The 71,570-nt window shown below is 42.8% G+C and overlaps 4 protein-coding genes and 2 pseudogenes across 5 annotated transcripts; 1 reads left to right on the top strand and 5 right to left on the bottom strand.

Annotated features, from left to right (window-relative positions):
* Positions 1-11,913: 11,913 nt before the first annotated feature.
* LOC120058562 lies at positions 11,914-16,020 on the top strand. The gene is made up of 6 exons (XM_039007350.1): positions 11,914-12,047; positions 12,421-13,063; positions 13,493-13,597; positions 13,788-13,849; positions 14,165-14,446; positions 14,832-16,020. The coding sequence occupies exons 2-6, from the start codon at positions 12,430-12,432 to the stop codon at positions 14,877-14,879; spliced, it is 1,131 nt and encodes a 376-aa protein (XP_038863278.1). The 5' UTR covers positions 11,914-12,047; positions 12,421-12,429; the 3' UTR covers positions 14,880-16,020.
* A 153-nt stretch (positions 16,021-16,173) lies between these two features.
* LOC120058549 lies at positions 16,174-20,684 on the bottom strand. 2 transcript variants are annotated; one of them, XM_039007335.1, is made up of 4 exons: positions 19,484-20,684; positions 18,656-18,779; positions 18,153-18,263; positions 16,174-17,701 (listed from the first exon to the last, which is right to left on the bottom strand). In XM_039007335.1, exons 1-4 carry the CDS (start codon positions 19,764-19,766, stop codon positions 17,062-17,064), a joined length of 1,158 nt encoding a protein of 385 aa, XP_038863263.1. In that variant the 5' UTR covers positions 19,767-20,684; the 3' UTR covers positions 16,174-17,061. The 2 variants fall into 2 exon arrangements, with proteins under 2 accessions (XP_038863263.1, XP_038863266.1); XM_039007338.1 differs by having other exon boundaries at positions 18,656-18,725.
* Positions 20,685-22,732: 2,048 nt separating this feature from the next.
* On the bottom strand, positions 22,733-29,601 carry LOC120058542 (60S acidic ribosomal protein P2-like). The gene is made up of 5 exons (XM_039007323.1): positions 29,470-29,601; positions 23,677-23,800; positions 23,505-23,553; positions 23,075-23,167; positions 22,733-22,869 (listed from the first exon to the last, which is right to left on the bottom strand). The coding sequence occupies exons 2-5, from the start codon at positions 23,797-23,799 to the stop codon at positions 22,793-22,795; spliced, it is 342 nt and encodes a 113-aa protein (XP_038863251.1). The 5' UTR covers position 23,800; positions 29,470-29,601; the 3' UTR covers positions 22,733-22,792.
* A 14,106-nt stretch (positions 29,602-43,707) lies between these two features.
* On the bottom strand, positions 43,708-50,531 carry LOC120020332 (annotated as a pseudogene).
* A 5,241-nt stretch (positions 50,532-55,772) lies between these two features.
* On the bottom strand, positions 55,773-57,037 carry LOC120024300 (adenosine receptor A3-like). The gene is made up of 2 exons (XM_038968514.1): positions 56,675-57,037; positions 55,773-56,591 (listed from the first exon to the last, which is right to left on the bottom strand). Exons 1-2 carry the CDS (start codon positions 57,001-57,003, stop codon positions 55,886-55,888), a joined length of 1,035 nt encoding a protein of 344 aa, XP_038824442.1. The 5' UTR covers positions 57,004-57,037; the 3' UTR covers positions 55,773-55,885.
* Positions 57,038-65,914: 8,877 nt separating this feature from the next.
* LOC120024294 lies at positions 65,915-67,443 on the bottom strand (annotated as a pseudogene).
* Positions 67,444-71,570: the final 4,127 nt, after the last annotated feature.

Raw genomic sequence — 71,570 nt, 5'->3', positions numbered from 1 at the left:
CAGGGTAAGGGTTTAGGTTTGGGGGGTATGGTTGGGTAGAGGATACAAACCCGGTCAGGGTAAGGGTTTAGGTTTAGGGGGTATGGTTGGGAATAGGATACGGACCCGGTTTAGGGTAAGTGTTTAGGTTTAGGGGGTATGGTTGGGAATAGGATACGGACCCGGTTTAGGGTAAGGGTTTAGGTTTAGGGGGTATGGTTGGGAATAGGATACGGACCCGGTTTAGGGTAAGTGTTTAGGTTTAGGGGGTATGGTTGGGAATAGGATATGGGCCTGGTTTAGGGTAAGGGTTTAGGGGGTATGGTTGGGAATAGGATATGAACCCGGTTTAGGGTAAGGGTTTAGGTTTAGGGGATATGGTTGGGAATAGGATATGGACCCGGTTTAGGGTAAGGGTTTAGGGGGTATGGTTGGGAATAGGATATGGACCCGGTTTAGGGTAAGGGTTTAGGGGATATGGTTGGGAATAGGATACGGACCCGGTTTAGGGTAAGGGTTTAGGGGATATGGTTGGGAATAGGATACGGACCCGATTTAGGGTAAGGGTTTAGGTTTAGGGGATATGGTTGGGAATAGGATACGGACCCGATTTAGGGTAAGGGTTTAGGGGATATGGTTGGGAATAGGATATGGACCCGGTTTAGGGTAAGATTTAGGGGGTATGGTTGGGAATAGGATATGGACCCGGTTTAGGGTAAAGGTTTAGGGGGTATGGTTGGGAATAGGATATGGACCCGGTTTAGGGTAAGGTTTAGGGGGTATGGTTGGGAATAGGATATGGACCCGGTTTAAGGTAAGGATTTAGGTTTATGGTGTGGGTTGGGGGTGACACATAGGGATTCATAGGTATACTGAGAATGTTCTGAAGGGGGGGTAGGACAGAGTCAATCATAAAACACAGGTTATAGGCATCCTTGAAGAGGTGTGTTTCATTAATGCATTATTTTCTTATTTTACCCCCTTTTTCTCTCCAATTGCGATCTTGTCTTATCGCTGCAACTCCCCAACGGGCTCTGGAGAGGCAAAGGTCACATCCTCCGAAACATGACCCACCAAACCAAGGTACTTAACACCTGCACCAATGTGTCATTCAACTGATGACCAAAGTCTGACTGCAGGTGCCCGGGTCGCCACAAGGAGTCACTAGAGCGCAATGAGCCAAGTAAAGCCCTCCCCAGGCAAACCCTCCCCTAACCCGGACAATGATGAGCCAATTGTGCGCAGCCCTATGGGACTCCCGGTCACGGCCTGGGATCGAACCCGGGTCTGTAGTGATGCCTCAAGCACTGCAATGCAGTGACTAAGACCGCTGCGCCACTCGGGAGGCCCTAAGAGGTGTGTTTTTAGTAGATTTTGTTTGCATGTTGTATGTGTGGGGGGAGTGCGTTCCAGAGCCTCGGTGCAGAGCAGTTGAAGGCCCGGACACCCATGGTGGAGAAGCGGAATGGGGGGAGACAAGGAGACCTGCAGAGGAGCGTGACCTCTGTCTTGTTGTTAAGTTTCAGGAGGTTCATGCTCATCCAGCTCCGGATGTCTTGGAGAAAGCTGATGAGGGAGGGGAGTGGTGGGTTTGGTGGAGAGGTATAGCTGGGTGTCATTTGCATAGCAGTGGAAGTGAACTTTGTGATGTAACATGATCTTTCCCAGGGGTGGGAGGAATATGGAGTGGCCCGAACACTGACCCCTGTGGGACACCCTGTGAGACAGCCACACTCCCTGTTTCAGTTGCACAAAATGTTGGCGGTCAGTGAGGTACAGTTAGTGGAAAACCAGTAGAGTGCAATGCCCGTGACACCAACACCAGCCAGACGATCCATGAGGAGGTGATGTGAGATGGTATCGAAGGCTGCATTGCATGGAGGAGGTCATTAGTGATTTTGATCAGGCTGTTTCAGTGCTGTGTTTGGAGCAGAAACTGGACTTGAATGGTCCATGAAGGTTATTAGAGTTGAGATGGTGTTGTAATTGAGTGACCATAACCCACTCCAGTATTTTGAAGAGGAAGGGAAGGTATGAGATTGGACAGAAGTTGTTGAGGGCATTCTTATATTTTAACAGGTGATCTGTGTATGCTTGAGAATTAACTACTAAACCAGTCCTCTGTACAAACGCTCAAGACAACGTCCACTGGCTTTTAACTGCTGTAGCTCCGGGGTGTACCGGGGAGCAGTGTGAGGGTGGAGTGAGGGTATCCAGGGAGGAGGAAAGTCAGTCATTGTAGTGAGAAACGGGGTCAGGAGAAGACTGGAAATCAGGACTGGGGTATGTATTAATACGGCTGAGGTCAGGACTGGGGTATGTATTAATACGGCTGAGGTCAGGAATGGGGTACGTATTAATACGGCTGAGGTCAGGACTCGGGTAAAAATTAATGTGGCTGAGGTCAGGGCTGGGGTACGTATTAATATGGCTAAGGTCAGGACTGGGGAATGTTTTAATCAGGCAGAGGTCAAGACTGGGATATGTTTTAATACGGCTGAGGTCAGGACTGGGGTACGTATTAATATGGCTGAGGTCAGGACTGGGGTACGTATTAATATGGCTGAGGTCAGGACTGGGGTACGTATTAATATGGCTGAGGTCAGGACTGTGGTATGTATTAATACGGCTGAGGTCAGGACTGTGGTATGTATTAATACGGCTGAGGTCAGGACTGTGGTATGTATTAATACGGCTGAGGTCAGGACTGGGGTACGTATTAATACGGCTGAGGTCAGGACTGGGGTATGTTTTAATCAGGCTGAGGTCAGGACTGGGGTATGTTTTAATCAGGCTGAGGTCAGGACTGTGGTATGTTTTAATCAGGCTGAGGTCAGGACTGGGGTATGTATTAATACGGCTGAGGTCAGGACTGGGGTACGTATTAATACGGCTGAGGTCAGGACTGGGGTATGTTTTAATCAGGCTGAGGTCAGGACTGGGGTATGTTTTAATCAGGCTGAGGTCAGGACTGTGGTATGTTTTAATCAGGCTGAGGTCAGGACTGGGGTATGTTTTAATCAGGCTGAGGTCAGGACTGGGGTATGTATTAATACGGCTGAGTTCAGGACTGGGGTATGTTTTAATATGGCTCATGAGATCAGTGGGGTTTATGTTTTTTACCTTTCCTAAAGGAAATGATGCGTTGGACATTTTGTTTGGAAAGGGGGGGCGGAGACTTCAAACTGAACAACTTTGTGATCAGAGATGGGGAGCTCAACATCAGTTATTTTGCAAGGAAGAATACCAGTGGATCAGACTATATAAAAAACGTGCCGTTTGTTGTGAGAGGGGAAAGCAACATTTTGAATGATATCAAGACCATCACGTAATGACAAAGTCAGCAGCAAAAGTACAGCTTGCAGTAGCATCAATGTGGATCACCTACAAGCAGTACATTGGCAGACAGAAGCCATTAATGAGGACAGTAAAAACAGATCAGATGACTTAGGTGGTCTATAAATGGTTAAAATGATCAGTGGTTGACAGCCAGGGAGTTTACCAGACAGACATTGAAAGGAAGAGAGCTGGCATGCAGAAACCAGGGTTTTGATTTCCATGAGCAAGAAGCACAAAGGTATTTCATTGCATAACTTGGAAATCCCAGTCCGAGGGCAACAGCACTAGAATATTATTTGCATTGTGGGAGGCAACCTGTCTGCCTAGGGAGATTCAAACTTACCTTTGCACCTAGCACTCTTTCAAGAATCCTTAATCTACAGCAAAGAAATCTTGTCAAGAAGGAAGTTATGCTCATGTTAGGGACAGCAGGCGACTGACGCAACGTTCAGCCTCGGTTCTCTGGATATCCCTGTTGCCAATAAGATGTCATTTCAACTAACTTCCTGAAAATTTGCAAAGGTCTGGTACGTTTTAGTCTCCCTAGGCAGGCAGGTTGCCTACAACAATGTAAACAATGGTCTAATGCTGTTTCCCTAGGGCTAGGATTTCTGAGTTACACCATGAAATAACTTGTGCTTCCTGACAATACTTAGGAGTGATAAGATCTATATAATGAAATCACGTTAACAGTCATTTTGCAAAAGACTCCCTCCCCTTTAACTGGCACCCTATTACCACTACTCCCTTTAGAATATAATTTGGCCGTCCGTTTCATCAAGGCAAACCTACTACAGCAGATAAACGTTTAGACTATGACCTCTACATGATAAGATGATCTTCGACCTTGAGGTTAGCTAGCGTAAAGTGCCTTTTTGCCCTTAGCCTGTGTCATTTGATAAGGAGTACGGCATGAACAACCTGACACTTGGATGATGGGACATGTGAAGTGCGAGCAGGAAAAGAGGACAAAAACAAGCTGACATAATACGTAAAGACCTTTCCCTGTACCTTGTCTCATAGAAATGTAATTTCACACAACTTCTAATTTGTTGACCCAGACATCCCTTAGTAATATACTGTATGTGCTGAAATGTCTTATAGCTACAGCAGATTAATCAATTGTGTGCGCGTGTGTGTGTGTGTGTGTGTGTGAGTTTGCGTGTGTGTGTGTGTGTGTGTGTGTGTGTGTGTGTGTGTGTGTGTGTGTGTGTGTGTGTGTGTGTGTGTGTGTGTGTGTGTGTGTGTGTGTGTGTGTGTGTGTGTGTGTGTGTGTGTGTGTGTGTTTGCGTGCGTGTACCTTCCACCTGCTCATTAGGCATAAATTGGTATGGAGGACAGACAGGTGAACACATCCTGCATCTTGGTGGGTGTGGCAGAGTTTTGGGCCTGGTGACAGACAGTGAGGCCAAGCCTGTTCAGGAAGGAAGTGAAGAGTTTAATTCCAAAACGCTATATATACATTTTAAGAAATGTTGGTCAAATCTAATCAAATCAAAGTTTATTTTGTCGCATACACAGATTAGTATTTGTTAAAGTAGGCGCAGCGGAATTAGCAACTTGGTCAATTAGAAATGGGTAAATTAGCTTTTATTGTCTGAAGAAATTATGAAGGAGATCAGTGTGTTTTTTCCACTATCTGATCATGGCATGGAGTTGTTCAATGACAGACATGTACTTGTTTAAAATATATCACCTGATGGTTTAATTTCAGAGAGACAAACAATAATGTTTTTTTTTTACTAAGTGCTATACAGTATACCTGCCTCACTCTTTGATAAATAAGTAGTACTGCTAGGTTTTACACAGTCAAATGTAACAAATAACGTTTTTTATTCAAGAACTCTACAAATTATACATTTCTGACGTCAAATAATAAAGAATCGAAACATAAAAATCGATATAGTAATATGAGATCTGTATGTAAAACTTTTACATTGGACATTTGAATAATTTACCAGATGCTCTTATCCAGTGCGACTTACAGTAAGTGCATTCATCTTAAGACGCTAAGTGAGACAACCATATATCACGGTCAAATATCCAGGATACCAACATTCCATTCCTGCTAAACAATGGATATACAGTATAGTGTTTTGTAAAAAATTAATTTTCATACACACAAAATCTATGAATAAAAAATCAATAATTTCTGATGAAAAAACACAAATGTGATAAATTGGTAGATATAGCATTTTGGAAATGAACTCTTCAAGTTATACTCATGTCAAGTCCTGTAAATGATGCAATGAAATACCTTCCTGCTTCCTGCTCATGGAAACTAAGCCCTGGTTTCTGTATTACATAGAAAAAGATGATATCAGATGTGAGCAGTCTGAATGATCGTACCTGGGGAAGTTTATGGAAATTGTACACTGATACCAGGGTCACCTGTGTTGACTTATGCAAGTCACAAGTCCCTCTAAATGTTACTGTTTAGTGTTTAGTTGTGTTATTAAATATTCCAAATACATATACCTATGTGAGGATAATGTGTGTGGAGGGAAATATTTTAATGTGTTTTAGACAATTCAAATAGAAGTGTATATTTACATTATTGTACAGTCCTCTGTGAAATACATGACAAGGTCAAACCAGTTTACATTATCTTTAACTGTGATGTCATAGGGAAGACCAACAGCTCTTTTCCTGATCTAGAATTCTCCACTATCAGACTTTGTTACTGCAAGCTGCTCAATAATGAGACTGACATGTAGGTCCTCTCCAATAATTCAGAGTTGTTTAAGAGTTTAGTTTGTGATGACCAGTTGTCCATCAGCAATGAGGAAGCCCTTTATAATTATTCTCAATCAGGTGATCTAATTAATCTTCACAAGGTTGAGCCCTAACAATACAATGACTCTGCTATACACTATCTATCTATAGACACATTAGAGACTTTTGGGTTTCACTTTGGTTTCTCTATGACATGGTTTAAGCTAGCTGCCTTTCCAACTGATGCATATTTATTTTAAATGGTACTGATTTCTCTAAAGTCAGACTGAGGATACTGCAGTATCTAACTTATAAACCTCTGCAGCAGCCAAAATGGGTTTGAGTGCGGCAGAAGCAGGTAATGACCTAAGAGATAAAGATTGATGACTGATTACAGAGTGGTGTCTCTTCCTGCTACGCTGCGGTGTGCTGTCCCCCCAGGTCAACGAACGCACCATGTGAGAGGAAACGTGAGTCCGACATTTGTCCTGCTTAAGGGCCATAAAAAATGAAGCAGGACACCTGGAGTATCAACCTGGATCAAATTAAGTTCAATTTAAAAACAAGATAAGGCTCCCAAACATAGACAGCTATCAAGCTGCTAAAGTGGTTCAGCAACAAATCTCTTAATTTCATCATAAATGTATCTTAATATATAGTACAAAAATCTATTTGCCCCAATCAAGTTAACAAATTATTATCAGTGTAGAGTCTTACATTACAAAAAATAAAAGTACGAAAATTAAGAAAATACCAGTGCCCTTTCAGCTGCACCTCCCAGAATGAATAGTGTTTGTGAATCATTCATCTGTCACACTTTCTTCTTGGGATCAAATTATGTCTAAGTTTTTTGTTTACACCTCATTTACTCTAATTCTGGAGTGCATCATATGAAGGCCAACCTGTCACATTAGAGACCATACAATAACATACCACATTCAAGGTCCTTACTGAAATGACCAGTCATCTTAAAGCAAACCAGCATAAAGGTACTGATCCATTGGATAGTTGGTGTGTTTTGCACAAATATTGCGTTGACTATCAATCTATGTGATCACATAGACATCACAATGATGAACTCTCTTATTGTGTTTCACGGTATTTGAGGTGACAGCCGCTGGCAGTAAAGTGTTGCCTAAGGGTTCAACTTAAGTAAGTCAAAGTGGATGCCAGCGACTCTTCCTGGGACGGTGAATTGGATCACATAAGAGAACGCTCGTTGATCAGATAAACATATTATTATGTGAAACGGATATGATGCGTTGTCATGTAGAAAAAGGAATAATGTCAGCTCTACAAGTTGGTGTGTTTTGCACAAATGTAGCTTTGACTATCAACCTATGTGATCACAAAGCCATCACAATGATAATGTCATGCCCTGATCTGTTTCACCTGTCCTTGTGCTTGTCTCCACCCCCATCCTGGTGCCGCCCATCTTCCCAATTATCCCCTGTGTATTTATACCTGTGTTCTCTGTCTGTTTGTTGCCAGTTCATCTTGTTCGTTCTTGCTTACCAGCGGTTTTCCTGACAGCTCCTATCGTTTCCCAGCATCTCTTTGCTAGTCCTCCTGGTTTTGACCTCTGCCTGCCCCTGACCCTGAGTCCGCCTGCCGTCCTGTACCTTTGCCGTACCTTGGATTTTTCGACCCCTGCCTGCCTTGACCTGTCGTTGCCTGCCGCTGTCTCTACAATAAGCATTGTTACTTCGACAGTCTGCATCTGGGTCTTACCTTGATCGCTGAGAGATAAACTCTCTTATTGTGTTTCACAGTGTTTGGGGTGACATTCTTTGGCGTTGAAGCATCACTGGATGACTAGTTGATTTTAGTACATAATACATAGTCTATTGTGGAATGTAAATATCATATTGATTTGATCAAATTCCTCACCAAATTTTTAACACTGAGGATGTACCATTATTTTTAGAAAGGTACAACAAATTAAATCCTCCCTAAAAGCAGTTCAATTATGAGAGAGCCCTTCATAATCCTCTCATAGTTTCATGATCTGACTGTTGGTCAAACATCAGGGATCAGTATAATGGCCTGTTGTAGAGGCTGACTAACAGAGGGTGAACAACACTAATGCCACTTTGTATGCCACTGTAACTGTATGAGTTTCCAGTTGGTATTTCAGGAGAGAAATAACTGAACATCCTTCACATGAGCCAGCTGTTCACTACTAGCTCTGTAATCCTTCTGTAAGGTCAGCCTGGGTGCAACATGTATTGTGTCTGAGTACAGAATAGAATAGAATATAAAAGTAGAGATTAGAATACAAGATAATATAATGGAATATAATAGAATAGCAGATAATATAATGGAATATAAGAGAATACAATGGAATACAATAAAATAGAATACAAGAGAATAGAATGGAATATAAAAAAATGAAATAGAACAGAACAGAATAGAACAGTGGCTCCCGAGTGGCGCAGCGGTCTAAGGCACTACATTGCTGTGCTAGAGGTGTCACTACAGACCCTGGTTCGTTCTGGTAGGCTGGTTGAATTTGTTCTTAACGGACTTGCCTAGTTAAATAAAAAGTCCATCTCTAGGGAGATGGAAATTCACAGTGATGTGTAAATGTGTCATCTACAAACATCAAGTTGTCTATAAAACGAACCTATTGGTTTTAGTGCATTACATAAAAGGAGACTAGCAAAACTGAAACTTCACCCATATGTAAATCATGGATTTGGAGATGCAACAAATGCTTGATTTGCAAACGTTTTTTTTCTCTCACAAACTTTTTTCTTTTTCCAGGTACAGTATATACATTGAAAAGCAGAAGGGAGTGGGTGTCTGCAGCACACAGGGTGAATTGTGCAGCAGGTACTATTGAGAGGCTTTACGCACCATCCCCAGTGTTCACAGAGAATGTTAATAAGGCATAGTGAGTCAGCAGCCACACTCATTATGCAGGTCATGATCATGCCATTTAAACCACAGTGATAAGAAGAGGAAAGACGGAATAGTACATTGTTCAGTTTGTGTGCAAAGCACTTTGTGAAAACTAATGAGGATGCTGCAGTGGTGAAGCCACAAAAAGCTTCATGAATAAATGTGATTGATTGATTGAGGGTTGTATTTTTCCATTGCATGGTGTACAGTATGTGTAGTCTACTGATTGTTTATGTATTGTGATGGTGTGCTAAGTGCTATGGTGTTAACAGGAAATATAATTGTGCTCCTGGGTAAAAAATGTATTTTTGGCAACATTTGGTCAGAAATGTTGCAGATGGGAGGATAAAGTCCCTAGTGAGACACCATGGGAGAATGGAGAGACATATCGCAAGAGGAAATGGTAGAATGATGATTTACTGATAAATATGAGTTTATCTGTGGCTGTCTGAAGGTTGGAATTAATGAGTGTTGGAATAAATACATACACACATGCACAGTTTAGATATTTGAGCTCCTCCAACCAATCAGAGGTGAGGGTGGGGATGTGATTATTGTATGTTTTGCATTTAGTTATTTATGTTTTGTGTTATGGTTTCACTCTGTGAATGGTGTGTGTGCTGGCCCTGGTGCTTTCGGTTGCGCTCACTTCCATGCCCGCCTGGGCGACAGGCGGGTCTTGGTGCTTCCTGCCCTTGGAAAATACCTTTGGGTCGGGGGCAGGAGCTTTGCCCTGCTGGCGTCTCGGGGAGGGTGGGGGCGAACGCACCCATTGACCAGAGCACCCACTGATGGGAACGGTCATTCGTATTGTCTTTCTATACTATTGTGTTGTATTGTATAGTATTGTATTGTACAGTATTGTAATGTGTTGAATTGTATTGTGTTGTATAGTATTGTATTGTGTTATATAGTATTGTATTTGTATTGTATAGTATTGTTTTGTGTTTTATAGTATTGGCTTGTGTTGTATAGTATTGTCTTGTGTTGTATAGTATTGTATTTGTATTGTATAGTATTGTGTTGTACTGTATTGCATTGTATGGTTGTTGTTATTGATTTACTATAAAATGCGATGTAGGCTATGTGTGCCATCCAATAGTGTAAATCCAGATATATAGCTAGCTGGTTTTTGACTATGATGGTGCCTTGTGAGTAGCCTGTATTGCATTGCATTACATGATGCACTGAGAATTCAACAGAATCCTTTTTTGTATGAGTTAGTATTCTGCCAGCTTAATCTAAATTCTGGTCATATGACTACAGTGTGTGTGGCTGACATTGACTGGAGCAAATATATTAACAGGCTTTGAACACGACCAAAGCCAGCGGGTCATTAAAAATGAAAAATCACAGCCATAATAGTAACAGTCAAAAATACATTTCAGATCAAATGAACCCAAGTGTAAATTAATCAGAACCAGTGCATTATCGTGAACGCCGTCCCTTTTCTTATCTTTACTCCTCACATTCATCTCTGGTCACAATCATGAGCTGTGGTCGATTTCATGATTAATGCGATGCACCTTTATGATGGAATAAGATTACACTTCAAATAATGTAGCCTTGAATATGAGGAGTGCAGCGTAGACTTTTAATGGACTCTAGAAGTGTATGCCACTGCAGCCTAATGGCTATGTGGCCATACAATATAACCATATACTGTAGCCTAGTTGTGTCTTGATCACTTCTCTTGAATCGTACAGTGTAGTCATAACACTTGTCAGCGAATGGCTCAGACACCATCCACTTTTTAGGAACTGTTCAAACTTCCATTTCAGAGAATATAGGTCACTTTAGGGTGGTGTATAGACTTAAAGCCCATGGCTCCTATAAGGAGCATAGTGCGTCGATGAATGTTCTCTGTCTCTCTCGGTTCAGGGCAAGTTTTTCCAGGTCAAAGGTCACACCAGTTGGGGCCGCTCTCAGTCATATCTGCCTGGAAGTCTCTCCTCCTCCTCCACTTCCTCTCCTTCTCATCCCCCCTCCCCTCCTCCATCCTTTCCAAGGTTGCACAATAAAATCCACAACACTGCTTGGGAATATGCAGAATGACCCTGAGTCCAGGTTGGAACATGTAGCATCATGCCACCACAAAGACCTGCCCCAAAAAGAGCACACTCAATGATATATCATGTATTTTTGTGTTTCTCCAGACCTAAAGGTTATGGTAATATATTATCAGCTGAACCGAAAGTCCAAATCCCCCACAAAGTAGTTACTCACATTTTCCCTGCAGTCAACAAATGTTCTTATCAGTAGGCTACGGGTTTGACTACAGAGGTCCAGAAATGGTGATGGCAGCCTTTATTGCTGCCTTTGACAGTAATAAAAGTTGATTTGACTGTGCCCAGTGTGTATGGTCAATCATAAAACAAGAGGGTGAGGATTCTGTTTTGTTTCTAGTCACATATGCCACTAAACCTGCATTATTATATAGGCCATATGAATGTTATTTTGTTGATGGGGAAGGGTTATCTTACTCAAATCAAATGTATTAGTCACATACACAATTTACAGCAGGTATAAAAGGTGCAGTGAAATGCTTATGCGTTAGCTCCCTCAACAATGCAGAACATAAATCCTTAATCAATAATAACAACGATGAAGTAAAAAAATAAAATAAGAAGTAGTAGAAGTAGCAGAAGAGGTAGTATGCATAGTAATAAGGGACTGGATTTACAATGGATTTACATATTTAAAGTGGGTAGTAGAATCAATAGTATATATTAGAACAGCAGCATCGACTGTGTGTGTGTGTGTGTGTGTGTGTTTCAGGTTAACTAAAACCAATACCGTCATTTCCCCTTGTGGGACGAGCAGGACAACACCGAAACCGTAAACAAGCCCTAAAGTACCGTTGAGGAGAAATCATATGACGCATTGAACTGTAGGCTTCTACTCACCTGCTACACTTCAGCCACGCGCTCTGCATGAAGGGTGGTGATAGGCTGTCGGTAAAGAAGGAGGCGTAAACCAAAGCGTCATTATATGTCCTGAACAGGGTTTTTGTTGAAGAGGTCATATTTAGGTAAGGATATCTCACCTAGTCAACACGTCGAAATCAACACATTTATCGGGAAGGGAACAGCAAGACAGTTAGTGAAAAAGTGAGTAGCCTACTGTATGATATTCTATTATATTTCATGTTGTCGACTGACGTATTCACATGGGAAATTGGTCATGGTAGGCTACTGTTAATGTTCAGGAAGAACTAAGATCAGCATTGGGTGAAATACCACGACCAGAGAGAACTGTTATGCAATTTTTTGGCCACCCAATGCTGTGTTTAATCGTTGGTTTAGCCGTATTTCAGAAAATGTAAACGAAAATTTTACTTTAGGCTATTTTACAAGTGAAACCAAAACAACCAGAACAACATATCCAATACAATTGTGCAATTGTGACATATCATAATGTTGAAAGAAATACGTCTTTACGGTAATGAAAAAAATTTATCTAATTTTGCATTATCTATTGTAGATTCCTATTATGCAGGTTACAGAAAAGAAGATGCCCAAACAGGCCCAGCTGCTCTCTCTTGGCCGCAAGGACACCAGTCACCTCTTGGAAGTGTATGTGAAGCGCAGCATCAGTTTAAGTGACGGGACATGTGAGGACCAGAGGTCACCAACAAAGCCTCGGAAGTGGGTGACACTGTCAGAGAAACGCAGAAGAGTCCACCGGCATTCTATTGACTCCTTGGTCACCTTAGGGCCCAGCAAACTTGAAGAGGGCGATGCCACCAGCACACCACACGACGAGGGCTTTGTTATACCAAATGTGGCTCCTGTAGAAATCCCAGGGCCTGCTGATATTCCAGAGATTGATGTGTCTACTGAACTGGAGAATAAGTCTAAAGAGGGAAAGAAGAAGACCAAAAGGCCCTCTCTCTGGAAAAGTTTTCTGGGTCTCTTCTCAAAGAAGGGGAGTGACCAGAAAGATGAGCATGAGTCTGGTACAGAGACTGGTGGACAGTCACAAGGAAACAAATCCATAAAAAAGCAATGGCGCTCCATGAGGAGACTACCTCAGAGAAAAACTAAGAGTGACAGCCTCAGGGGGTCTGTGAGGAGATCATCGACTCGGAACAGGGCCAACACTACAGAAATAACTGGAGTTGAATGTAGGTTTGAGCGGGCATGGCACCCAAACATCACACACTACTGTTTTTGTTGTTGTTGTTAGGATCCTTTTGTTCAAACAGGATTTTGTGGATAATCTTAGTTTAACAGTGTTTTGGGAAATTGGGCCCTAGTTGGTAGTTCTGTTATTAGAGAGTTAGTTGGTAGTCCTGTTATTAGTTGGTAGTTCTGTTATTAGAGAGTTAGTTGGTAGTCCTGTTATTAGTTGGTAGTCCTGTTATTAGTTGGTAGTCCAGTTGTTAGAGAGTTAGTTGGTAGTCCTGTTATTAGTTGGTAGTTCTGTTATTAGAGAGTTAGTTGGTAGTCCTGTTATTAGTTGGTAGTCCAGTTGTTAGAGAGTTAGTTGGTAGTCCTGTTATTAGAGAGTTATTGCATGAAAAAAATACTCTGTTACTTGTTACTCTCTACAGCGGTTGTGAGTGTGGTGCTTACAGACTCGTACTATGAGAAAGTGTCAGAAGAGCTGGAGAAGATTGTGTCTGAGGAGAAAGAGACAGACACAGCTTCTACAGATGGTAAATAGCCTATCATCAAGTAATGTTCTCATGTGTATTGATGTCTTATCTAATCATAATAGAAATCGCACATTCAATAGCATCCTAAGCAATCTATATATAAAACTGTAACGGCCATGTAATACAGCACATCACACATCTGTTACAACTGTGTAGACTTCTATTGACCCTTTCTATCCATTTCTTACAGAGGACGTCATCAAAAGGATAATTGTTCTGATGAAGCAGCAAGGAGACGTCATTGATAACAAGGTTTGTGTTCATAAACTACAACAAAAAAATAATGTATGTGAGAAACTTAATACAAAGTCTATCTTTGACACTCAATGCTTCTTTCACATCCAGGATAGCTCGTTATAGCCTGGGTACCAGTCTGTTTGTGCTAACATTCCACCCCTTGTACGCAGTATCCTATGCCAAACAGGTTTGGTAAATGGCACAGAGTACAAGGAGTGGAATATTACCACAAAACTGGTCTGGATTTCAGGCTAAATTTGCTATTTCCTCATGGATAATAATGTATTATTCTATGGTCACTCATGAAAGTATGTCCTGCTCTCTCCATAGCTGAAGGAGAACCCCAGCCTGAGCGCATTCTTCCAGAAGCTGTCCTACAGTACCTTCCAGCAGTTGGCTGATACGTACGTGGAGACAGAGACCCCTACAGGCCAGAGCCGCCAGACACCACACACTGTTGGGCCCGGGCCCGTCAACGCCCCGGAGCTGGTCAAGCTGGCCTTCACTCTGGACTTCACAGCCAGGGTGGCCTGTCTCTCCAGACAATCCACAGGACACATCATGGGCCTGGGCAACCGCTACTTAGAGGACCGCTTCACCCAGACACCAGAGGCAAGAGTCAGCCCTGTTTTCTCTTTTAATTCAAATGCATGTAATTATGTGTAAATCACAGGAGGCTGGTGGCACCTTATTTGGGGAGAACGGGCTCGCGGTAATGACTGAAGTGGAATGGTATCAAATACAACAAATACATGGTTTCCAGGTGTTTGATGCCATTCCATTTGCTCCGTTCCAGACGTTATTATGAGCCGTTCTCCCCTCAGAAGCCTCATGTGGTATAAACTAAAATAGAAGGGATTGTCAGAAGGGATTGTGACACAGAAACACCCCCAACACGCAAGTTAAAACCTGTTTTGTACTTTTAACCACAGTGCTGTTAGCAGGTGAATCAAGGAAGATCACAAGTGTTTCTAATGGCATTTATTTTGCTTTGCAGGTTAATCCAGATCAGACGTTGCATAACCAGGATGGTCCTAATCATTGATGCACCACCACATGCAAATGAGACCAACTACTGCAGGGGAAAGTAAACATACTCAGTACTGTAATAGCACATGTAGTGTTCCTTGGGACACAAATAAAACCCAGAGGCAGGTCACCTAGGGAACATCACATGACAGCCACTTATGGTAGTCCTTGTACCAGTAAATCTACACTAGGTAATCTAAATAACTACTATGTGTACAGGTTAGTAAGTGAAATATATCCACTTCTTACCACTTGTGGTGCAGTCTGTATTTACTTATCTGAATTAGTGATAGTAAGTACTATGTAGCCTACTGTAACTGCATGTACTTGCTACAAGGTACAGGTACACTGGTTATTTTCCTACAGCAGGGTATCTTAATCCTGGTTCTGTGGACTCAAAGGGGTGCACAATTTTGGTTTTGCCCTAGCAATACACACCTGATTCCACTAATCAAAGGTTTGATGATGAGTTGATTAGTGACATGATGTGTGTAGTGCTAGGGTAAAAACTCAAATGTGCACCCCTTTGAATCCCCAGGACCAGGACTAAGAAACACGCCCCTACAGTAACTCTAGAGTAATGCATTGTTTCTGGGGATTCTACTTATGACACGTGAGAAAATAAGAAAACCAAGCTATTGATCCAAACTATTTATGTAGCAATATTTCCAGGTGGTAGAAATATATTTTCTCTAATACTGTGGTCCTGTGTGGCTCAGTTGTTAGAGCATGATGCTTGTAACACCAAGTGTCAATTCCCACTGGAGCCACCCATATGTGAAATGTATACACGCATGACTATAAGTCACTTTGGATAAAAGCGTCTGCTAAATATTATTTCTACAATATCAATGTTTTACAGATTTGATAGAATGCACTTTACAAAACTTTATCTGGCTATGTAATAATGCAATGCAATGTCCAGCACTTTACACAGTGCACTCGTATTAGTGCAATTACATGAAAATTGCAGCATACTTCTATTAACTTTTTTAAACTATTATTGTTATTGGCAGTGCAATCTTTAGTTTCATCATTGTCTACCTGTTTTGGGCTGAACAACTGCTGATGAACAATATGACATTTATATAGATGTGTATGCTGGCATTCACACTATTTGTTACATGAATAAATTATGTTTTTGTTAAAAAGCACTACTTCTACTGATTGAAATGCATTAATTGATGGTACCTTGGTTGATACAGTATCAGCATTTGACTTTGGTTAGATAATGGCCAAACTGTCCTTCGAGAGAGAGCTGAATTCTTGAAACTGCCAGAGCTTTGAGTAAGAAAGAGAAAGCCACAGCCTTTTCATTTGTTAACTACTTTTATTTAAATGAACTAAGTTCCACTCAACCTCAGCAAAACAGCTGGTCAAGGTTAAAAGGCTTAACATTGTCTCAATCCAAAGGTATTACTATTCAGCTAACAAAATAATGGTGTTTATTAGGATCCTATCAAACACTGATAGTAACCAGATAGGAAAAAATGTTGTGCTTGCTATTTGCCGCCTTTCTTATGCCCAAGGCTGTAAATTCCTACCGCCAGTGGGCGAATGGAGTTCTCCGTTCAAGATGATATTTTCATCTCTGCCGGGTAGCCCCCCACTCATAGGACTGTCACTCACTTGATGAACAATACCCGCTGTCAAATACCTGAAAGTAATTTGATTAAACTAGTTGAGGTGTAATACATGTCCTGTGGACATTATTTACCTTTATTTAATTAGGGAGTCACCATTGAGACCAGTGTCTTTCAAGCGCTGCATATACAATTTCATAAAATACATAAATCTAATACAATATAAGTACTACCTTACCTGGAAGTCGGCTGATAAGGTAATACCTACTACTTTACCTGGAAGTCAGCTGATAAGGAACATGAGGGAGTTGTTTTGACTATGTGACGTGACTAAGAGGGACTCTACCCTAATCATCATTCCTTCCAGTCATTGTGCATACTGGAGTGAGAATGGAAGGGCGTAGTAGAAAGAGAGCTTTTGTGCTTACTGCCTCATGCGGCACATGAGAGTCGACTTCACTAATTTGGTTCAACATACATTATACTTCAAAGTACAAACTAGTTGTGAGTTGGATACAGGCAGACTTAGGTCTGCTATTCATTTGCTGAGAAAATCACATTCCTAACCATGTGACCCGATCAGGGAAAAACTCCTGACCCTAAAGTCAGCCAACATTAGTAGCCAGTATTGGCACACTTCACAGGAAGGCTGGGGAGGAGAGCTAACCCTTCCTCCACCTCATCCCCTCCCTGAGACATCCTCTCCTCCTCTTCCTCCACCCCCATGTAGGAGATGTGTGGGGAGGCCAGGGCCTCTTTCTTTATGCAGGGGCCATACTCCAGTGGCAGCAGCCTCTCGCTATGGTGGAGTAGAGACTGGTTGTTGGGCTGATTGGGCTGGTTGTCCATCGCTAGTTCCAGGTTGAAGAGGAGGGAGAAGCCCAGGGGGTCAGGGTGGCTCTCGGTTGGGGTGTTGGGGCTCTCGGTTGTGTAATGGGTGCTGGTGGTGGACAGCTGGAACCGCAGGACGGAGCGACGGCGCTGCTGTGGAGGAGGATCCTCTGCACTCTTAAACTGTGTATGTTTTTCTTTGGCAGATGCCAGAAAGCGTAGGGGCCACAACCTGATAAGATTGCAGGGCCACAACCTGATAGGATTGCAGGGCCACAACCTGACAGGATTGTAGAGCCACAACCTGACAGGATTGCAGGGCCACAACCTGACAGGATTGTAGGGCCACAACCTGATAGGATTGCAGGGCCACAACCTGGCAGGACCAACGGGCCAAAATCTGACAGGACCAGAGGGCCACAACCTAAAAGCATCACAAAACAGAGTTAAGAGAGAGCACTGGCTGCACTAGCCTGACAGAAGGTGTTATGGAAAAGTACTTGGTAGAAGAGAGATTAAAACAAACATGTCTGACAGACAGGAGCTACCCACCGGGCAATGGCAGATCAACATTCAATTTTGATTGATACATAATTGCCCACAGTTTAAAATGAACCACACCTAGAAACCCTGTAGTCAAATTTGTTGATGTCAGGATTAACCTGACAAGAAAATTTATTGAAATATGATTTACCAACCACGTTGATATCATACGATAACCAGACAGTATGTTGAAATAACAAATGGTGACTCAACCAATTCTAACCTGATGGGGATGCTCTTGCCAATAACACCATGGTGTTTGTGTGGCACATGATTTCCAGTAACTGGGATCGTTGACTTACAGCTGATATGATCTGACAGTCACGTCTCACCTGTGCATGAGGTTCTTCCTGGGGTGAGAGAGCTTTAGAAGGAATGGCACAGCCACTTCGACACCCGGCCACAGCCACTTCCCTGGGACTTGGCGGAGCCAACACAGCACCCTGGGGGACGTAAAGTCCATGTACACACAAGTTGAAGCAAAGAAAAACATACAGACACAAATGTACAAATGGTAATATGGTATGAACACAAGCATGACAGAACGAGCCATAGTTACAGTATGTAACCAAGGGGTAGACTGTACAGAATGTGTACTGTAAACACTATCAGTTCACAGCTAAGTTTACCCTTGGAAATCGCCGGAAATGTCTATGAATTGTCTATGGAAGTTTCCATAATTCTACTTATTTTAATGGTGTTAGTCATAGTAACTATGCTATCATGTTTTGATTGATGGACATTTTATAGTCAGTGGGGTAATGTGACTTGTTTTCTTTGTTCTTTTGATAAATTCAATATGGTTGTTTGTATAGATGCTAGTATTGAGCATCACCTGTAGTTGACATGGAGAAAGATAGAGGCTGGCAGTATGTAGGGCAGCAGCAGGTAGGACAGCAGACGGGCTGGGAAGAATGAGTTGTTTACACCACATTTAGCCATGAGGTTGCACAGCAATGCTGAAACAGTAGACAAAACAAGCACAACCACAACTGTATCAAAAGGTTGGCTGGTTTCCATTAAAGTGCCGTAGATCAATTAATTACTCCCTTTTTGTTTACAAAGCCCTACTACACAAGCTTCCAACTTCCCTACTTTGTTGTTATAGTATAAAAAAAACATTGCATACCAAACCCGCTCACAGAGTTGGTTAACTCTCGAGGTTCCTCAGATCTCCCCCAAATTAGGTAAATCCTAAAGTACACTGCAATTATACGCTCTGATGCTGCTTGTGCAATTTAAAATAATGATTGGGGAACTATTTGCTGAGGAATGTGGCTGTTTTTCTTGATTGTTTATTGAGCAATATTTTAGTTTGTTTTTGTCCTATCTGATTTTGATTGGATTTTGTCTATGAATTGTATGTGCAGGGCTCCCTTGCGAAAGAGACCCTGGTCTCAATGGTGAATCTCTGTCAAATAAAACATAACGTTATGATATTTTAACAGTCTTGGCTGTCAAATGTGAAGAAACCATAAAACAAAACTTGAACGTGAGAGATAAATGTTTTGTGTTTTACTATTGAGCAACGTTTATAATTGTCTCACCCATCTGGGCATGGCTTCACGGTTAAGGGACAGCTGAAGTTGTGGCTAAATGCCCACTAACAACACAGCAGTGGAATGACATGGTGATGTGGTGTGGGTGGTGTCGTCATGCATACCTCTCTGGACCCATGGTGGCAGGCTGAGATATACAGCCTTCTCTAGAGAGCTCAGGTTCCACCTCAGGTCCTCCAGGCCATGGGAATACTCCTCAGGCAACTCTGGATCCAGCTCTGAGTCCGTCAATACGTCCCCTTTTTTCTCCTCTTCCGTCTCTTTCTCCTCCTCTAGTGTTACCTCCTCCTCTTCCTCCTCTTCTTTCAGGACAGGCTGCGAGTCGGTGTCACTCCCCAGAGAGGACTGGGAATGAACGTTTCTCATCCTTACTAGAGGGTGCTTCATATCTGCAACACATTTTAATTTGGTTGAACTTTTGACTCTGGTCTATTTATACATTGTAATAACTACAGCTCTCATCAGTCCACTATGAATCTCTTTACACAGAGCGATGAGGTCATTTGTCTTCAAAACAAAGGGATCCCGTCCACAAAGCTCTTATAGTGTACAGTGTACCTAAACATTTCAAAGCAAACAACTAGTTAAGAAAAAAAGCAATTCACACTTTTATTGTGTCATGCATGCAGTTAAAGGGTAACACTTGCCTCTGTTATTAGCATATTTCATTTTCCAGGGAGATAGATACAGGCACAAGGAGAGAAGTAGGAGCAGGGGAAAAGGGGTCGAGTTCCTCCCCCAACCAGCACAGTGTGGAGTGGACACTGGACAGGGATATTTGACCAGGCACTGTTTGGACTGCCAGACTATGCAATGTTGCAAGGTGAAACTATTTTTAGTGGACACCATGACTCGAAATTCCCCAGCAACAGATTCATATTTATGTATTTACTTTTTAACCTTTGAGTAGATATTCTGGAGAAAAAAAATATTTGTAATTGGCATTTTCAACCACCTTCTGAGAGAAAATGTGTACTAAATGAAATATTGTACTCAATTTATCCACAAGATGTCACTGCTGTGTCATGAATGGCAGTAGACCATTTCTCATCCCCCTTAGATATTGTTAAAGATGCCAAATACAGCGAAATATAACACAGGTGGAATACAGGAGGAGTCAGATGGGGACTTGATCTGCATGGAGCTGTATGCAATACACCAAGCAGAGTTAGAGTAGTAGTTTCACAAGCAAACAGGTCAAGTACGGATCAGTGACATTTCAGTCCAAATACACTATATATACAAAAGTATGTGGACACTCCTTCAAATTACTGGATTCGGCTATTTCAGCCACAACAGTTGCTGACAGGTGTATAAAATCGAGCACACCGCCATGCAATCGCCATAGACAAACATTGGCAGTAGAATGGCCTTACTGAAGAGTTCAGTGACTTTCAACATGGCACAATCACAGGATGCCACCTTTCCAACAAGTTCGTCAAATTTCTGCCCTGGTCAACTGTAAGTGCTGTTGTTGTGAAGTGGAAACGTCTAGGAGCAACAACGGCTCAGCCACGAAGTGACAGGCCACACAAGCTCACAGAATGTCACTGCCTTGTGCTGAAGTGCGTAAAAATCATCTGTTCTCGGGTTGCAACACTCACTACCAAGTTCCAAACTGCCTCTGGAAGCAACGTCAGCACAAGAACTGTTCGTCAGGAGCTTCATGAAATGGGTTTCCATGGCCGAGCAGCCGCACACAAGCCTAAGAACACCATGCGCAATGCCACTTCCTTACATATTTGGACAGTGAAGTAAAACAATTAATATGGCTCTATAACCCAGAATTTGGGATTTGTTATGAGGCGACAGCACAGAATGTCACCTTTTATTTGAGGGTATTTTCATACATCGGTTTTACCATTATTAATGAATTCCCCCCATTTTGAAGTTGTCATAAGTATTTAGACAAATTAACTTAGTTTATTCAATTTAGTCAAATGTTTAGTACGCATCGACTATATCAAGCTTGTGACTCTACAAACTTGTTGGATGCATTTTCACTTTGTTTAGGTTGTGTTTCAGATTGTTGTGCCCCCCACCTCCCCTCAGACGATCCCGCAGGTGAAGCCGGATGTGGAGGTTCTGGGCTGGCGTGGTGCCAAATGGTCTGTGTGTAAAACGACTTGGGAAGCAGTTTATGGTAGAGAAATTAACATTAAATTCTCTGGCACCAGCTCAGGTGGACATTACTGCAGTCAGCATGCCAACTGCACACTCCCTCAAAACTTGAGACCACTGTGGCATTGTTTTGTGCGACAAAACTGCACATTTTAAAGTGGACCTTTTTTGTCCCCAGCACTGTGCAATGATCATGCTGTTTAATCAGCTTCTTGAGATGCCATTGGCAAAAGAGAAATGCTCACTAACAGATGTAAAATAATATGTGCACAGAATGAGAAATAAGCTTTTGTGCATATGGAAAATGTCTGGGATTCTTTATTTCAGCTAATGAAACATCTTGCATTTATATTTTTGTTCAGTGTATATTCATCCAAATACTTGACACCTTCAAATGGGGTGACATATATATTTTTTTAACCTTTTTTTTAACTAGACATGTCAATTAAGAACAAATTCTTATTTTCAATGACGGCCTAGGAACAGTGGGTTAACTGTCTTGCTCAGGGGCATAATGACAGATTTTTATCTCGTCAGCTCTGGGAATTGATCTTGCAACCTTCCGGTTACTAGTCCAACGCTCTAACCACTAGGCTACCTGCCGCCCCCATATACACGTAAAGTGCTTTCATTTCCAAATGCTTAAACGGAGGTATGAAAATACCCTCAAATATAACGTGACATTCTGTTCTGTCACCTCAAACATTTGATCTCATATCCAAAATGCTGGAGTATAGAGCCAAATTATAAGGTTTAGCTTCACTGTCCAAATAAACACATAGTTGAGACTACCTCAAAAAGCACACACAATAGTCATTACAATTACCTCAAGTATTGTTGATTGTAAACTTTACCGTGTCTAAAACGTAAATCCCATGCTATACTGTAAACAAAAGGGAGCTAAGAAAAAAAAAGTAAACATACCAGGGGTTTACTGGTCTTGATATCTTATAATCCAACAAGGTTTCTTTTTTTAGCATAGATCGACAAATTAATCCCAACAGAGCCACTGCACGCAAGATACATTTTCCCATATCAAGAAACCGTGGTCGTTGCCAAAAGGAACACTACTGTTCTGCCAGACTTCAGGTTTGGCGAAGGCCACGGTCAATATCTCAGTGAGAAACACAATGTGTTTGTGTCATTGTAACATTCACTTTCCCCCCCTTTAACGGTCCTACAACATTGAACGTTAATGATTAAAAAAAACATTTAAAAAATGAAGACAACAGTGGCTTTCTTCTAACCATTTCCATTTTATTATTGGTTTTCAACCTCTAACGGAAGGAAGATTAATCAAAGAGTCCAAATCCCATGTCATCATCAGATCCCTCTTCAGATTCCTCTTTCTCCTCCTTTTTCTCTTCCGCTACACACACACAAACATAGGTTAGTTTCATATTTGGGAGCCTACCCCCAAAAAACATTGACCATTTCCAGAAATACATATATATAATCAAAGTGCATTTAAAATATCAAGCGTTTTCCTCTAAATGTGTCTTCTCATGCAATTCATTTCAAATAAACGTGTTACAACCCGTTGAAATGAATGACTCCCTACTATGATGGCTTACCAGCAGTAGGAGAAACTCCAGCTGCAGCAGACCCAGCAGCAGCAGGAGCCGCCACAGCACCACCTGCTGGCACGGAGGCCAATTTAGAGAGACCTGCAAAGAGCAACGGAGTAATTCATTGACAGGTCATTTAGATTGTACAGTGACTGGTGATTTGACAACATTTGCACCTATATGCAATCTACAGACCAAATCTGATTCACACGATGGTGCCAAACTAAGCTGTACTGGTATTTTTGGTATTTTATTCGGATCCTCATTAGCTGTTGCAAAAGCAACAGCTACTCTTCCTGGGGTCCACACAAACCATGAAACATGACATAAAACAGAACAGCCAACAGTACCGTTTGGGTTGGCCAAATAGTGTAAATCTGGCATAATTATGTATGATTTCATGAGTCAAAACAAAGACATAAGGACAATGCCTCACCAGAGTTCATGACTTCATTGATGTCTTTTCCATTCAATTCATTGACAACCTGTGGAGACAAATTCAGGTTTTTATTATCACCAGTTACTATGTAAACCAAGGCCTCTGTCCTGCAATAGTGTCGAAGTACACAAAAGTAACTCAGTTCATCTTCTCAAAATACGAGGCATACCTTGTCTAGGCGCACATCTTCGGCCTCGATTCCTACACTCCCCAAAATGGTCTTGATATCCTTGGAGGAGGGGCTGGTGTTGCCACCGAGCACAGCCAGTAGGTAAGCGGACACGTAACGCATTCTGCAAGAAGGAGGATGGAGAAGGAGGAAAAAAATTATTATATATATATATATTATTATATATATTGGCCTACTTGAAATGCACTCTGGATATTCATACTGGCTATATCCAGGTCTATATTAGGATAGGAGTAGCCAAATTAGTTAATCACTATGATTATTTTATAAATATATAATCATAGTGGTTAACTAATTTGGCTACTCCTATCCTAATATAGACCTGGATATAGCCAAACACGGTAAAGTTTAGAATCAACAATACTTGAAGTTGAGGTAATTGTAACGAAATGACACATGTAAAAATATATATAAAACGTAAATCCCATGCTATTCTGTGAACAAAAGGGAGCTAAGAATAAAAAAACATAACCGCTATTTACAGTTCTTGATATCTTATAATCCAACAGGGTTTCTTTTTTTGCATAGATCGACAAATTAATCCCAACAGCATCACTACACGCAAAAATGTAAACTTCCCATATCAAGAAACCGTGGTCGTTGCCAAAAGGAACACTACTGTTCTGCCAGACTTCAGGTTTGGCGAAGGCCACGGTCAATATCTCAGTGAGAAACACAATGTGTGTGTCATTGTAACATTCACTTTCCCCCCCTTTAACGGTCCTACAAAATTGAACGTTAATGAAAAAATAATGAACATATAAAAAAAAAATGAATTGAGACAGTGGCTTCTGACTATTTATTTTTTAGTGATCGATGACAACCGAGCTCGCTGCCCAGACTTACATCATTACAAAGAGGAGATTCTCCTGATTAAAATGGGTGTCCAACCTGAAAAAATCCAAATATACACATTGTGAGATATTTGGCGAAATAGACCGGCATGCCTCTCCATAGGAAAACAATGGGTGGAGCGCAGGGTTCCAAGGGCAAAAAGTATTATGGGGCGAGCATTTGAAGACAACCGAGCTCGCGGCCCAGACTTACGTCATTACAAAAGAGGAGAATCTCCTGATTAAAAAAATGTGTCCAACTTGAAATAAATATATCTCACAATGTGTGTATTTACTTGGGGAAATACAGACATGTCTGTGTAGAATTTCCCCATAGGGAAACAATGGAGCATCCTCAGAGTTCAAACAGTAATGTGTCATTTCTGATATTTGAAAGGCTAGTGTTTGATGACCGCAGAGCTCACTGCCCAATCTTACATTAATACAAAGGAGATTCTCCTGATTAAAATGGTGTCGGACTTGAAAAAACAATAATAATAAAAATTATATATATATACATACACACACACAGAGAGAAATTTGGCAAAATAGACATACATACCCCTAATTACTTAACCAGTTTACCATGTATCTACTACCATTTGCCCTTTTGTGTTTAACATTTTGTGGTTTGTAATCTTAGTGGTTTAAGAGCGTTGGGCAGTAACCGAAAGGTGGCTAGTTTGAATCCCCGAACAGACTAGGTTAATCTGTCGATGTACTCTTGAGCAAGGCACTTAACCTTCGTCACTCTAGATAAGCGCATCTGCTAAATGACTAAAATGTAAACTAGGCCTCTATGTGAAAGCGTGGCAATGATTTTTAAACTTTTCATTATGCACAGGCAGGCAGGTTGGCAAACAGACTCCTCTGATGGCAGGCAGCACACTCATGAAAACAAACTGTTCAGCAAAAAAAAGGGCACTTTTGAGCTACCAGATTAATTATATATAAAACATTTTAGTGTCTGTGTTTATATGTTAAGGGGGTGTTACTTTTGCAGATAATGTCACCCATCTAAATAAAGTTTTTTTATATAACTAAATGTATAGTGTTTATGTCCGTTTCATTGCTATGGTTTAAATAGTTACGGTTGTAAGTGATAAAATTAACTAGAAAATGTTATATTTTGCAATTCTGAGTAATTACTAGTTTGGTAAGGATATACAATTTATTCATTACTACCGCAGTTGCTAAATAATTCCAATAGATGGAAGCATAAGACCACAAATAAAATTTCAGAAGATTGTTCTCCCTGGATACTCCCTTCACAGTTATCCCGTTCGTGCTTTTTTCTGTCTCTTTCCACACTTCTAACGCAAGAGGAAGGACTGAAAATGCATTTAACAGATTACTGTGAAGTAATATAATGATGATTCATGTTATTACTACTTGTTTTTAAATGGGCATGTTTTGAAAATATACTTCATTACTATAACTTTTATCAATAAGCCTGAACATTAATTCAGTCACCTCTGGTCAACAAAACATATTTTCCCTAGTACATTCATTGTCAAATTCATCAACCAGCATTGACCCGCTCTGCCTTCTCGCAAAAGTAGCCAATTCAACAAAATCCTGCGAAAAGCTTGTGCCCTAGGCAGCAGCGTGCACTGACTTCTCGCGCAATCGAGGGGCATATTGAGGTAAATTTGCTAACCGCAAGGGTTGCATGATGTCATTTATTGACGAGCTGGAAGAAACACTCGTCTTTTCTATTCTAGGCTGTTTACTCATAATATGATACACTAACAGAGCTTTTTATAATACATGTCTACCAGGGTTGAGGTTAGCACACCTGTCTAGTGATTATTTGGCCAGGGTTCAATACCTGCTGTAGTCAATATTTTTTTGCTCCCCCAAAAGCAACACAGGCCTAATATGAGATAAATAGCAACCTGTAAAGTAATGAGTGACCATTTTAGAAAATCATGGAACATATAGTTCTTGGTTGCATGCTATTTTATGTCAATTATATTGCTGCTACAGCCTATAATTGATGCTTCATGGTCTTATGTCTTATGCTGCCATCTATTGGAAATATTTTGCAATTAAAAGTTATTAATCCACAAAGACATTGGTGAGGCAGCTGAGAAAGTGTATTTTTCGTATTAATTCCTGAGATCCGTCTCAAACCTGCCCCACCTATCCCAGCCAATTGCCGGACTTTCACATATAGGTTACTAAGTCACACACAGTTCAAACCACATTTGAAAAATAAAATGTGGCTTGTTCATTCAGTGTTCTGTAAGAACTATCATAAAATAATAAAAATAGCAAAATGCTTGCATTGGTTTTGATTAAAAACATAACACTAAAAATGCTATTTAGTACAATAATGGTATTTACTAACATAATATTATTACAAAAACAGTTCTTAAAAAGTGTTAGGCTACCCTGCCCAATAATTAGGATTAGGGCTAAAATAGGTTATACCTAGGGTTAGGGCTAAAATAGAAGAATAACCTATGAGGTTTAACGGCGGCTGGCATCCAATTTGTTGCATTACCGCCACCTACTAGACTGGAGTACAACTCCCTTATACATTACTTGAAAAAGAAAAATGTACTAAATAAATACCCTACCATCTAACACTATACTCACCAACTTCAAAATTAGATAAAATAAAACACCCCTCAATGCCACTAATTAAACATATTTATTCCTACCTCATGCCACCACCACTTAACACATCCTGTAACTTCTGCTGTCAAGTCTTGCACACCCACATACCTCTCTGCAGCTGGCACCACAACCTCAATTCTCTGAGACTTCCGATCCATCCCCGCAGTACAATTAATAACCATTGCTATAAATACTAAAAATCCAATCTTACTGAAACTTATTTCACTTTTTGGCCTATCCCCCTGTACTGGTATATCTCTACTACTCTCACCACGCCTCCCCCTTAACCCATCTTCCTCTACTTTCTTCACTGCCTCAGCATATGCCAACTTCTGCTCTACTCTAACCCTGGAAACTTCAACCTGCCTCCCGCACAGGACATGTCTGATCCCCAGCTCCATGGGCACCCCTACAATGAACACATTCCACTACTTTCCCAAATACTACACATTCCTTTGTCTCATGCCCTTCTGCACATTTCTCACACCTTGGAACCTCCCTCCTACACACTGCTGCCACATGCCCATAAGCTTGACACCTGTAACATATTCAGCATATACGCTTGTTCAGGATAACTTATATATCCTAACTTCACTGTCAGGCAAAGACTCAACTTCAAAACTCAAAAGAACAATGACTTCCGTTTCCCCACTCTCGCCACCTTGTCTGCGTAGCATCAAACGACAAGCATCACATACACCGGGAATCTTTGACCTCAACGTTTATATCTACCCAGTTATCACTCCTGTCATTAGTGCCTTTTTCTTGAGAACGAAACACTTTGCGTACCCTCATCCATTTTACTTCAAGCACATTCTTCCTCTGCCCAACAGAAACGCAAAAAATTATCACTAGACCACTTCTGGTTACCCTCACCAATTCCACATGACTAAACTCATTTTTCACCCACCCGTGAAACCACAAATGACTTTACCGCACCTACCACCACCAATACTTCACCCTCATTCACTTCCATTTCTCCTCCTGTCTTCAGCTCCCTCTGCTTACACTTTCTACCATTCTTCGACAAACCATCCCCCTTTCCCCCACCATTTTTACAACTCAAGCTCACCCTCTTAGACCTCTTCTCCCTCTGTCTCTGCATTGCTTTCCACATGCAAATAATTAACACAAAGCATTACCCCATAGAGCCCTTTGTTTGTCTCGCCTGTGCTGGAATGTAGGCACCTCGGATAATGACTAGGGCTAAAATAGGTTATACCTAGGGTTAGGGGTTTTAAGGCAAAAAAACCTATTGTTTATAGCTCTCTTGCTCCTCCCTGTGGCCATAATCTGAGGTAGCAACAGCGTCAGATCTGCAAATCAATGAGCTAGACCTATCCATTTGGTTTGCAACTCTGAACCTGTGCAGCATTTGATGCCTACTAATGAGCACATTTTGACACATATCAAATTATCCAGCAGCCATTTAGAAACAACAAATCGTCCAAAAAAATAGGTTACTATTAAATGTAAAAAAAAAAAACATGTCTTCTGGCTGTTTAAAATCGGCCACATCTTGAAACTACGTCCAGTGACTTGCGGTTTGTTTAGGTTTACACCTTTTTCTGATGGAGGTAACAACAACGTGTACCCAGGCGAACAGTGAACATGCTCACCAAGTAACGTTAGCCTTGTTGATAATAAGTCACTTGAGGTAAGCCTATGAGTTTAATGTGGGCACGTTTTGTGAAGTAGAACAATGGGCTGGGAATAGAACGTTCGGAAGGCGAGTTGGTTCCACGGTGCTCAATAGAACTAGCTGTCAGGGTGAAAAATGCCCTAAAATAATATGTTTTTACGCGATTACTTCAAACTATGGCAAACAGTTGGGACAGATGGTAATATTATGAAACTGGGCTACACTGCGGATGCAATGAACCAGTTATCACAAAAAAAACGTTAATTTCATGTGTCCAGCCTAGCACAGGCCACGGTCAATATCTCAGTGGGCTACACACTGCGTTTGTGTCCTTGTAACATTCACTCTCCCCCTCCCCTTTAACGATCCTACAACATTGAACGTTAATGATAAAATAATGAACATATAAAAAAAAGTTTAAAACATTGGCTTTCTTGTGCCCATTTCCATGTAATTATTGGTGCTCATGCAATGGTGTCATGTTAGTTAGTTAGCAAACGCTGACATTAGCTTCTATAAAACTAGCAAAACTTGCACGCGCCTTTTTTTGCTAAACGTGGAACATATGTTACACAGAATGGATTCTGATCATATACTTGCACATTAAAACATCTGAACTATATTATTGAAGCCGTTTTGATGGTCTAACACGTATTAAATAGTTTAACTTACTTTAAGTCTATACAGACACGAAACGTCGGTCACGCTGAATCTTCCGGAAGAGAAAGAGGGTCGTCACCGGAAGATAGAGGAATTTGCGGTGCCCAGATATTATTGGTCCATCATCAAGCCTAGTCCAAAAAAATCAGCTTGGACGAGAAGTGTCGGTATGAAGTGTCGGTATGTATAAATACATTACCACCGTAAATAGTTTTAGGATCTTTCAATTTCTTCGCGACATAGCTAGGACTAAAACATGTTTTTATGAACATGAATGTCAGCAGCAGCACATTTTGTCCAGCAATAAATCAAGCCATGACGAAATTAAATGGAATGTGTGATTCAGACTAGGGGTAGACTAGTTTCGTATGAAACCAAAGAATATCTATTAAATTGACAAGATAATCGAGTGACCACTCTAACAATGGAAATACATGTATTTAAAGATGGAAGGCAGGCGGTCGAAGGCCAGAGCAGATGGGACCATTCTAGCCAATGAGAGGTCAGATATACGCTTGTGACGGACAGGCTTACTCAGATATATTTTTGTTGCCGAAATGCCACGTGAGCCCAGTTATATCAGTGAATACGTAACACCCTAACCATTATGAAACGTCTATTCAATCAAATAAGCCTATGTAGCATTTTTTTTTTTAAATGGAACAAATTCGACCCTTTTCATTGATCCTCATAATAATTCCTCACTTCATAGTCTTATTTTCATGAACAGATATTGGGTAGGGTAAACCCTCCCGCTTCACATCTTCCTCTCTGGTGAAACTGGCACTGGTACATGTCCATCTCTGGTATGGGTAACCTATATCATGGAACCAAAAAATGGTCTATCAAACATAAACTATGCCGCAGAATAATAACCAATTATGAATACACACAGTTTATTTTATTGAATAATTGACAATCTTGGACTTCAGATTACATCTAGTTGATTTCGCACAATCAGAAACAAACAAAAACAGGATTTACAAACAGACAAAACAGTCTATCACATTTCAAATATTTCTGTCAAAGCAAAGTAGCCTACTGACAAATAATAATCTTTGGTGTGGTGATCCTCGGGTGATCATGAGGATGTGTTAGGCATCTTTGTCGTTGTCATACTGTCCAATTGGCCTACAGTTCAATCATCTCCTTCCCTTCCTCCTGGGTGAACAGGTATGTGGCAAAGTCGAACAAAAACACCTTCATCTTATGCCAGTTTGACACCCACCACGTTTTGTTAATAAACTCCCCAAACAGCAGAAAGATGGAGAAGATGACAGATGTGATGAGGAAGACAAGAAAGCAGCGGTAAGTGTAGTAGGTAATCTTCTCCTGGCAGGTCTTCTGATCCCAGCGCACGGCGTTGCGGGCCTCGGCATATCGGATTAAGTGTAGCAAGGCAGCATCGTCCTCCCCGGTCATCCCTCCCAAGGCCTGTAGCAAGGCAGTCTCCTCCTCGGTCACCCCCCCCAACGGCTTCTCGGCCTCCATCTCCCTCTCATCTTCAGTAACCGCGTCTCCCTTTGCCATCTTTCTTAAGACTTCCTCTATCGGGAGATTCTAGGAATCACGTCACCCTAAGTCCTCTAGTTCAGGATTTCAGGTTTTTGAGATTTCAATGGTCAGAAAACTGAAGAACAATAAGAGATGGGGAGAAATGCAGAGCGTCTGGTGATTATAGTTTCACAGCACCAATACTGCTTGAGTGTCCTTCCTAAAGATTGGTATCCAGTCTGTCGATCAGCACTCTCGGATCTCTGATAGCTTAGCTTCCATTGTCACCTCTTCTGTTTTTGTCTGGCTTATTTTTTGTATATCCTTTGAATGGTTATTTTTTCAACTAGAATCAATTATGATCTCATCCATGCATTATACTGTCTTGTTTTCTCTCTGTCAGAGCTCAAGCGTCTCCAGGGACAGTTTGTGTTGGACTGGCTGTAGGGCAGAAATTTCTAGGCTGATTAGTGAGGTCAGGACACCTCACTAAGAAGATATAAGAGATTAAAAACAGTAGTGTAGTGGAGGGTAAACGGAAGTAAATGTATTTTTTCCACTTTTTTTTTTGCTTGACAGTTTACCAACCTTTTGCGGAAAAATTATTAAAAGTATAGGCAGCATGACTTTTTTTTACCGCAACCAGCGATTTACCACTACATCACTGATTAAGAGACTTTTCAGATTGAAGAGAGTTGAAGTAGAGGCAACGCTATGAGATTTAAATTCAGATAATATGTACATTGAAGATGCACTATGCAGAAATCGCTCCGCCATTTTCAGGTTGCTAAAATTCTAATAGTTCGCTTAATTCCAGTTTGTGACAAAACAAACAAGTATAGTGTAGAGAACCATTGTACCATCTAAACCACTGTGAAATATATTTTCCATAACCAAAAATATTGTATTTTCAACTGTTTGAAGCTGCTTTACAAAACCGAAAGTAAAAGGCGCAAAAACGAAACTTAAGACAGGGAAGCATAGAAATTGGACACCTAGAACAGATCTACCTCTTCTTAAGCCTGCTTTCAATGAGAATGGCAGATCTATAACACATATTTGGTTGGGTCGACCAAAAATGTACTTCTTGCAGCTTTAATTTTAACTTTCACATTATCAAAGGAATGCCACATGCCGAGAGAGGGTTGGGGATTTCATGACACACATTTTTGCTCCACAGCTTAAATGTATTGTAAATATCCCAGTATAGCCACTAGCCAGTAAGCATGCTTTTAACAAACTGTTTCACTATGAAAGCAACATTTCATTATATAACACTCTTGAATGAATAATGCAACCAGACCACATTACACCCTTGAATAATGCAACAATTCAAAACCATATTGGACAGTTTATTTTCTTGTCCGTACACTCATTACATTTTAGCTTCAAGACAATAGCACAGATACTGCTAGCTAGCTACCCACTAGGCACAGACATTAGATCAATGTTTAGTTTTGATTTACATTTGGTTGAGTTTTCAACTAATGTGAATTCAATGTGAAATCAACCATTTTTTTTGCCATTTCATTGGATTTAGGTTAAAAGTTGAGTAAGAAAAAAATAAGATATGCCCTTAATAAGTTGATTACTTTTTGCAAATCCAATAAGTTTTAAACATTGATTCAATGTCATCACATTTAATTTTGGGTTAAAGTGACGTGGAAACAACTTTTATTCAACCAGTTTTTTCCCAGTGGGTAGCTAGCTAAGAACATGTTTCATCAAGTAACGTTAGCCTATATATATATAAAAAGAACAAATACCCCTCTCATACGAATTATAAAAGTGCAGTAGTCCTACCTTACAACTTTAGCTTATCAAAGTTAAGAACAAACCAAGCTTCATTTTTATCAATATCATGCAAATCATTACAAGTGGTAAAAGGAAAGTGTGACTGAAAACATGGGTAATTCACTTGGGGAGTCGATCAGCTGCTTGCTGGCCAAATGTATATTATTTGTTCATAATCACCTCACGGCCAAGAAAAAAATCAGCTCGGACGAGATGCTCCTGACAAATAAAGTGTCGGTATGTATGAATACATTATCACCATAATGGTTCAAGGATCTTTCCATTTTTTCAGATTTTTTTTTAAATGAACATGATATTTCCCTCCTAGTGGGCACATGCCTTGGTGGTCACGATAACTAGACTGTATTGCACAAATGGGTACCTCACAAAAGCCATTGAACAAAACTAGTCCTGCCTGTGTGTCCCTGAATATGGATTCACTCTGTTGTCCCAGGTTCTTTATAAGCAAACCATTTTCTGGTGAGTGGCAGTTGACTCATCTGTATAATTGTGATCATTATTCCTTTAGATCAATTTCGTCCAGCAACACATTTCGTCCAGCAATAATTCAAGCCATGATGAAATTAGATGATCCTTTGGAATTTGCGATTCAGGTTCGGGATAGGCTAATTTGAGTGAAACTCCTTGCATTTGAGAATCTATGGTAGTGTAAAACGCTCTAATCCACACACTGAGCAGTTTACAATCCTTCTGTTTGTTGTGGGAGAGCATGTGACCCAAGGTGTGTGTGAGAGAGAGAGAGAGAGAGAGAGAGAGAGAGAGAGAGAGAGAGAGAGAGAGAGAGAGAGAGAGAGAGAGAGAGAGAGAGAGAGAGAGAGAGAGAGAGAGAGAGAGAGAGAGAGAGAGAGAGAGAGAGAGAGAGAGAGAGAGAGAGAGAGAGAGAGAGAGAGAGAGAGAGAGAGAGAGAGAATTTGAGCCTTATGCAAATTTCAATTGGTTATAGTTGAAAAGGTATAAATGGTATCAAAAAGCTGAATACTATCACACTATTGTGCCAGACCGGTCAGCACATTTTAAAGTGTGAATGGCATTTCTAGCTTAAATGGTTGAAAATGACTTACGGTTCAAACTTTTACCATGTTAAACTATGACCATTGTAATGCATTGTGATTTATGCAAGTATTTTTGTAGTGTGAAAAGTATTAGTAGTATCAAAACGTTTTTTTTCAAGCAAGTTGTTTTGGTGTTGGTAGATTTTATGGTTTTGGTGCTACAGGTGGTAGCGGAATAATAATACATTTTGTTAAAATTATGTGTAAACAACATTGATTCAACCAGTGTGTGTCCTGTGGGAAGTATGAGCAAGCACACCTAATTATTCATGTAGACAGTTGACTTTATTGAATAATTAACCATTTTGGAGTTTAGACGATTGTTCTGATTATATCTAGTTGATTTCCTTGCACACGTTCAGTAACAAACAAAAACAGGATTTCCAAACAGACAAAACAATCAATCACATTTCAAATATTTGTGTCAAAACAAAATAGCCTACTGACTGACAGATAATAATTTCAGGTGTGGTGATCCTCAGGTAATCATGAGGATGTGTTCGGCATATCTGTCAATGTCGTACTGTCCTATAGGCCTACAGTTCAATCATGTCCTCACCTTCCTCCTGGGCGAACAGGTATGTGGCAAAATTGAACAAAAAGGCCTTAATCTTATGCCCGTTTGACACCCACCATGCTTTGTACATAGCCTCCCCAAACAGCACAGACAGGAAGATGATGACGAAGATGAGAAAGCAGCGGTCAGTGTAGTAGGTAATCTTCTCCCTGCGGGTCTTCTGGTCCCAGGGCAGGGCTTGGCGGGCCTCGGCATAGCGGCTAAAGTGTAGCAAGGCATCCTCCTCCTCAGCCGTCTCCCTCTCATGTTCAGTAACTCCGTCTCCCTGTGCCATCTCTTCAAGACTTCCTCTATTGGGCGATTCTATATATCCCTTCACCCTAAACCCTCTAGTTCAGGAATTCAAGATTTCAACGTTCACAAAACTAACAAATACTTAGAGATGGAGAGAAATGCAGAGAGTGGTGATTATAGTTTTACAGCATCCATACTGCTTGTGTGTCCCTCGTGAAGATTGGTATCCAGTCTGTCGATTAGCACTCTTGGATCTCTGTTAACTTAGCTTCCATTGTCAACTCCTCCTCCTGTTGTTGTCTCTGTTTTCTGAATCAACGAGAAACAGTCTTGATGTCTCCTGTGTGTTATTCTGTCTGGTTTTCTCCCTGTGTTAGACTGGCTGTAGGGAAGAAAGTGCCAGGCTGATTAGTTAGGTCAGGACACTTCACTAAGAAGATATAGGGGATTAAGCCACACAGCAGTTTACAATCCTGTTTGACCCAAGGTAACAGATTGTAAAAGATAGAGAGGGGGAGGGGAGAGGGAGAGAGAAAGAGAGATAATTCAAATGGAAAATTGGCTTTTGTCAATCAAGTCAGTGTCCTCTTATACAGACAGTTAGCATGATTGATAGGAGCACAAGTCCTCTTGCATCAGTGTCACCTCTCCCATGTCCTGTCATGGAGTCTTTCAGCTGGGTAGACTGTCCATTTCTAACAGCTCCTTCTAACAGATCCATGCAGGACCTGAGCCACACAAGGCTGCGGTGCCAGACGGATTACCAGGACGTGTGCTCCGGGCATGTGCTGACCAACTGGCAGGTGTCTTCACTGACATTTTCAACATGTCCCTGATTGAGTCTGTGATACCAACATGTTTCAAGCAGACCACCATAGTCCCTGCAACCTGCCTAAATGACTACAGACCCGTAGCACTCACGTCGGTAGCCATGAAGTGCTTTGAAAGGCTGGTAATGGCTCACATCAACACCATTATCCCAGAAACCCTAGATCCACTCCAATTTGCATACCGCTCAAACAGATCCACAGATGATGCAATCTCTATTGCACTCCACTGCCCTTTCCCACCTGGACAAAAAGAACCCCTATGTTCAAGCCCGACGCCCTCTCCCGTCAGTTCACCGCAGACAACACAAGTTCCGAGCTAGAAACCATTATGCCATCCTCCTGCATCGTTGCAGCTGTCTCCTGGGAGATTGAGTCCAGTGTTCGTCAGGCTCAGCTGAACCAGCCTGATCCTAGAAACTGCTCTGTTTGTGCCAGATTCAGTTCGTTCTGATGTTCTTCAATGGGCCCATTCTACTCACCTCACCTGTCACCCTGGCATGAACCAGACTGTCGCCTTCCTGCGTCAGTGATTTTGGTGGCCCAACATGGAGAAAGACGCTCGGGAATTCATCTCAGCCTGCTCGGTCTGTGCTCGGAACAAAACCTCCACCAAACCTCCATCTGGTCTGCTTCGTCCTCTTCCCATACCCAGTCGCCCCTGGTCACACGTAGGTTTGGACTTTGTCACTTGCCTTCCCCCATCGAATGGTAACTCAGTCATCCTCACTATTATTGACCGATTTTCCAAAGCAGCTCACTTCATTCCCCTCTCCAAGCTTCCTTCCTCCCGGGAGGCTGCGGACCTGCTGGTATCCCGTGTTTTGTGGCTGCATGGCATCCCTAGTGACATTGTTTCTGAGGACCCCAGTTTACATCCCAGGTATGGAGAGCCTTCTGCACAGCTCTGGGTATTAACCAACGGCCAGGCCGAGCAGGGCAACCAGGAGTTGGAAATTGCAATACGCTGTGTGACTTCGGCTAACCCTTCCTCTTGGAGTGCCCAGCTACCCTGGGTGGAATATGCCCACAACACCCTCATCAGGCATGTCTCCCTTAGAGTGTGCTCTGGGTTACCAAACTCCCTTGTTCCCTGCCCAAGAGGTTGAAGTAGCGGTGCCCTCTGTCCAGGACCACATGGGCAGTTGTCGTCGCACCTGGAGGAGGGCCCGGGCTGCTCTTCTTCGTGCCTCCGCCAGGACCCAATCCAAAGCTAACCGTCGCCGCGCTTCAGCCCCAGTCTACACTCCAGGCCAAAAGGTATGGCTTTCTGATATAGAATTTTGTTACCAATGTTTATAGTTTTCAAGTATTCTAATCGGTCTGCAACCCAGTGTGTAAAGTTCTGGTTTAAATGAAACAGACAGAATTCCCAACTCACAAATAGTCCAATCAAAGTTTATTCACGAGAGCTCTGCCGTTCATATACAAAGATATTCCTTTTATAACATTCTTCTGACCTACGCACACACATGCACACTAACATTAGGAGAGCTATCTTCTTCTCCAGAATTCTCACCACAGTTTACCACTACCCAGCTGACAGTTCCAGTCCCCCCCAGATAAAGGAAACCTGGAGGGCTACTCCCTGTCCTATCTTACATTCTCAGAGTTATAGCCGGGTCGGTTCAACCATAGTTGAATTGTTTCTAGGTGTTTTCTTAGGCATACACACACATTCCTCCCTCTCCCAGTCTAACCTAGTCGGACTTATGTTTCATATTTTAAATTACTCCTTATCCATGCTACATAACCTCTAATCCCTAATGGTTAAGTTTCCGGATATAATTATTTAATCATTTATCTTAAACCTTATAAATTCTTTTATCACTTTCATCTAAGGACTTGCCCATAAAAGTGGTTTCCAAAAAACTAGCTCCCCGATTCATTGGCCCCTTTGAGATTGATCGTGTCATAAACCCCTCTGCTGTTCATCTGAAACTCCCAGACTCTCTCAAAATTCACCCCACCTTCCATGTATCCTTAATTAAACCAGTCTGCTCCAGTCCCCTCCTGCAGCTGATGCTCCACCCCTCGGCTCATCGATGACCATCCTGCCTATACCGTCCGGCGGCTTTTGGATGTGTGCCGTTGGGTTCGCGTTTGGCAGTATCTGGTGGACTGGGAGGGATACAGGCCTGAGGAGCGCTGCTGGGTGCCCCGTCGCCACATTCTGGATCCCTCCCTCTTACAGGATTTTCATACCTCACACCCAGGCAAGCCGGGTCGTGCGCCAGGCGGCGTCCGTAGAGGGGGGGGGGGGGGGGGTACTGTCACATCTGCTCCTGCTACGCCCTCTGGTGTTCATCCGGTGTCTTCTTGACCTGCAGTTACTCCCCCTGTACACTCTCTCTCCCTCCCTCTCCCTCTGTGTGATTGTGTGTTTGGAGACAGGTGTGCTGGAATCAGAGCATAATCAAGATTTCTACAAATACTCAGTCCTGCCACTTCCACTCTGCCAGATCGTAATCTCTGCTCAGTCAGTTCATGATTCTAGCCATTTATGATTATTCAAGATCCTGTTACTCTGCTGTGCCTGTTTCCCTGCCTGACACCGTTTATCCTCTCTGTCTCTGGCTCCTATCTCCCGTTCCACATCTCACCACCCAACTACCTTGCTCTGGATTTTACTCACCACCACTACCTTGGATTCCTCTCAGTCCCTGTTTACCCTGTTATACTCAGCTAACTCCAACCTCAGTCTCCAAATCTGGATTTTCTGCAACTCATCCGAGCTTCCAGATATGGATCTGCACTCCATATCTCCCTGTGTACAATAAATATTTTGGTTCATTCATCCCTGTTTCCTCATCTGAGTCTTCTCTTGGGTTCCCCTGTGTCGCTCCGCTTAACAGCAAAGCTGTCATCAAGGCAAAGGATGGCAACTTTGAAGAATCTAAAATATATTTTGATTTGTTTAACACTTTTTTGGTAACTACATGATTCCATATGTGTTATTTCATAGTTTTGATGTCTTCACTATTATTATACAATGTAGAAAATAGTAAAAATAAAGACAAACCCTTGAATGAGTAGATGTGTCCAATCTTTTGACTGGCACTATACAGATCATCTTTTCCTCAGACACAGCGAAAAGAAAATCTAAAAATGTTGGAATTATTATATCTAGACAGCACAGATTAAAGGCTAAGCAGAACGAAGTGGACGAAGGAGGTTGTGAAACACTTGGTGGTGCTGTGAATGGGCGGACGAAGAGTTTATTGTAAGTCATATTTATCTCTTATTTATTCTCATGTATGTTATGTTTGAGTGATAATGTACTTACTGTATTGTGCTTTGCCGTGAGCTAGCACTTATCCCTGAGTTGTTGAAATCATATCTGCTATAGGCACTCTAGCCTAGTGGTTAGAGTGTTGGGCCAGTAACTGAAAGGTTGCTGGATCGAATCCCTGAGCTGACAAGGCCATCCTACAATCTAAGCTTGATGCCATCAATCTACACAAATTATCAATGAACCTACCAGGTACAACCCCAAATCCGTAAACACGGGCACCCTCATAGATATCATCCTAACCAACTTGCCCTCCAAATACACCTCTGCTGTTTTCAACCAAGATCTCAGTGATCACTGCCTCATTGCCTGCATCCGTAATGGGTCTGCGGTCAAACGACCATCCCTCATCACTGTCAAACACTCCCTAAAACACTTCAGCGAGCAGACCTTTCTTATCGACCTAGCCGGGGTATCCTGGAATGATATTGACCTCATCCCGTCAGTAGAGGATGCCTGGTTATTCTTTAAAAGTGCCTTCCTCACCATCTTAAATAAGCATGCTCCATTCAAAAAATGTTGAACCAGGAACAGATATAGCCCTTGGTTCACTCCAGACCTGACTGCCCTTGACCAGCACAAAAACATCCTGTGGCGTACTGCATTAGCATCGAATAGCCCCCGTGATATGCAATATTTCAGGGAAGTTAGGAACCAATATACACAGGCAGTTAGGAAGCTAAGGCTAGCTTTTTCAAACAGAAATTTGCATCCTGTAGCACAAACTCAAAAAGGTTCTGGGACACTGAAGTCCACGGAGAATAAGAGCACCTCCTCCCAGCTGCCCACTGCACTGAGGCTAGGAAACACTGTCACCACTGATAAATCCACTATAATTGAGAATTTCAATAAGCATTTTTCTACGGCTGGCCATGCTTTCCACCTGGCTACCCTTAACCCCGTCAACTGCCCGGCACCCCCCACAGCAACTCGCCCAAGCCTCCCCCATTTCTCCTTCACCCAAATTCAGTCAGCTGATGTTCTGAAAGAGCTGCAAAATCTGGACCCATACAAATCAGCTGGGCTAGACAATCTGGACCCTCTCTTTCTAAAATGATGTGCCGAAATTGTTGCAACCCATATTACTAGCCTGTTCAACCTCTCTTTCGTATCATCTGAGAATCCCAAAGATTGGAAAGCTGCCGCGATCATCCCCCTCTTCAAAGGGGGAGACACTCTAGACCCAAACTGCTACAGACCTATATCTATCCTACCCTGCCTTTCTAAGGTCTTTGAAAACCAAGTTAACAAACAGATCACCGACCATTTCGAATCCCACCGTACCTTCTCTGCTATGCAATCTGGTTTCAGAGCTGGTCATGGGTGCACCTCAGCCACACTCAAGGTCCTAAACGATATCATAACGTCCATCGATAAGAGACAATACTGTGCAGCCGTATTCATCGACCTGGCCAAGGCTTTCGACTCTGTCAATCACCACATTCTTATCGGCAGTCTAAACAACCTTGGCTTCTCAAATGACTGCCTCGCATGGTTCACCAACTACTTCTCAGACAGAGCTCAGTGTGTCAAATCGGAGGGCCTTTTGTCTGGGGCTCTGGCTGTCTCTATGGGGGTGCCACAGGGTTCAATTCTCGGGCTGAATCTTCTCTGTATACATCAATGATGTTGCTCTTGCTGCTGGTGATTCTCTGATCCACCCCTACGCAGATGACACCATTCTGTATACTTCTGGCCCTTCTTTGGACACTGTGTTAACTAACCTCCAGACGAGCTTCAATGGCATACAACACTCCTTCCGTTGCCTCCAACTGCTCTTAAATGCAAGGAAAACTAAATGCATGCTCTTCAACCGATCGCTGCCTGCACCTGCCCGCCCGTCCAGCATCACTGCTCTGGGCGGTTCTGACTTAGAATATGTGGACAACTACAAATACCAAGGTGTCTGGTTAGACTGTAAACTCTCCTTCCAGACTGACATTAAGCATCTCCAATCCAAAATTAAATCTAGAGTTGGCTTCCTATTTCGCAACAAAGCATCTTTCACTAATGCTGCAAAACATACCCTCGTAAAACTGACCATCGAACCGATCCTCGACTTCGGCGATGTCATTTACAAAATAGCCTCCAACAGTCTACTCAACAAATTGGATGCAGTCTATCACAGTGCCATCCGTTTTGTCACTAAAGCCCCATATACTACCCACCATTGCGACCTGTACGCTCTCGTTGGCTGACCCTCGCTTCATACTCGTCGCCAAACCCATGGGCTCCAGGTCATCTTCAAGTCTCTGCTAGAGAAAGCCCCGCCTTATCTCAGCTCACTGGTCACCATAGCAGCACCCACCCGTAGCACGTGCTCCAGCAGGGATATCTCACTAGTCACCCAAAGCCAATTCCTCCTTTGGCTGCCTTTCCTTCCAGTTCTCTGCTGCCAATGACTGGAACGAACTGCAAAAATCACTGAAGCTGGAGACTCATATCTCCCTCACTAGCTTTAAGCACCAGCTGTCAGAGCAGCTCACAGATCACTGCACCTGTACATAGCGCATCTACCCTGGGGCAGCAGCGTAGCCTAGTGGTTAGAGCGTTGGCAGTTCGAATCCCCGAGCTGACAAGGTACACATCTGTTTTTCTGCCCCTGAACAGGCAGTTAACCCACTGTTCCTAGGCCGTCATTGAAAAAGCGAATTTGTTCTTAGTTCTTAACTGACTTGCCTAGTTAAATAAAGGTTACTTTTTTTTTTTTTTTTTTAAAGCCAATTTAAATACTAGTTTCTATTGTAAATTGATCAAACTCGGTCATGTTTCTATTGAAAGTAGTATGTGTGGAGAAATACCCTTAAATGCAGTATGCTTGGAGAAATACACATGAATGTAGTATGTGTGGAGAAATACCCTTGAATGTAGTATATGTGGAGAAATGCGCTTAAATGTAGTATGTGTGGAGAAACACACTTGAGTGTACTATGTGTGGAGGAATACCAAAAACCAAAATGTATTCAGCCACCAATTATTCTGTTCATACATAACATATTTAAGAAAAAAAACTTTTTTTCTGTTCAATTTATAGGCATTTTTTCAATATAATGCAAACCTCTGTGGCAGCTATTCTATCACCTCTGTAAGAACCAACGCTGGAGATGAGAAGCCGGTACAGAGAGTTGAACATTTAATGTAGCACAGACATGGAACGGGACAGGAACAGCGTCAGAACCGTGTAAGACAAAGACATACAACAATTAATGCAGAATCGTGGAGCAGAGCTGGGGAACAGACAGATATAGGGGAGGTAATAATACAGTGATTGAGTCCAGGTGAGTGCAATGAATCGCTGATGCGCGTTACGAGGGAAGCTGGTGTGTGTATTGATGGTGGCAGGAGTGCATAATGTAGGGCAGCCTGGCGCTAACCCTAACCCATCCCCATTATCCCCTGGGTATTTATACCTGTGTTTTCTGTCTGTCTGTGCCAGTTAGTCTTGTTTTGTCAAGTCAAGAAGCGTGTTACACCGTGCTCCTGCTTTTTCCTTTTCTCTCTAACCCCAACCCTGCCCAAGGGGCAGGCAAGAGAATGGTCGTGGACAGGCAAAAGATCATAACCAGATCAGAGTCCAGGAGTTACAGAGTGGCAGGCAGGCTCGAGGTCAGGGCAGGCAGTATGGTCAGGCAGACGGGTACAGAGTCCAGAACAGGCAAGGGTCAAAACCGGGAGGACTAGAAAAAGGAGAAAAGGTAATGCAGGAAAACGGGGAAAAAACGCTGGTAGAAAAACTGGCACAGAGAGACAGGAAACACAGGGATAAATATACGGGGGAAAACAAGCGACACCTGGAGGGGGTGGAGACAATAACGAGGACAGGTGAAACAGATCAGGGTGTGACACATTGAGTCCCCCCATGTTCCTGTTTTGGGATTGTCTTGGCTCCAAAAACACAACCCCGTTATTGACTGGACCACAAGTTCAATCCTGGGTTGGAGTCCGTTCTGCCGTTCCCATTGCCTCAAAGCGGCATAGCCTTACCCGAGACAGCCTCCTCAGGGCTTAAGTCAAGCCTCGGATTTCTCTGCAGTCCCCGCAGAGTACCATGACCTCCTGGAGGTCTTCAACAAGGCACGGGCTACTTCTCTTCCCCCGCATTGTCCCTATGATTGTGCCATTGACCTTCTTCCAGGCACCATACCGCCTCGTGGTCGGCTATATTCCCTATCCGGCCTGGAGACCAAGGCCATGGAGGAGTATATTGAGGACTCTCAGGCTGCTGGAGGCATGCGTTCTTCTGCATCCCCTGTTTTTATTTGTGGAAAAGGACAAGACCCTGTGTCCGTGCATTGACTACCGGGGCCTTAATGACATAACGATCAAGAATCGTTACCCCCTACCACTCCTCTACTCAGCTTTCGAACCTCTCCAGGGGGCTACCATCTTTTCCAAGCTGGACCGTCAGAATACCTACCACCTGGTTTGGATACGTGAAGGGGATGAGTGGAAGACAGCCTTCAACACTGCCAGTGGACGTTATGAATACCTGGTCATGCCGTTTGCACTCACCAACGCCCCCGCGGTCTTCCAGGCCTTGGTAAACAATGTGCTCCGGAACATGTTAAGTCGTTTCGTGTTTGTCTAACTCGACAACATCCTGTTTTTTTCCCGTTCTGCCCAAGAACACATCCTACATGTTCGACAAGTCCTTCAGCTAATCCTGAAGAACCAGTTATTTGTGAAAGTGGCGAAATGCAGATTCCACCGTTCTACCCTCTCCTTTCTTTGATATGTTATCACTGAAGGAAATGTACAGATGGACCCGGAAATGGGCTGGTACTGGCATTTAAAGTCTTCCTGTTTACGGGATTGACTTTCCCAGGAGGTGCCTATTGCAAATGTTAACGAGATGTTAATTAACTTAATTCTCATAATTCAGTGAAGTGCTTTTCGTTGGAGTCTAGTCCACTAATGGGGGCCATCACAAAACAGACTGCAGTCCATATGCTGTATCCTTCATCCCAGATGATGGTTGGAAAGCAGAAGTCTCCTTATTATTGCACTACGACTACTTCTTTGACACAACATTTCGCAGGAGTAGCATATCAACAGGGCAGGTCGTGGGTACGGGTGGACTGGGGTTTTCTCAAACAGGGGTGGTGGGCTGGGCTGGTTGGGGCAAGGGCTGTTCTCTGTGGGTTTACACAGCATGCAGCAGTGGAAGATCTGGACCAGCGCGTGGCACGGAACCGCTGTATTCGGAAGGCATATACCAGCCGGTTGAGGGCAGAGTTGATGTGGGTCATAAAGATTCCCACATACATGGCACTCTTGGGCATCCCACACTCCGGGCAATAGAAGAGGATGCAGTTCATGACATGCAGCAGCAGCCAGCACAGAGCGAATAAGAAGACGATGAGCGCCAAGGACTTGGCTAGCTTTAGCTCCTTGTCCAAGTACTTGCTGGTGTCGCAAGTGGCCTCGGCACGCATGTTAAGCTGCTTCCGGATCACCCTGAAGATCTCAGCGTACAGCGCGATCATGATGGTCAGAGTAACCACCACCCAGCCGAAGAAGTTGAAGTAGACCATGTAGTCCATACGCATGACCTTGGTGAACTTGCAAACTATTATGTCATCGCTGGTGATGCTCAGGTTACCCTGTGTGTGCTCGTTGTGCCAGCCCAACATGGGCACCATCCCCGTCAGGGCAGAGAGGAGCCAGCATAGGAACACTGCCACCCATGCTCTGTTCTGGGTCACGATAATGCTGTACCTGCAGAGGACCAGAGGAATTATCAGAGTCAGTTTGAAAAATTATACAGTACATTGACAAACATAGAACATACAAAACAGCTGGAGGTGAAGCTTAGCTTAGACTTTTGATTATCTCCAGACAAATATGTCTGAAAACCTTTCCATAAGCCATTTGTTTAAGATGCTTGCTGGATGCATCAGGCATGCATTTTTACAGTACATGCTGTTCTAAGGAGCTAAGTATGAGATTTTATGAATACCAATGATACACCATCTCTGTGTAATGCATTAGTGATTACATTAATTTATGCATGTATTAAGTTTTGTTCGATATTTTTATTTCATTTATTTGTGTTTTTAATCCCAGCCCCCATCCCCACACGAGGCCTTTTGCCTTTTGGTAGGCTGTCATTGTAAATAAGAATTTGTTCTCAACTGACTTGCCTAGTTAAATAAAGGTTAAAATATGGTATTGTGTCAGTGCCACTCAAGCTAACAGGCTGTCAAACCTATTATGTGACAGAAGCACAATGGATTAATTTATTCTTTGAATGTGATTTATAAAATGTCAACAAATAATAATACAATATATAGATTTTTTTTATTTTGGCACAAATCGATTTTAGAATGCAAAATACTGAGAGATAAGAAAATGCAAGCTATATTGCTTTCAGATTTTTAATGAAGGCGATTTATAAAGTGTCACCAAATTTGGCACATATTGATTTTAGAATGCAAAATACTGAGAGTTAAGTAAATCCAAGCATCTATACTGAACAAAAATATAAACACAACATGCAACAATTTCAACGATTTTACTGAGTTACAGTTCATATAAGGAAATCAATCAATTGAAATAAATAAATTAGGCCCTAATCTATGGATTTCACATGACTGGGCAGGGGCACAGCCATGGGTGGGCCTGGGAGAGCATAGGCCCACCCACTTGGGAGAAAGGCCCATCCACTGGGGAGCCAGGCCCAGCCAATCAGAACAAGTTTTTCCCCACAAAAGGACTTTATTACAAACAGAAATACTCCTCAGTTTCATCCTCTGTCCGGGTGGTTGGTCTCAGATGATCCCGCAGGTGAAGAAGCCGGATGTGGACGTCCTGTGCTGGCGTGGTTACACGTGGTCTGCTTTGTGAGGTACTGCCAAATTCTCTAAAACGACGTTGGAGGCAGTTTATGGTAGAGAAATTAACATTCAATTATCTGGCAACACCTCTGGTGGACATTCCTGCAGTCAGAATGTAAATTGCACGTTCGCTCAAAACATGAGACATATGTTGCGTGACAAAACTGCACATTTTAGTCACCTTTTATTGTCCCCAGCACAAGGTGCACCTGTGTAATGATCATGCTGTTTAATCAGCTTCTTGATATGCCACACCTGTTAGGTGGATGGATTATCTTGGCAAAGGAGAAATGCTCACTAACAGGGATGTAAACAAATTTGTGCACCAAATTTGAGAAAAATATGTTGTTTGTGCGTATGGAACATTTCTGGGATCTTTTATTTCACCTCAGGAAATATGGGACCAACGCTTTACATGTTGCGTTTATATTTTTGTTTAGTATATTTACATTGGTTTCAGATTTTTATGTGAGAACACAAAAGTTGGTAGTATGACATAAATCAATTTTAAACTACATTGATGATAATTTAATATAAAACAACAAAATGAAGGAACCTTTGATAGTAAGTTGCTGTTACCATATATTGCTCTCTTACACAACTCCCCTGTCCACATGACACTACAAATAAATGAGACACACGAGGAACTCTGCCAAAAATGCCCAACGAACCAGCCTTAAAAGTCACTCCTTGGGACGGACAGGAACATTTTTATTTACTTAAAAGCTTTCAATGTCTAGCCCATTGATTTCTATTAAACTAAGCGAAGATATATGGCTTCCCAGCAGTCTGAGAGAAATTCTACTTAGATTGCTACTGCACACTCCCTTGGTATCCCTCACACCACAAACAGGGCTTTTAAATTACAAATAAAAGTTAGCATTTAAGTCATCAATGTGTAATTTAAGTCATCAACGTGTAATTAGAATTAACAGAACATTTTCTTCACTAGGAATACAGTAAAATACTCAAGTTGTTGCCCTAAAGCAAAATCAATCTCATTATAGACAATCCTATATGAAAAGTTTTTGCAAATGTATTGCAAATGAAATACAGAAATATCTCATTCACATAAGTATTCACACCCCTGACTTAATTTAATACTTGTAGGAGCACCTTTGTCAGCGATTACAGCTGTGAGTCTTTCTGGGTAAAATGCAAAGAGCATTGTAGATTGTGCAACATTTGCCCATTGATTATTTGTTACATTCTTCAAGATCTGTCAAATTGGTTGTTGATCATTGCCAGACAACCATTTTCAGGTCTTGCCATAGATTTTCAAGTAGATTTAAGTCAAAACTGTAAGTCGGCCACTCAGGAACTTTCACTGTATTCTTGGTAAGCGACTCCAGTGTAGATTTGACCTTGTGTTTTGGGTTATTGTCCTGCCGAAAGGTGAATTAATCTCCCAGTATCTAAGCAGACTGAACCAGGTTTTCCTCTAGGATTTTGTCTGTGCTTAGCTCCATTCCATTTCGTTTATATTCTGAAAAACTCCCCAGTCCTAATGATTACAAGCATACCAACATGATGCAGCCACCACTATGCTTGAAAATATGGACAGTGGCACTCATTAATGTGTTGTATTGAGTTTGAGTTTAACCCCTTTTTTGGGGTAGGCATAAAACTACCTCCATACTTACATTACTTAAAAACATTTTTTTAAACTGGTACCAACTTCAGACCAAATCCCAACCTCGTACAACGCTGGGCCAATTGTGCGGCTGTGATTGGGACGCCGGGTTGTGATACAACCTGGAATCGAACCAGGGTATGTAGTGCATCTCGGGAGCCCACCAATCAGGACCTAATAGTCATATATTAGTCACATAATAATTTAACACGTTCATACATTTTTTATGTAGTTATTACACATTGATTACACTATCACTTGTATTTCATATGTCACAACGATTAATAGATACTTATGCTATGACGCTGGTAAAGTTTTGCCTCGCCCACCTGCCCTTCCCCAAGCTCTGGGCACTGCTGGTAAAAAAAAGAAGCTAGCTATAGCTGATGGATGCAAACAATGTTCTTCCCCAAAAACATAGCAAAACGACATAATCTGTTTCAGTAGTTATAGTTAGCTAGCTAACTATCTAGCAAGGTGTCATCATCTAAAATACCCCTAATTTATAAGAGAGTTCTTATTTGATTAAATAGGACCCATCTATGTGAAGCTAGCCACAATAAGGATAAACCACAATAGTGGTATTTGCGGTTAGCCTTCAAAAGAAAAGTGTCATTTATATTTACTATGGATCCCATTAGCTGCTACTCTTCCCGGGGTCCAGCAAAATCAAGGCAGTTAATACAAATAACATTATTTGACGTGTCAAATAAACTTGTTGACCTTTTTTTTTTTAATTTATTTTTAATCCCAGCCCGTCCCCAAAAGAAGCCTTTTGCCTTTTGGTAGGCCGTCATTGTAAATAAGAATTTGTTCTTAACTAACTTGCCTAGTGTCACCGAGTAGACTGATAAACCATTTCATTGCGCCACATTACAACCTTGTTAAACATTATCTAGTCTAAATATGGCATGATTCCACCAATTGTAACTTTCTGCGTCACTTTCAAAGATAAACCTTTACTTTGAAGGCGAACTGAAAATTCCACTAGCGTGGCTAATCATTATTGTGGCTGGCTTCACAACACATAACCCGGTCCGGTCAAGCCTCACCAGCCAGATGAAGCTAGCTGGCTGCTTATAACGTTAGCTCTGGGCAACAGGGCCAAGTAGCGGCTAGCTAGTTATTTTCATGAACTGAAGTTAAATGTCAATAGGCGAACAACAAGTGGCTACCTAGCTAATACTTACGCCCAAGGATTCCTAAATCATTGCTAAGGATATTGAAAATGACTGCAGTTTTTACTGGTCATTGTTTTCAGGCTGGTTGCATTAGTGCTAACGTTAGCTATCTACCGCCGAAGTTCTGTGAAAGGTTGCGTCAATCAAATCTGGTATCAGGATATAATGTGATTCAGAGTCACTGATTATACTATAATTATCTTTATTTAACACAAGTGATAAATGGTAAATGCAATTTTCGTATATACGGGTTCACTGTATCACCACGCAGGGTAAAGCAGAGAACTGACTGAAATAGTACAGACATCTTCTTTTATACTGTTCCAGAGTTAGTTCCAACTTTAGAGTTGGCCTGTCACAGTAGAGGCTTAGCGTGGTTTTAAACTTGCTAGCCTATCGGTGGTGTCCAGTCACAGCACTCAGGATTGAAATGACCGGAATGGTGCTTGTGAAGATTGAACTGATTTGTTGGTTTCTACACATTCCTCAGTTCCTGTTTTCTTGTTATTCAGCATTTTTCCATCTTGTCTCAACCTTCTGGTTAGCACAGTCGACACCCTAGATTAACAACAGCTTTTCTGCAGTCACGCTATGTTTTGTGATTAACATGTCCTACTTCTATAAGGCATATATTTATGTTAAAAGAGAACAAAACCATCCTTCACAGTTCTAACATCTGTATCAAAGATATTTGCCTATTTTTTAATCCTGCTCGTTTGATCCTGATTTTATTTCAGATGCTCACACAGACGTTTTCCCATTCGGTCGAACAAATATGCCTCTTTACCAACGCGGGATTGTAAACACATCGTTCGTGGCCGGCGTGTGCTTGTAGTGCTTCTGATCGTAATTGTGGCGCTTGGCTTGCACGTGCAAATTCAGCATACACAACATTCTATAATAGAATTGTGTTATTTGACGTGTCAAATAGTGTTATTTTGACACGCAAATACCCAAACGGCATTCCATAATTGCTTACTCATTGGTGTTTTAGGCTGGGCTTCTTTATAATCACTTTGTGACATCTGCTGATGTAAAAAGGGCTTTATAAATAATTGTGACAACGTTTGACATGTCCATGTCTCAGACATAATGCATTTTATAGTAGGCCTATGTTAACAATGCATTTCCATATTGAAGCCATGCAATTACTTAGAACAATGTGGACTGCAAACAAATTCACCATATTTAGAAAATGTTTCCTCCTGCTATTTAACAAACTAGGCTAAAACGGACTAACATTCTTATTAGAGTTGATGACAACGCAACACATAAAATACTATAAATACACAACTTAAAGCAACCACATATTTAGCCATGGAGCAGCGCTACAGCCAGCACTACGATTTAACATTGCATTAGGTTCGTTAAAATAGAGCCCTCTGTGTGGTAAAGTTGGCAGTTGTTTTCAGACTGTTCAGAACGCTACCTGGGAAAAGTAAATAGCATACAGCCGGTGTAATTCGACTCACTTGATGGGAATCTTGACCCGGAGGTAGCGGTCGATGGCAATGGCCATTAGGGACAGGATGGAGCCCTGGGTGATGATGAGGAGCAGGCAGGAGAAGAAGAGGCAGGTGTAGAACTGAGTCTTCAGTCCCAGACTGATCACTACAGCCAGGGGGATGACCAGGACTCCCACAGCGATGTCGGCCACCGCCAGAGACACGATGAAGCAGAACGTGTCCCTCAGGGCCCGGTTCGTACAGACCACCAGCACCACTAACACGTTGCCCAGCACAGAGGCCAGGGCTATGGCTGTCTCCATGGAGATGTACATCATGTCCACATGCTCCTGTGGCTTGACACCGGGAGGAAGACATTTTAAAAGTCCCCGGATTTCCCTTTGCCTTTCCTCAGATTAAAAATTGTTTAAGAAGTAGTTAAATCTTCTTCTTCAGTTGGTCCTTTGCATTCAGCTAATTTCATTGTGTCCTCTTCCATTCTGTGTGTTCTCTCTGAGCTGCTGCTGGTGAGAGAAGCGTGGGTGGTCGCCGACCTGGCATTGACTCACTGAGTGGGCCCCACACTGACCGGCTGATCCCCTGGGTCTCTCCTTCTCTTAGAGGGGAGGGGCCTCGTTCTCCTCCCATCACTCCTCTGGAACAGTAGGGAGCTTCTCACACATGCCATATGGGCGCGCACATGGCATGTGTGTGTGTGTGGGTGCGCATGTGCTATGTGTGTGTTTTTGTATGTGATAATCTGTGTGTGCATACATGTGGGTGAGAGGGGAGCTGTGACTGGTCTGGCAGGTGGGTCTCATAAAACATGCGTTTGGGATATTTGTTAACATTGCCACTCAAGATAACAGGGTGTCTAATGACAATGTGAGCGACCTAGGCACCATTTTAACATTTTAATACTCTTTCTGTCACCTGAGATGCACTGCAGACAGGACCTTGACACTTACCCAAGAGGATTTGTGAGAAACTAACATTCTGCCCCCACACCCATGCTTTTGTGCTAACCAAAACCGATTTCATCCTCTTAAATGGCTTTGCATGAATGACTGGACTGCACGCTGTGTCCAGATGAGCTGTATGTGATGTGATTATGTTTTTACTTCCTGAATAACAGAGAATCTGTAGAAATAGAACCTTACATCGCCTATAGATAATTGTTGTATCCTGACTTTTTGCCTTTAGCCTTGTTCATAAAGGTGAATTAATTAATCAATCCATCATCTTTAGTGTGACTAGAGTGCTTCCCCTGCCTGTATAGATGTCTCCTTAATCACAAAGAATCAATAAATAAGATACATGGGAGTAATTGGAATTATGTAATGTGCAAGTTATTCAGTTGCAATCCGTGATATCATTTCATACACCAGCTAAATAACTTTTGTGAAATATGGTACGTTTTGAATGGTACATTAGTGCGTAACTGTAGCCATTCAGTTATGTAACTCTATAGCGACAGGAAGATGATTGTGATTTTATCACATTTATATGCTCATGAATACATTTCAGCACACATTTTCTTCCTTTTATCATTTTGAAACATCATTATAATTTTCTGTGATTTTTTAAAACTTCACTCTGTCCACCAGTTGCACATTCATTCCCGTTCTGTACCTTCTTTCCATCAACTTAACCATTCTGGACCAGCTCTTTGCTAAAATAGTTATGGAGCCATGCAAAAAAAGGGACACAATTTAAACACTGACATATTGAAATATCATATGCACTGAAATTAATTGAATTTGAGTGGCATTGCATAATTTTGATGACTGCCAGCAAGCCAAGCCGAAAACGTTTAATTATCCTAAAACACTGTTTTCTCTTGCTTGGTTTTAATAAGGCAATGTTAATGTCTAAATCTGAAAGTCTTGTCAGCCACTATAAAGGATGCTGTAATGAAGCAATCTCTGTGATGGCCCTTCTCAATCCATTATTAAGGAGAGAAGAAGTTTCAACGTCTGCCCGTAAACACATTCATTTTATATTCTCTATTTTTTGGAGGAAACCGATGAATCAGGACTTTCTTTGGGGACATTGCCCCCTACCTCAGACCGTGCTCTGTGCATTAGCTTGTTGGTGAGCAGACACAACAGTAACTCACTTTTATTGGAGATTGTGTCACCTTCCCCATGTTCTTTACGTCATCTGAGTCCCAGGGATAGTCAGCTTTGTGTGTGTGTCTATGATAGAGCGACAATCGTAACACAGCAACAGTGAGCTTTGATGTATGGGTTGGTAAAGGTATGGTGACAAGCTTTTTATTGTGTGTCAATAAACCTTTAAAAGAGCTGTTTCAGGCCAATGAGCACATTTTTGTCAAATGGACCATTGATCAACCAACCTGTTGGCATGCTGTAGTCTACCAGTAGAGTAGCTCAGTTTGTAGGTCATGCCACTTGCAACATCAGGATTGTGGGTTCAACTTCTGGTGGGACCACCGATATGAAAAATGTATGCACACACTACTGTCAGTTGCTTTCGATAAAATAGTCTGCTAAATGGTATATTATCTACAGTACACCTTTAGATGAAGCGGGGGACAGGTGCTCAAAGTAAAAACATTCCAACTGCCTCTCTAGCCAAAATATTTTACGTTTATTTGCCTATTTGTTTTCTGAAACAACACACTCACTCATCACACATTGTAAGCAAGCTAGTGCCAGTGACTCCTAAGCCTAAGGTGCTCGGGCGATGGTTGAGCCCTATCTGTCCGCTAGAGTTTTGACTTCTGGGTATGTTTTGCAACAGAAACCCACTGGCCAGTGAATACACCTCTGAGACTGTAACCAACCCTATGAATAGCAGTAATGAATTAGTACAGTACCATGCAGAGGTTCGCCAGGTCAGGTTCCTCAGGGGATTATGTGGCTGTGGTGAAGAGATCCCATTACCGGTAACCAACTGAGTGTAATGTTCTCCACATCCTCACCAAACTTCCTATTGGAGATGAAGGATGCCTCCAACAACCATTAGCACTTAATACAGCTCTAAAGCTACAGTACACAATGCTAGCTATCCTATTATGACTGCTGTAATGCACATCGATACAGAGAAGAGGGTCGTAGACTGGGTGAATGTGTTCCAATGGTAAAATGTAAAAACAGTGAGTTAACATATATAATATTGTATTTTTGTTCTGAGGGAGTCAGCAATAAAACAATGGCATTGAAAACGTAATACCAGTAGGATTTCAGAAGACTAGAAGGAGCACGAGCTCTACTGCATTATCATCCACACAACTTCTGTGGAAGATTCTATTGTTTTCTCATCATAGCTTAATAAGGGGTCTATGTTTTGACACAACGAGCCTTTTAACTTTACATCTAGTGTTTTTTGCTTCTTCTCTTTTTAAAGAATGAAAAAACCTGCTTCAGTCCCAACGTAAACCTGCTTTAGGCCCATGAGGTTTACAGATTATTTTATTATATTTGTTTTACTCACTTAGCAGACACTCTTATCCAGAGTGACTAACAGGAGCAATTAGGGTTAATCAGTTTGTATACCTGTTTCATCTCTTGTAGTCCTTGATGTGTTTATAACAATGTTACAAAGCATGTTGAGGTCTGTAATTTTTATCATAGGTACACTTCAACTGTGAGAGACGTAATCTAAAACAAATATCCAGAAAATCACATTGTATGATTTTTAAGTAATTAATTTGCATTTTATTGCATTTTATTGCATGACATAAGTATTTGATACATCAGAAAAGCAGAACTTAATATTTGGTACAGAAACCTTTGTTTGCAATTACAGAGATCACACGTTTCCTGTAGTTCTTGACCAGGTTTGCACTCACTGCAGCAGGGATTTTGGCCCACTCCTCCATACAGACCTTCTCCAGATCCTTCAGGTTTCGGGGCTGTCGCTGGGCAATACGGACTTTCAGCTCCCTCCAAAGATTTTCTATTGGGTTCAGATCTGGAGACTGGCTAGGCCACTCCAGGACCTTGAGATGCTTCTTACGGAGCCACTCCTTAGTTGCCCTGGCTGTGTGTTTCGGGTTGTTGTCATGCTGGAAGACCCAGCCACGACCCATCTTCAAAGCTCTTACTGAGGGAAGGAGGTTGTTGGCCAAGATCTCGCGATACATGGCCCCATCCATCCTCCCCTCAATACGGTGCAGTCGTCCTGTCCCCTTTGCAGAAAAGCATCCCCAAAGAATGATGTTTCCACCTCCATGCTTCACGGTTGGGATGGTGTTCTTGGGGTTGTACTCATCCTTATTCTTCCTCCAAACACGGCGAGTGGAGTTTAGACCTAAAAGCTCTATTTTTGTCTCATCAGACCACATGACCTTCTCCCATTCCTCAACTGGATCATCCAGATGGTCATTGGCAAACTTCAGACAGGCCTGGACATGCGCTGGCTTGAGCAGGGGGACCTTGCGTGCGCTGCAGGATTTTAATCCATGACGGCGTAGTGTGTTACTAATGGTTTTCTTTGAGACTGTGGTCCCAGCTCTCTTCAGGTCATTGACCAGGTCCTGCCGTGTAGTTCTGGGCTGGTCCCTCACCTTCCTCATGATCATTGATGCCCCACGAGGTGAGATCTTGCATGGAGCCCCAGACCGAGGGTGATTGACCGTCATCTTGAACTTCTTCCATTTTCTAATAATTGCGCCAACAGTTGTTGCCTTTTCACCAAGCTGCTTGCCTATTGTCCTGTAGCCCATCCCAGCCTTGTGCAGGTCTACAATTTTATCCCTGATGTCCTTACACAGCTCTCTGGTCTTTGCCATTGTGGAGAGGTTGGAGTCTGTTTGATTGAGTGTGTGGACAGGTGTCTTTTATACAGGTAACGAGTTCAAACAGGTGCAGTTAATGCAGGTAATGAATGGAGAACAGGAGGGCTTCTTAAAGAAAAACTAACAGGTCTGTGAGAGCCGGAATTCTTACTGGTTGGTAGGTGATCAAATACTTATGTCATGCAATAAAATGCAAATTAATTACTTAAAAATCATACAATGTGATTTTCAGGATTTTTGTTTTAGATTCCGTCTCTCACAGTTGAAGTGTACCTATGATAAAAATTACAGACCTCTACATGCTTTGTAAGTAGGAAATTCTGCAAAATCGGCAGTGTATCAAATACTTGTTCTCCCCACTGTATTTACAGTATTGCATTTTTCATGTAGACTGATTTTGGACAGCTAATAGCCTAACCATCGCACACGCAACATTATGTACGAAACGTTCAAATCCCGTTGCTGCAGGATTATTTTGTTGCAACAATACTGGTCAAATTAAGATTATACATCTGTATCTGTTTTCTGGATGTCATAGCTGCCTTCATCAATGAAGTAGAGTAGAAGGATAAATCAGCAATATGTCAGTGCAATCCGGGATCCTTGGGACATTCCTACCTCATTGAAGTTGACATTTAAAATGGTTAAAGTAAGGGTTGAGGTTAGGGTTAGTGTTTAGGGTAGGGATGTTCCAAGGAACTCGGATAGCACTGCCAAATATGTCCTATAGGAGAAGTGTAAATATTGAGGCGCTTGTGACTCCCCCAGATATTGTGGGTAGAAAATTTTGGCATCTGTACAGGAACATGGTGAAATATTACTCAACAATGACCCAGATCCCTGGCCACTATCACTCAACTCAATGTAACCATTTATTGCTGAAGCAGACAAATCATTGAATGAGATTGCAATTTTTTTTCCTACACATTTTTTGGGATAACTGCCAAATAGTGCATGTTATTTCCATTTCTGGGCAACGTAATCATACAGAAAAAAAATATTCAAAATTCAGTACATTCAAGAAACACGAGTCTTTAAACAGGAAATCGATAAGAGTAAAAGGAAACCTGTAAGAGCCCACTTACTTGACTTCCTTGCAACTTCCTCTGTCTATTTTTATCCCTCAGTTTTTTTCAACAAATGCCAAATGTTAAAATATGCCAATGTATAACGCCCTGGCAGTAGTTTTCCCTTTTTATACAGGTTCTAAGGTCTTGATGCACTTTGCCAAAGATAAAAAGCTAAGCGACTATCACTTATATTGTCTTCCTACACTATTAACATGCTGTACCTTCAACTGTGTCAATTTTCATAACACTGATAGCATTTCCATCAATATTTCTATCCGCACTGTTAGGGTTGCTGCTGATAATGTTTTCAGTGGTCTGGTTGCTCTGAGAGCCCTGACTGTCACCTCGATACACAAAGACCTTCCTCCAGATCCTCAGGTACGCTTCCTGGATCTTGCGGATCTTGAAGGCATAAACGATCGGGTTGACAGCTGAATTGCCATGGGAGAGGAGGATGCCCACATAGAAGGCCTGTTGGGGTATGTTTGATGTGTTACCAAAGTAGGCAACACAGTTCATGATGTCCAGAGGGAGCCAGCAAAAGGCAAAGAGCACCAGGACCAGAGTCAGGGATTGGGCCAGGCTCCTCTCCTTCCTGAAGTAGGTGTGGGACTGGGTACTGCTCCCCACCCTCTCTCTCAGGTTCTTTTGTATGATACAGAAGATGTAGCAGTACAGGACAGCCATGACAAGCAACGGAGTGAGGGTGCAGAGGAAGAAGAAAAAGTAAACCAAGTATGACATGGGAATCACAGCCCGGAAACGGCAGATGATGGTGGTTGAGTTCCCTGAGTGAGACAAGGTGAAACGGTTGTACCACCCAAACGTGGGTGGGAAGCTCAACATGAAGGCAACAAACCAACATATTGCTACCACCACCCAAGATCTTCTCTTTGTCACTGTCCTCTTGTACCTGTTGAAGCAGAGAATCTGTTCATATGACACGACAACCATTTTTTTTAACTGTGTATGTACTGTATATGCATGCACGCTCACCTGAGAGGGATGAAGACGCGTAGGAATCTGTCCACAGAGATGGCTAGCAGAGACATGACCGAAGTCATTGTCAACATGATGACCACACAGCTTATGAAGAGACATACATTGAACGAGGTGTACACCCGTCCATCCACCAGCACAGCCAGCGGCACAGCTACAGAACCTACAAGGAAGTCAGCTGTAGCCAGAGAGACCACAAAGCAGAACGTGGGCTGCCGGAGGTTGCTGCTCGACCACACTGCCCAGATCACCAGCACATTTCCCAGACAGCAGGCAACAGCGATCAGCACCTCCAGCACTGTGTAGACAACATCTCCTCCAGACATCCTGTCAACCGTCCAATGGAAGTTTAATATTGGCAATTACTGTACTTAACACTAAGTGTGCTCTATTCTATACCGCTGGAGATTTTCCTTTTCCTGTAGGCTCGAGGATGTTCACTTAGCTATTGAAAAGGTTTATTGAAATGTCACAGCCCCCACTTGCCTGCTATAGATTGGTGATAAGGGTTGTTGTGGTATCTCACTTATCCTACACTGCTAGTAGGAGGAGACTGTGTAAAAAATAGTTTGTTCATCTCAGTTGAACCCTTATCATGAAAATGTGGCAATAAGAGGCAAGGTGTCGCAATCTGCAAATTTATGTTGGCTGCAGAAAAATACTTAGCTGTGGTTGTGTTGTACACATTTCCTGTGGCTTTAGAGGAAGGATGCTCAAAATACACTTATCTCTGTGAATGGTATACATGTCACAATGTGGAAAGTGACAGGTGTTATGTCTGGGATGAGCAGGCACAGTGAAGGCAGAGGCAGACAACAAAATGTATTATAGGCCATGGTTTTCAATCATCATCGTTTCAGTAATCAAGTTCAATCACCATTTTTAACACTGTCCCACAATTCAGTTCAAATGTTTCACTTCCATAATATTTTCTTTTTGCTTTTAACTTAGAAAACCATGCTACTTCAAAATCCAGCCTGGTCTCATAGACTAGATGTAACATAGCAAATGGATATCCAATATATTATGTTTGGTATGGTTACATAAGACAGAGGGTTACTTAAGGCAAAAACGAAATGAGAGTGGTTGGTCATCTAGCTAGCCAAAGGTTGCGTGTTTGAATCTCATCACAAACAACTTTAGCATTTTAGCAACTTTGCAACTACAACTACTTAGCATGTTAGCTAACCCTTACCCTAAACCTTTTAACTAACCCTTCTCCTAACCCTACTCTTAACCCCTGACCCTAACCCCTAGCCAAACAAAACAAGGGGCATAGGAAGTGGCAGGCGTTCATTTGCTCTAAATCTCCATTGTAACAGAACTGTATAGAATGACGAGGTGCTCATGTCTCAACCCTAACAATTGGAGTCTTTGTCCTAAAGCCGGGAAGGCAGACGACAAGGTCCAAAATAAGCCCATAGAAACGCATTGGGCTTATTTTGGACAGATAAAAGCTCTCGCTTCGCCTCTTCCTCTCTGATTGTTACTCAAACAAATCTCCATCAGCCATGTGGGCTCACCAATGCCATTACATGCTCTGGCAAACTTGGGATCCACCATGATTCTGGATTGCATTCGCTTCCTGTGGGCTGTCAGCATAGCCGCGAGAAGTAGGGGTGCTGAGGGTGCTGCTGCACCCCCTGAAAAATCAGGATAAAAAATATAAATATAAATATATATATACCTATACTAGTCCTATATTAGAGGACCGTTATAGCCATCTGTAGATTTGCACCCCCCCCCAACAAAACAGTTGAGATGACAACCAGGGCTCTCAGAGCAACCAGACCACTGTGAACAAAACATGTATCATCAGTAATCCTAGCACTGTGAGTGAGTCATAGTTAATGATTTGTTCAATGATAATTACAAAATTACATTTTGGTTTTCCTTACCCTGTAAGCAGTCTATAGACAAGGTATGCCAGCAATCCATGTTTTGCTTTCGTTTACATGGGGTGTGTTCATTTTGCTTGACAATTTGTACTGAACAACACTTTTCTCCAAAATGGTCCACACTGTCCTTCGATAGCCTTTGAGGTATGTTTGCTCCGATTTGGTGGGTGTGGCCTGACCAATATGGGTGTAACCATTTGAAATCGCAAAACTCGTGCAGCACATCATACGGTAATCGCCCTCTGGGCAATCATAATCACAGCATTTTTCAACTGGAAGTTCAATACAGTACAATTTCTGTTGAATTGAACATTGCACACCGTTCTGTCACACTGACCACACCCCAGGCCACTGTTTCCAAATGCTAACTTTGGTACCGATAGTATAATTTTTTGAGCTTCATGTCCAAATCATACTAAAGTATCTCAAATGTATTGTGTACCTCAATAAAATTACTTATAGATCATTTGGACATGAAGCACAAAAAATGCTAATATTGGAATTTTGGTGAACTATCCCTATAACCTAACACTTGTTCCAAAACCTAATCTCACACAAATGGACCGGTCCATCGTATTCTAGCCTACAGCTCTCTGGATATAAGATTGTAGTCCTCTATTCTTCATTACCCTCTCTAGATTGACCTGGCATAGCCAATACAGGGACTAAATCATTCTAATGTGGTAGAAAGTTTTATTGTAATATACTGTATAAAGAAGAGCTATTGCCATTGTATTTCAGCAACGGTTTTCTTAACCACATTGGCATTATTGTAGCATTTTGCATGTTGAGAATGAAACTGAAAGTGAACATGATGAGGAGTAGGACAATGATGCAGCAAAGAAGAGTATTTAAAGGAATAGTTAACCTAAATTGGTTTCCTTACCCTGTAAGCAATCTATGGACAAGGTAAGACAGCAATCCATGCTTTGGTATTGTCTAGCTGTCCACTGTCTTCAAACGCTACGTTTTTATCATTTGTGTCCAAAAACCACTGCAAGTCAATATCCCCGAAATTAACATTTTGTGGATTTATATCCAGATCATCCTAAAGTGTCTAAAAGTTACTTTAACATGATTTTGACATGAAATGTGAAAAATGCTAACTATCCAATTCTATGGAATATTACCAAAGTAAATCATAAAATTAAAAACATCTACTGAGCTGCGAGTTCCTATTTTAATAGGAGGGCAAAAGGACAGGTCCTCGGGCGATGGTTGAGCCCTATCTGTCCGCCAGAGTTTTGACTTCTGGGTACGTTTTGCAACAGAAACCCACTGGCCAGTGAATAAACCTCTGAGACTGTAACCAACCCTATGAATAGCAGTAATGAATTAGTACAGTACCATGCAGAGGTTCGCCAGGTCAGGTTCCTCAGGGGATTATGTGGCTGTGGTGAAGAGATCCCATTACCGGTAACCAACTGAGTGTAATGTTCTCCACATCCTCACCAAACTTCCTATTGGAGATGAAGGATGCCTCCAACAACCATTAGCACTTAATACAGCTCTAAAGCTACATTACACAATGCTAGCTATCCTATTATGACTGCTGTAATGGACATCGATACAGAGAAGAGGGTCGTAGACTGGGTGAATGTGTTCCAATGGTAAAATGTAAAAACAGTGAGTTAACATATACACTGCTCAAAAAAATAAAGGGAACACTAAAATAACACATCCTAGATCTGAATGAATGAAATATTCTTATTAAATACTTTTTTCTTTACATAGTTGAATGTGCTGACAACAAAATCACACAAAAATGATCAATGTAAATCAAATTTATCAACCCATGGAGGTCTGGATTTGGAGTCACACTCAAAATTAAAGTGGAAAACCACACGACAGGCTGATCCAACTTTGATGTAATGTCCTTAAAACAAGTCAAAATGAGGCTCAGTAGTGTGTGTGGCCTCCACGTGCCTGTATGACCTCCCTACAACGCCTGGGCATGCTCCTGATGAGGTGGCGAATGGTCTCCCGAGGGATCTCCTCCCAGACCTGGACTAAAGCATCCGCCAACTCCTGGACAGTCTGTGGTGCAACGTGGCGTTGGTGGATGGAGCGAGACATGGTGTCCCAGATGTGCTCAATTGGATTCAGGTCTGGGGAACGGGCGGGCCAGTCCATAGCATCAATGCCTTCCTCTTGCAGGAACTGCTGACACACTCCAGCCACATGAGGTCTAGCATTGTCTTGCATTAGGAGGAACCCAGGGCCAACCGCACCAGCATATGGTCTCACAAGGGGTCTGAGGATCTCATCTCGGTACCTAATGGCAGTCAGGCTACCTCTGGTGAGCACATGGAGGGCTGTGCGGCCCCCCAAAGAAATGCCACCCCACACCATGACTGACCCACCGCCAAACCGGTCATGCTGGAGGATGTTGCAGGCAGCAGAACGTTCTCCACGGCGTTTCCAGACTCTGTCACGTCTGTCACATGTGCTCATGTGCTCAGTGTGAACCTGCTTTCATCTGTGAAGAGCACAGGGCGCCAGTGGCGAATTTGCCAATCTTGGTGTTCTCTGGCAAATGCCAAACGTCCTGCACGGTGTTGGGCTGTAAGCACAACCCCCACATGTGGACGTCGGGCCCTCATACCACCCTCATGGAGTCTGTTTCTGACCGTTTGAGCAGACACATGCACATTTGTGGCCTGCTGGAGGTCATTTTGCAGGGCTCTGGCAGTGCTCCACCTGCTCCTCCTTGCACAAAGGCGGAGGTAGCGGTCCTGCTGCTGGGTTGTTGCCCTCCTACGGCCTCCTCCACGTCTCCTGATGTACTGGCCTGTCTCCTGGTAGCGCCTCCATGCTCTGGACACTACGCTGACAGACACAGCAAACCTTCTTGCCACAGCTCGCATTGATGTGCCATCCTGGATGAGCTGCACTACCTGAGCCACTTGTGTGGGTTGTAGACTCCGTCTCATGCTACCACTAGAGTGAAAGCACCGCCAGCATTCAAAAGTGACCAAAACATCAGCCAGGAAGCATAGGAACTGAGAAGTGGTCTGTGGTCACCACCTGCAGAACCACTCCTTTATTGGGGGTGTCTTGCTAATTGCCTATAATTTCCACCTTTTGTCTATTCCATTTGCACAACAGCATGTGAAATTTATTGTCAATCAGTGTTGCTTCCTAAGTGGACAGTTTGATTTCACAGAAGTGTGATTGACTTGGAGTTACATTGTGTTGTTTAAGTGTTCCCTTTATTTTTTTGAGCAGTGTATAATATTGTATTTTTGTTCTGAGGGAGTCAGCAATAAAACAATGGCATTGAAAACGTAATACCAGTAGGATTTCAGACGACTAGAAGCAGCACGAACTCTACTGCATTATCATCCACACAACTTCTGCGGAAGATTCTATTGTTTTCGCGTCATAGCTTAATAGGGGGCCTATGTTTTGACACAACGATCCCTTTAACTTAACATCTACTGTATGTCACGCCCTGACCTTAGTTCCTTTTTTATGTCTCTATTTTGGTTTGGTCAGGGCGTGAGTTGGGGTGGGCATTCTATGTTTTTGTTCTATGTTTTGTATTTCTATGTGTTTGGCCTGGTATGGTTCCCAATCAGAGGCAGCAGTCTATCGTTGTTTCTGATTGAGAACCATACTTAGGTTGTCACGTTCCTGACCTGTTTTCTCTTGTTTTGTATGTGTTTAGTTGGTCAGGGCGTGAGTTGGGGTGGGCATTCTATGTTCTGTGTTTCTATGTTTAGGTTCATTGTCATTTAGCCTGATATGGTTCTCAATCAGGGACAGGTGTTTTACGTTTCCTCTGATTGAGAACCATATTTAGGTAGGTTGTTCACACTGTTTGTTTGTGGGTGGTTGTCTTCCGTGTCTGTATGTCTACCACACGGGACTGTTTCGTTTGTCGTTTCGTATATGTAGTCTGTTCCTGTTCGTGCGTTCTTCATAGTTTGTAAGTTCTCAAGTCAGGTCTGTCTACATCGTTTATTTGTTTTGTAGTTTGTTGTAGTGTTTTCGTGTTTCGTCTTTACGTTAATAAATTCATTATGTCAAACTATCACGCTGCGCATTGGTCTTCTGATCCTTCTCGCCTCTCCTCGTCTGAGGAGGAGGACGAAGTAGACGATCGTTACAGAACCACCCACCAAACCAGGATCAAGCAGCGTGAGAGGAACCAGCAGCAGCGGCCAAAAAACCAGGACTCGTGGACCTGGGAGGAAATATTGAACGGAGAAGGACCCTGGGCTAAGGTGGGAGAGAATCACCGCTCTCGGGAGGCGATGGAGTCAGCGAAAGCCCAGGATCGGTGGTATGAGGAGGCAGCAAGGAGACGTGGCTGGAAACCCGAAAGTAAACCCCAAAAATTTCTTAGGGGGGGGCTAAAAGGGAGAGTGGCGAAGTCAGGTAGGAGACCTGCGCCTACTCCCTGTACTTACCGTGGAGAGCGAGAGTACGGGCAGACACCGTGTTACGCAGTAGAGCGCATGGTGTCTCCTGTACGTGTGCATAGCCCGGTGCGGTACATACCAGCTCCTCGTATCGGCCGGGTCAGATTGAGCATTGAGCCAAGTGCCATGAAGCCGGCTCTAAACATCTGGCCACCAGTGCGTCTCCTCGGGCCGGCTTACATGGCACCAGCCTTACGCATGGTGTCCCCGGTTCGCCTACATAGCCCGGTGCGGGTTATTCCACCTCCCCGCACTGGTCGGGCGACGGGGAGCATACAACCAGGTAAGGTTGGGCAGGCTCAGTGCTCAAGGGAGCCAGTACGCCTGCACGGTCCGGTATTTCCGGCGCCACCTCCCCGCTCCAGCCCAGTACCACCAGTGCCTACACCACGCACCAGGCTTCCAGTGCGTCTCCAGAGCCCTGTTCCTCCTCCCCGCACTCTCCCTGTGGTGCGTGTCTCCAGCCCGGTACCACCAGTTCCGACACCACGCACCAAGCCTTCTGTGCGTCTCCAGAGCCCTGTACGCACTGTTCCTTCTCCCCGCACTCGTCCTGAGGTGCGTGCCCTCAGCCCGGTACCACCAGTGCCGGTACCACGCACCAGGCCTATAGTACGCCTTGAGAGTCCAGTGTGCCCTGTTGCTGCTCCCCGCACTAGCCTGAAGGTGCGTGTTTTTAGCCCGGTACCTCCAGTTCCGGTACCACGCACCAGGCCTACAGTGCGTCTCAGCCGGCCAGAGTCTGCCGTCTGCCCAGCGGTGCCTGAACTGCCCGTCTGCCCAGCGGCGCCTGAACTGCCCGTCTGCCCAGTGGTGCCTGAACTGCCCGTCTGCCCAGCGGCGCCTGAACTGCCCGTCTGCCCAGCGGTGCCTGAACTGCCCGTCTGCCCAGCGGCGCCTGAACTGCCCGTCTGCCCAGCGGCGCCTGAACTGCCCGTCTGTCCAGCGGCGCCTGAACTGCCCGTCTGCCCAACACCGTCTGAACTGCCCGTCTGCCCAACGCCGTCTGAACTGCCCGTCTGCCCAACGCCGTCTGAACTGCCCGTCTGCCCAACGCCGTCTGAACTGCCCGTCTGCCCAACGCCGTCTGAACTGTCCGTCTGCCAAGCGCCGCATGAACTGCCCGTCTGTACTGAGCCTTCAAAGCCGCCCGTCTGTACTGAGCCTGCAAAGCCGCCCGTCTGCCATGAGCCTTCAGAGTCTTCCGCCAGACAGGAGCCGCCAGAGCCTTCCGCCAGACAGGATCAGCCAGAGCCTTCCGCCAGACAGGATCAGCCAGAGCCTTCCGCCAGACAGGATCAGCCAGAGCCTTCCGCCAGACAGGATCAGCCAGAGCCTTCCACCAGACAGGATCAGCCAGAGCCTTCCGCCAGCCAGGACCAGCCAGAGCCGTCAGCCAGCCAGGACCAGCCAGAGCCGTCAGCCAGCCAGGACCAGCCAGAGCCGTCAGCCAGCCAGGACCAGCCAGAGCCGTCAGCCAGCCAGGACCAGCCAGAGCCGTCAGCCAGCCATGACCAGCCAGAGCCGTCAGCCAGCCATGACCAGCCAGAGCCGTCAGCCAGCCATGACCAGCCAGAGCCGTCCCTCAGTCCGGAGCTGCCGTCCCTCAGTCCGGAGCTGCCGTCCCTCAGTCCGGAGCTGCCGTCCCTCAGTCCGGAGCTGCCGTCCCTCAGTCCGGAGCTGCCGTCCCTCAGTCCGGAGCTGCCGTCCCTCAGTCCGGTGCTGCCCCTCATCCCGGTGATGCCCCTCATCCCGGTGATGCCCCTTATCCCGGTGATGCCCCTTATCCCGGTGATGCCCCTTAATTTAGGTGGGTTTAGTTGGAGGGTGGTCATTGGGAGGGGGATACGGAAGCGGGGAGTGACTATGGTGGTGTGGGGACAGCGTCCGGAGCCGGAGCCGCCACCGTGGACAGATGCCCACCCAGACCCTCCCCTAGACTTTTGGTGGTGCGTCCGGAGTTCGCACCTTGAGGGGGGGGTTATGTCACGTTCCTGACCTGTTTTCTCTTGTTTTGTATGTGTTTAGTTGGTCAGGGCGTGAGTTGGGGTGGGCATTCTATGTTCTGTGTTTCTATGTTTAGGTTCATTGTCATTTAGCCTGATATGGTTCTCAATCAGGGACAGGTGTTTTACGTTTCCTCTGATTGAGAACCATATTTAGGTAGGTTGTTCACACTGTTTGTTTGTGGGTGGTTGTCTTCCGTGTCTGTATGTCTACCACACGGGACTGTTTCGTTTGTCGTTTCGTGTATGTAGTCTGTTCCTGTTCGTGCGTTCTTCATAGTTTGTAAGTTCTCAAGTCAGGTCTGTCTACATCGTTTATTTGTTTTGTAGTTTGTTGTAGTGTTTTCGTGTTTCGTCTTTACGTTAATAAATTCATTATGTCAAACTATCACGCTGCGCATTGGTCCTCTGATCCTTCTCGCCTCTCCTCGTCTGAGGAGGAGGACGAAGTAGACGATCGTTACATAGGTAGCCTTTTCCCACCTGTGGTTTGTGGGTAGTTGTTTTCTGTTGTGTGTCTGCACCAGCCAGAACTGTTTCGGTTGTTCTCTTTGTTATTTTAGTTATTTTAGTGTTCATTAAATAAATATGGACACGTACCACGCTGCACCGTGGTCCTCTCCTTCCAACAGCCGTTACAATCTATTTTTTTTGCTTCTTCTCTTTTTAAAGAATGAAAAATCCTGCTTTAGTCACAATGAAAAAACCTGCTTTAGTCCCATTTAGTCCCATGGGGTTTACAGATTATTTTATTATATTTTTGACTAATTTAGCAGACACTCTTATCATTTATTGCTGAAGCAGACAAATCATTGAATGAGATTGCAATTTTTATTTCCTTGTTTCATATGCCCAATTCACATTCACATTTACGTTTTCAGATTAGACATCTACATATTTATTGGAAACTGCCAAATAAATCATGTTATTACCATTTCAGGCCAACTTGATCATACAGAAAAAAACATTTAAAATTCAGTACATTCAAGAAACGAGAGTCTTTAAACAGGAAATCGATACGAGTAAAAAGAAACCTGCAAGAGCCCACTTACTTGACTTCCTTGCAACTTCCTCTGTCTATTTTTATCCCTCAGTTTTTTTCAACAAATGCCAAATATTAAAATATGCCAATGTATAACGCCCTGGCAGTAGTTTTCCCTTTTTATACAGGTTCTAAGGTCTTGATGCACTTTGCCAAAGATAAAAAGCTAAGCGACTATCACTTATATTGTCTTCCTACACTATTAACATGCTGTACCTTCAACTGTGTCAATTTTCATAACACTGATAGCATTTCCATCAATATTTCTATCCGCACTGTTAGGGTTGCTGCTGATAATGTTTTCAGTGGTCTGGTTGGTCTGAGAGCCCTGACTGTCACCTCGACACACAAAGACCTTCCTCCAGATCCTCAGGTATGCTTCCTGGATCTTGCGGATCTTGAAGGCATAAACGATCGGGTTGACAGCTGAATTGCCATGGGAGAGGAGGATGCCCACATAGAAGGCCTGTTGGGGTATGTTTGATATGTTACCAAAGTAGGCAACACAGTTCATGATGTCCAGAGGGAGCCAGCAAAAGGCAAAGAGCACCAGGACCAGAGTCAGGGATCGGGCCAGGCTCCTCTCCTTCCTGAAGTAGGTGTGGGACTTGGTACTGCTCCCCACCCTCCCTCTCAGGTTCTTTTGTATGATACAGAAGATGTAGCAGTACAGGACAGCCATGACAAGCAACGGAGTGAGGGTGCAGAGGAAGAATATAAAGTAAACCAAGTATGACATGGGAATCACAGCCCGGAAATGGCAGATGATGGTGGTTGAGTTCCCTCAGTGAGACAAGGTGTCACGGTTGTACCACCCAAACGTGGGTGGGAAGCTCAACATGAAGGCAACAAACCAACATATTGCTACCACCACCCAAGATCTGCTCTTTGTCACTGTCCTCTTGTACCTGTTGAAGCAGAGAATCTGTTCATCTGACATGACAACCATTTTTTTTAACTGTGTGTATGTTTCTGTATATGCATGCACGCTCACCTGAGAGGGATGAAGACGCGTAGGAATCTGTCCACAGAGATGGCTTGCAGAGACATGACCGAAGTCATTGCCAACATGATGACCACACAGCTTATGAAGAGACATACATTGAACGAGGTGTACACCCGTCCATCCACCAGCACAGCCAGCGGCACAGCTACAGAACCTACAAGGAAGTCAGCTGTAGCCAGAGAGACCACAAAACAGAAGGTGGGCTGCCGGAGGTTGCTGCTCGACCACACTGCCCAGATCACCAGCACATTTCCCAGACAGCAGGCAACAGCGATCAGCACCTCCAGCACTGTGTAGACAACATCTCCTCCAGACATCCTGTCAACCGTCCAATGGAAGTTTAATATTGGCAATTACTGTACTTAACACTAAGTGTGCTCTATTCTATACCGCTGGAGATTTGCCAGCAGGTTTCTTGTTCCTGTAGGCTCGAGGATGTTCACTTGGTCATTGAAAAGGTTTATTGAAATGTCACAGCCCCCACTTGCTTGCTATAGGTTGGTGATAGGTGGAGTTGTGGTATCTCATTTCACCTACACTGTTAGTAGGAGGAGACTGTGCATTAAAGAGTTTCAATATACCATAAATAGACTTGTAGTAAATCTGAAAATGCTACCACAGCTAAAACATTTATGTTCCTCTCAGATGAAACCTTATCTTACATAAGCATTTGGCAATAAGAGGCAAGGTATCGCAATCTGCAAATTTATGTTGGCTGCAGAAAAATACTTAGCTGTGGTTGTGTTGTACACATTTCCTGTGGCTTTAGAGGAAGGATGCTCAAAATACACTTATCTCTGTGAATGGTATACATGTCACAATGTGGAAAGTGACAGGTGTTATGTCTGGGATGAGCAGGCACAGTGAAGGCAGAGGCAGACAACAAAATGTATTATAGGCCATGGTTTTCAATCATCATCGTTTCAGTAATCAAGTTCAATCACCATTTTTAACACTGTCCCACAATTCAGTTCAAATGTTTCACTTCCATAATATTTTCTTTTTGCTTTTAACTTAGAAAACCATGCTACTTCAAAATCCAGCCTGGACTCATAGACTAGACCTAACATAGTAAATGTAAATCCGGAACACCCAAATTACTATGATATATTAGGTTTGGTATGGTTACATAAGACAGAAGGTTACTTAAGGCTACAACTAAATGAGGGTGGTTGGTCGGGTTGGGCGTGTAACGCGAACATCTAGCAAGCCAAAAGTTGCTTGTTTGAATCTCATCACAGACAACTTTAGCATTTTAGCTAACCCTTACCCTAAACCTTTTAACTAACCCTTCCCCTAACCTTAACCTTTTAATCTAACTCCTTAACCAGTGGCGACCCGTCATTCAGGGCAGGTTTTGCCTCCATTTTTTTTCTGTTTTGCATGATATTTTGTCATTAATATGTGTCACATATCCGTTTGCAAACAATGTAAAAAATTTGTTTGACTTAATTAAGCTGCATACAAACATGGTCTCTTTTTTGCTGTCTTTTATAAGGCAGCTCCAAAATGTCGGTGTTTCAGTCTAGCTGTGCTTTCTATGGTTGTGGGGCAACCATCGGAAAATATGGAGCTTAGGGGTTAGTAATGTTCTCTGGTTGTGCCGTGATTGGCTCAGTGTTCTGTCACTCATGGGGACACTACGTCACCACAAAAATGACAGGTAGAGCTCGAAAATTCAAGCCCCTTGGGTGCAGCCATAGATTTACATTAGAAGTGCCCATCCAAGAAGCCTCAAGGTTATTGGCCACAGATAAAATGACGTCAAATCACATTATATTAACTGGAGATTTGATTGGACAGAGCATGTCAACATCATACTTTCAAAATCTTAGCTAGCAAGCAGTCATCATCATGAATCAAGTTGACAATCTACTGGCAAATCCTTTTCAATCCTTGTCATATGAAGAGAAATTATAGATAAAATGTATCGGTGCTCTTCGGCCATTGGACATAAACATTACACAACAAGTTGGATATCGCAAATTCAACAATGAGTGGTTTGGAAGGAATCAGTGGCTAACTGCAAGTTTTGCAAAGCAATCACTAGCCTGCTGGTCAGTGGAGTGGGTGTGTGGTCCAAGTCTGGGTTTAAGGGTCTCTTTTCCAAGCTTAAAAGGATAAACATTCACTCGCAACCCACCATGGGCCAGAAAAGATTGAATACATTGGCCCTGATATCAATCCAGCATGACTTCAGTGAGTTCAAGACAACTGGCAACTCGGGATAAAACTAGCTCAGCCTGGGAAAATACGTTTTGAACGGTCATCCAACATGGAATTCTAAGTCGGGAACTCTGGCCTCTTTCTAGACCTGAAGATCACTGACGTCATGAATCTACCTTGTTTTTTTACTTGTTCCCAGTTGTCATGAAAGCACCATAAATCCAGAGAATGCCAGACTTTGATGACAAAGTTTGATGACAAAATGTTCCCAGAAGAAACGCTGCGCCACCTTACTGTTCAAGTGAGCACAGTACAACAAGGTGAGTCCAAAAATGTATTTTATGCTGCTGCATAAATTCTGTAATATAACAGGAAGATAGGTATACTGTAGCTAAGAAAGAAATACTAAGTGTATGTTGTGTAGTAAGACGTTAGTAGCCCATGTGCCTTCATAACTTAGCCTACTGTTCTGACTTGGTGGTGCACATGTAGCCTATCGTTTTAGAGAAATTTAATTATCAAATATTGTAAGCGCTTTCATTGGCTGCTTATGTGCCCCCTTTATTTATCCTACGGTTCTGACTTGGTGTACAGGGAGAATACTGTAAGAACGGCCCATGTTCTGAATTCCGTCGCTGTATATTTCAAAAGTGCTGAACAAATAGTTATATTGACAACGTCCATCCTAGCTCGCTCATTAATGTCTTAAGCGAAATTAGTGATTGCCTCTCATGCGCTCGTCGTCCCCTTATGCCATTGTTTGTACATCTCAATTGTCAGTAGAAACCACAATTGTTTAAGCAAGTCAGCCACATCAGCTATATTTAAAAAAAGGCAGTATATGAGGCTGAATGAACTGTTTTGCTGCCAGACAGTCAAACTGCTTCGCTGATAGCCAGGTGTAGAGGTGGAAAGGATTCACTCCATGGTGCTGAAAAGAAAGCTATTGGGACAGCTTTATGTAGACCCTAACAGTTTGTGGGCAATGTTTGTCACCGTTATAGTACAATTAATGTATTGTTTAGTGTTGTGTTGTGTAGTGGTTTTGCTGGCATGCATTAAACAAAAAAAATGCTAAAATCGCCACTGACCTTAACCCCTGACCCTAACCCCTAGCCAAACAAAACAGGGGGCATAGGAAGTGGCATGTGTCCATTTTCTCTAAATCTCCATTGTAACCATTCTGTATATAATGACGAGGTGCTCATGTCTCAACCCTAACAATTGGAGTCTTTGTCCTAAAGCCAGGAAGGCAGGCTACAAGCTTAGGTCCAAAATAAGCCCATAGAAACCCATTGGGCTTATTTTGGACAGATAAAAGCTCTCGCTTCGCCTCTTCCTGTCTGATTGTAACTTAAACAAATCTCCATCAGCCATGTGGGCTCACCAAAGCCATTACATCATATGCTCGGGCAAACTTGGGCTCAACCATAATTACGGATTGCATTCGCTTCCTGTGGGCGGCCAGCATAGCCACAAGAAGTAGGGGTGCTGCAGGTGCTCCAGCATCCCTGAAAAATCGGAATAAATGTTTTTAATAAAACAAATATATACAGTTGAAGTCGGAAGTTTACATACACCTTAGGCAAAAACATTTAAACTCAGTTTTTCACAATTCCTGACATTTAATCCAAGTAAAAATTCCCTGTTTTAGTTCAGTTGGGATCACCATTTTATTTTAAGAATGTTAAATGTCAGAATAATAGTAGAGAGAATGATTTATTTCATCACATTCCCAGTGGATCAGAAGTTTACATACACCCAATTAGTATTTGGCAGCATTGCCTTTAAATTGTTTAACTTGGGTCAAACGTTTCGGGTAGCCTTCCACAAGCCACAACAAGTTGGGTGAATTTTGTCCCATTCCTCCTTACAAAGCTGGTGTAAATGAGTGAGGTTTGTAGGCCTCCTTGTCCGCACACGCTTTTTCAGTTCTGCCCGCACATTTTCTATGGGATTGAGGTCAAGGCTTTGTGATGGCCATTCCAATACCTTGACTTTGTTGTCCTTAAGCCATTTTGCAACAACTTTGTAAGTATACTTGGGGTCATTGTTCATTTGGAAGACCCATTTGCAACCAAGCTTTAACTTCCTGACTGATGTCTTGAGATGTTGCTTCAATATATCCACTTAATTTTCCTGCCTCATGATACCATCTATTTTGTGAAGTGCACCAGTCCCTCCTGCAGCAAAGCACCCCCACAACATGATGCTGCCACCCCCGTGCTTCACGGTTGGGATGGTGTTCTTTGGGTTGCAAGCCTCCCCCTTTTCCCTCCAAACATAGTTTACATACACTTTACATACACTAATTGGGTGTCTTTAAACAATTGGCATTATGGCCAAAC

Source organism: Salvelinus namaycush, chromosome 2, assembly GCF_016432855.1.
Source record: "Salvelinus namaycush isolate Seneca chromosome 2, SaNama_1.0, whole genome shotgun sequence".
In the NCBI taxonomy this organism is placed as follows: domain Eukaryota; kingdom Metazoa; phylum Chordata; class Actinopteri; order Salmoniformes; family Salmonidae; genus Salvelinus; species Salvelinus namaycush.
This window is presented reverse-complemented; position numbering and strand designations above follow the sequence as displayed.

Excerpts from the sequence above, each read along its gene's own strand:
- LOC120058562 (XM_039007350.1), top strand. The coding sequence starts at position 12,430 with ATGCAGGTTACAGAAAAGAAGATGCCCAAACAGGCCCAGCTGCTCTCT. Across the intron at positions 13,598-13,787 it reads AGACACAGCTTCTACAGATG|AGGACGTCATCAAAAGGATA; the intron begins GTAAATAGCCTA and ends CATTTCTTACAG. Across the intron at positions 14,447-14,831 it reads GCTTCACCCAGACACCAGAG|GTTAATCCAGATCAGACGTT; the intron begins GCAAGAGTCAGC and ends TTTGCTTTGCAG.
- LOC120058549 (XM_039007335.1), bottom strand. The coding sequence starts at position 19,766 with ATGAAGCACCCTCTAGTAAGGATGAGAAACGTTCATTCCCAGTCCTCT. Across the intron at positions 18,780-19,483 it reads GCCACCATGGGTCCAGAGAG|CATTGCTGTGCAACCTCATG; the intron begins GTATGCATGACG and ends CTACTGTTTCAG. Across the intron at positions 18,264-18,655 it reads TTTCTCCATGTCAACTACAG|GGTGCTGTGTTGGCTCCGCC; the intron begins GTGATGCTCAAT and ends TACGTCCCCCAG.
- LOC120058542 (XM_039007323.1), bottom strand. The coding sequence starts at position 23,799 with ATGCGTTACGTGTCCGCTTACCTACTGGCTGTGCTCGGTGGCAACACC. Across the intron at positions 23,554-23,676 it reads AAGATGTGCGCCTAGACAAG|GTTGTCAATGAATTGAATGG; the intron begins GTATGCCTCGTA and ends TTGTCTCCACAG. Across the intron at positions 23,168-23,504 it reads CAATGAAGTCATGAACTCTG|GTCTCTCTAAATTGGCCTCC; the intron begins GTGAGGCATTGT and ends TGCTCTTTGCAG.
- LOC120024300 (XM_038968514.1), bottom strand. The coding sequence starts at position 57,003 with ATGTCTGGAGGAGATGTTGTCTACACAGTGCTGGAGGTGCTGATCGCT. Across the intron at positions 56,592-56,674 it reads CGCGTCTTCATCCCTCTCAG|GTACAAGAGGACAGTGACAA; the intron begins GTGAGCGTGCAT and ends CTGCTTCAACAG.